This window comes from Callospermophilus lateralis, chromosome 14 (genome assembly GCF_048772815.1).
Source record: "Callospermophilus lateralis isolate mCalLat2 chromosome 14, mCalLat2.hap1, whole genome shotgun sequence".
In the NCBI taxonomy this organism is placed as follows: domain Eukaryota; kingdom Metazoa; phylum Chordata; class Mammalia; order Rodentia; family Sciuridae; genus Callospermophilus; species Callospermophilus lateralis.
The window spans coordinates 89,859,838-89,915,957 of record NC_135318.1 but is presented as its reverse complement, the minus strand read 5'-3'; the positions used below and the strand labels follow the sequence as shown (position 1 = coordinate 89,915,957).

The 56,120-nt window shown below is 43.1% G+C and overlaps 1 protein-coding gene across 2 annotated transcripts; it reads left to right on the top strand.

Annotated features, from left to right (window-relative positions):
• Positions 1 to 1,959: 1,959 nt before the first annotated feature.
• On the top strand, positions 1,960 to 51,452 carry Tmem87b (transmembrane protein 87B). Of its 2 annotated transcripts, none has more exons than XM_076832876.2 (19): positions 1,960 to 2,110; positions 4,100 to 4,160; positions 7,318 to 7,409; positions 10,029 to 10,154; positions 11,041 to 11,091; positions 12,642 to 12,732; positions 15,392 to 15,453; positions 15,797 to 15,980; positions 20,112 to 20,211; positions 23,458 to 23,551; positions 27,850 to 27,923; positions 29,379 to 29,485; positions 29,575 to 29,633; positions 30,704 to 30,807; positions 32,707 to 32,780; positions 40,964 to 41,037; positions 43,827 to 43,879; positions 49,487 to 49,517; positions 50,528 to 51,452. In XM_076832876.2, the coding sequence occupies exons 1-19, from the start codon at positions 1,985 to 1,987 to the stop codon at positions 50,585 to 50,587; spliced, it is 1,623 nt and encodes a 540-aa protein (XP_076688991.1). In that variant the 5' UTR covers positions 1,960 to 1,984; the 3' UTR covers positions 50,588 to 51,452. The 2 variants fall into 2 exon arrangements, with proteins under 2 accessions (XP_076688991.1, XP_076688990.1); XM_076832875.2 differs by lacking the exon at positions 27,850 to 27,923 and adding an exon at positions 25,134 to 25,207.
• The last annotated feature ends 4,668 nt before the right edge of the window (positions 51,453 to 56,120 follow it).

Here is a 56,120-nt window from a genome sequence, read left to right as displayed (position 1 = left end):
TCCATCTGATTATTTGTTTCTCCTGATTCTTCTTTTCTAAATGCTGATAGCACCCACTTAGATTTGAGATTTCGTGGGTATATGTTGTCCTGACTGTGAGTAACATACTGTCTATGGGTTTTTGGTTGCACTATCCTGGTGGAGGTTTAAGGGAGAATTCAGGTAGATTAAAAACTACACAGTCTGTGTGACAATTTCACACATGTATATAATGTGCATTAGTCAAACCAGACTAATGAGCATTTCCATCTTCATAAATATTTTCAGTTCTTTGTGTTGGGAACCTTTAAATTCTTCTCTTCAGTTTTTCATATCCCATTATCCAATCTCCCTTTCTGCCCCCTCTTCCCTATGCTTCCCAGCCTCTGGTAACCACTATTATTCTATTTTTATGAGATCAACTTTTTTAGCTTCCATATATGAGTGACAAGACAAGATATTGATCTTTCTATGCCAGATTTATTTTCCTTAATGTCTACCAGTTCCATCCATGTTGCTGCAAACAAAGGATTTTATCCTTAAATTACTGGAATATTCTTACCCAGCCATCCCATTGCCCATCTTAGCACGGGTTTCATATGACAACCAAAATGATTTTTCTGGTCATCTCATCCCTTTTGTTCAAAAATCATCATTGCCTTCCCAATGTTCTTAGACTAAAGCTCCACCTTTGTGACTTTGTGCAGGGGTCCCTGTATGCTACGGTACTGATGCCCAGTCTTGCCCCTCCCATCTCACACCAACTCCAGCCTCTTGGAAGGTCTTTCCATTCCTCCCGCCCTTGGTACAGGCCGTTCTTTCTTCAGTGTAACACATCCAACCTACCACAGGCTCCCAGTTAACTAATCCTGAACTATCCCCACACTTAACTCTTGCTGCAGCCTTAACTTAAATGTTATCTTCTCTTCTCTTATTCGACTTACCTCCTCAGTCTCTAGCAGATTTCCCACATGATCCCTTGACTCAGTTTCCCCTGCCATCTTAGAATTGATTGCATTGCTTTCTGGAAGGGCACATATGCACAGGCAATCTCTAGGATGTGGCAGGTAATTACTGAAAATGACTCTGAGTCTCATCATTACTGAGTGATTTGGGTGACTAGTGAGGTAGTCAGTGCTTCTTGACAATAAACAAACCCTACTTTATGTAAATGACAATTGGTAGACCAGGATTCTGTCATCCTACTGGATGTTACTTACATCTGATAATGTATGAGCTAGTTCTCATTGACACCAAGCCAAGAATTCGGTTTTCCCAGTAGAAATCCCAGGCAAGGTGCACAATAAGGCAGATCTGAGCCCTGCCGTGCATTTTTTTCTGAAAATTATATACTGTGCTATCCACATCAATGCTCACAACACAATGGCTTGTGTTCAACTGGCCCTGGCCTCAAAGCAATTTGCTGGTTCTTCCTACATAAATTTCCAAAAGGGTTTGCTTGCCTAGAGCTGTGAGAGTCGGAGCAGGGGTAGGGGAATAGGATGCAAGAGACTGAGACACCTGGAGCAGAACTTGAGCCCACACTCCATCCATAGCCCTCCTTGACAGGACAGGAGCATGGGGTCTCTGGCGGGCTCCACGTCCCTGCTCGGCTCCGCCTCCCACACCCCGGCCTCGCCCCCACGACCTCAATCCACGCCCACACCTCAATCCACGCCCCCGCCCCGCCCCGCCAGCACGCAGGTCCCCGCCCCACTCCGGCGCCCCGCCCCCACGGCGCGGCCCCGCCCCTACGCTCCTGTCGCCCCGCCCCGTCCGCTCCCGCCGGCCTGAGCCCGCCTGCCCCCTAGTCCTAGCTGCCGGGTTCCTCGCGCTGGCCCGGCCCCAGCCCCGGTCCCGGGCTCGCGCCGCGCCGCGCCTCCCCACGTCCCGGCCCGAGCCCCGCTTGCCCGCTGCGGGCCCGCCCGCCTGGGGCGGAGCTGCGGCAGGTGCCGGCGCGGGGCGTGGCGGGCGTCCGGGGCGCCAGGTGCGCCCCCGCGCAAAGATGGCCGTCCGCCGCCCGCCCGCTGCGGCCCCGCTGCTGCGCGCCGCCCTCTGCCTGCTGTGCTGCGCCCCGGCGGCCGTACGCGCCGTCCCGGAGCTCGGGCTCTGGACCCAGGCGGTCGACCACGTAAGTGGGCGGTGGGGGCCGCGTCCGGGTCCCGGCCCTCGCGGGGCGCGCTCGCCACGGGCCGGGGCTGCTCCCCTGGCCCCGCCGGGCCCCAGGCGCCCGGGGCCTCTGTCCGCGGGAGCGACGGCCAGGGGCCCCCGACCCGCGCCCAGGAAGAGCAGGCTGGCCCTGCCGGGCGGTTGTCCCTGCCCAGCGCCCCCAGGCCTGGGGCCATGTACTGGTTACTCGAATCGGAGCCCGAGTCTCGGCGACCCGGCGCACCTGGGCCACGGACCCGCCGGCCGGGCGCAGCGTCCGCGGCCTGCTGTTCAGACTGAGCCGAGCGCGCTGGCCCCCGTCTTTCCTTCTCAGATCAGAGAGGGGTCGCGCAGGTCACCCCTCCTCCCCGGCCTTTCCCTGACCGTCAGGTCAGTTCCGGGACCGTGTGGCGCGGGGCGGGGCCGTGGTTCTGGAGCCTTGGAGGGACCGGCTGCAGGAATGGGTGGGTGGACACGTCCCTGTTGCAGAACTGGCGTCCTGTGGTTAGGGGAGATGCTGTGGGAGGAAAGCAGGGGTAGAATTATGGAAAATCTTGCAAAAGAGAGACAGAAAGTCGGGAAGAAGCATTATTTCCTTTTCTGGGATCAGATGACTCATCCAGCTCTGTTTGTGATGAGTATTTTCCACATGCATCGAAATGATGTCCAACTAAAGATGAAATTTACATTTTAATTTCCTCAAACCGCCCCCATCCCCGCCATGAACAAAAGCTACACAGAGGAACAAATGTGGGCATTTTTCTGTGTCAGACCCAATGCAACTATTTCTTCCAGAGTTTTTCTAAGTTTGTGCTCTGTGTTGTGCACCTGTATGTATCTGCTTTTTTGAATTTTTCTGGACAGTAAGAAACAAAATTTAGTAGACCACACTTACGATTTCCTGCTGTTCCTATAGTGGGAGCGATTAAGAAAGTCATCATAAACTGAAGCAAATTTACTGTGCACACTGTTAATCTACCTGAGCATATCTCCAAAGCTATTTGCCTGTGTGTTGGATGGTGACAATCCAAAGGCCACAGGGGAAGAGTGACTTTGATCCATGAAGAGAAGTTTTGTTTCTTGGATGCCCATAATTCAATTAGGCTAACATTATTCTTATGTAACTGGCAAGTAGTGGTGGGTCCATAGGGCCATCTTTGCAAAAAGTGGGCTGATTTTTTTCCCCATTTTAGGTGGTCAAAATTCTCCCCTCAGAAAAGGAAAAAGGAGTGGGGTTTTCTTTGATTTCTTGATGCAAATCCATCAAGAAATGTTCTTTTGATTAAGTTTAGCAAACAGCTAGTGTGCCTTGCACTAGACTGGTTATTGTTGTTATAAAGATGAATTTTACATACTGCCCCATATCTTAAGAAGCTCATGCAATATTAGGGACAACTGATTCATGAGTGGATAATTATGTATGTGGCAGCATGCCCAGGATAGGAGCCTCGAGTTTGGGTATGTTGAAATTACAACAGGAAGCCATAACAGTTGGGGAAGGAGATAGTTTATCAAAAGTACATTCACTTTGATGCAGGCTGGGGTTGTGGCTCAGTGATAGAGTGCTTGCCTCGCATATGTGAGGTACTGGGTTTAATTCTCAGTACCGCATATAAATACATGATTAAAATAAAGGCCCATCAGCAACTTTCACTTTGAAACCAAGCCAGCAGCATGCAGTTGCATAGACCCTGCATGTCACATCCCAGTCGTACTGATTGCGCAGTGCCCCAGCTCTGCCCCCACCCCAGCTGGGGCACTTCTGATTCTCACTGAGGGCAAGTTCAGAATAGGCCTGCTGGACAGGATTTTAAGCAAGTGAGTGATGTGATCAGACTTAAATTTTAAAAGATTCTCTCTGGTCAGACAAAGGAGTTCAAGGTTCAGAGATCTCTACTTTGTAGGGTAAAACTATTCAAACGGTAGAGAAAAAAATTTAACCAGATCTTTTTATTTTTGTTTTTCATTTTAGAAATCAGGACCCTTGATATTTAGGAAAACTATGTTTAACTCTACTGAGATCAGGTTTTCTGGTAAGCATAAATAAATAATATACTAATATAAACATCTATATTATAAGTTAATCCATTAATTTAATGTAAACTAATGTAACAGCATATATAGAAAACTAAGCAAATATTTTGTTTTTAAGTGATCCTGACATTTTAGAGTTTGGTTTCAGTCAGACTTTGGTTATTACTGAATGTTTTTTTTCTCATCCTTCAGAAAATGGAATAGGAATCATTCTTTAAAAATTATAATTAAGGTCTAATAAAGTAGCCTTCAGCAAAAAAATATTTGTTTTATGTGATATTTGACTGAGTCCCAGATTTCAAAAGATAAAAATCCAGGCTAGGGTTTTGCTCAGTTGGTAGAGTGTTTGCCTGGGTTCCAGCACCACCACAAAAAAAAAAAAAAAAAGGTAAAAATCCTTTGAATACGTGAAATGTGATTGTGATAAACCCTTAATAGTCCTGAAATTTTCTTAAGTATGCATGGTTCGGTACAAAAAAAAAAAATAGCTGGACACTACCATTTTAACTATGAGTTCTAGGACTTATGAAAATGGAAATATTTGTTAAGTGCTGTTTTCTCTGTGTAATTGCTGTTGTACCCACGTTTTTTATATACTTTTAATGGATCCTATTTACTGTGGTCGAATTCTAGGAAAGTTCGTTACCAGAGTTAAAGAGTCAGGATAAAGCATATTCTTAGGTTAAAGCAAACTGGCTTCCCCGAGATCCAAAACTAAGCCCCTTTCCTCTATCATGTGTTAGGGGTGAGTCTGCAACTCGTGGGTCTCTCCCCTGGAAGCTAGGCCAGCTAGCAGACAGGGAGCAGAGGTGGTTTAGAGAAGTTCTGGTTTCATAGTCATCCAGGTGACCAGCATGTGAGGAGGAAGTTGAAGTCTTGGGTGGGTGAGAAAAAGTTCTGCCCTCTGTTTGCTTCAGTGAATTTATGTCTCCGACTAGGCAAACAGGCTTTCAACCTCTGACTGGGGCTGACAGAGACTATATGGGGAAGGAAATAATGTGGTCCACTGCAGGTGTCTTAAAACTTCTCTGCATAATGCCTAAGACAGTTTAAGAATAGACTGTAGTCAAAAAGTGATTTTAGCATATCTGAAGAAGGAATAGGGCAGGACCAGGATGCAAGAGCAGAGTGTAACCCCGCTGGGATTTAGTCAGACTCTGAGTGACTCTGTCCAGCAGTGCTGTAGGGAGAGAGAATGCTGGGCCACTGCTAGAGCTATAATATGGCTGGCTCGTGTGGGGGAAGCACCCACCTGAACCTTTGTCCTGGTGCCACGCTCACCAGGCAGCCTCCCTGTCACCAGGGTGCTTCCAGGGAAGGAATTGGCCATCAATGCATGTCCCCTCTGCAGTTCCTGGTTGTTGAGAGTGAGTAAACGGGCAGTCTAGTTTATCCGTTGACAGGATGGGATCCAGTGTCGGTGTTCTCACAGAACAAGTTTTAGTGCCTGCAGAGTTAAGTGTGGTCTCAGCTCTTAGATGTGTTCTTGCTGTTAGAGGACATCAGACGTCTGGCTTTCTGTTAGGTGACTCCTCTTCTGCTACCCAGTTCAGGATGCAGTCATGTGGAGCATGTGTTGGAAAATATCTCAGTGCAATTCACCAGCTGTTGACCTCATTATATCTAGAAAAAGCATTTGAAAAAATTCAACACCCATTCATGATAAAAACTCAGAAAACTAGAGATAGAAGGAAACTTCTTCAGCCTGATAAAGGGCATCTATGAGAAGCCTGTAGCTAGCATAGCACTGTCAGTTCTCTCCAGATTGATCAGTCAAGTCAGTTTAATCCCAATCAAAGCTAAGAAGACTCTTTTACAGAATTAACTACCTGTTTCTAAAATTTATATTAAAATACGGAAGACCTGGAATGGCCAATACAGTTTTGAAAATGAACCAGGTTGAAAGGCTTTTGTTGTCTGATTTCAAAACTGTAGATTCATGGTGTAGTTCTGGAGTAGGAATGGGTGTGTAGACTGTGAAACAGACCAGAGAGCCCAGAGACAAACCTGAGCACAAGGGTTTGATTTTCTTCTAAGGTGCAGGGTTGTTCTAGGAGAAGGGAGCATCTGGTTAACAGTGGCTGCTGCAACGAGTGGACATCCACATGGGAAAAGGCCTCTCCACTCTTCAGACACGGCGCCCATCTCTCTCCAGAGCTTCCATCGCACACTAGATCACTCTTCATTCAGTGCTTCATTTTGACTATTCTTCTGCTTTCCTCCTGGATTCCTTTCTGCATCCCGTTCCTTCTCAGCAGTCCATGCTTTTCCTTGATATCTTCGAGCTAGTGAAACACTCTGTCACATGCTTGTTTGCTGGTCCCTCATCTTTGTCATTTGGACTGATTTATCCATGAAGGCTACAGGACAGCTCTTCCTGTATTGTGTGTCTAGAGTCTTTGTTTCGATGATGGGTGTTGTGAATTGTACATTTGGAGTGCTGCATGAGGTTGTGGCAGGGTGTAAGAGCTCTCCTGAGCTTCCCCAGCCCCTACTCTTCCCTTTCTCCATCTGTGTTCTGATCCTAGCAACCCTTCTTGAGGTGGTCAGGTCATGCTCACTCTCACCCTGGGCATTTGCATGTACCACCTTCCCTCCTCTCTGGGTCTGCTCCAGTTCTCCTCCCCCTCCAGCTCACCTCCACATAACTATACTTCAAGCTTTGTTGAATGGCATCAGGTACCCTGCCCAGTGCTCCTCCACACCCCTTTGTCAGCCTCTGAGACTGTCCCAAGTACCTGCTTGTTGATCCTTCCCTCCCCAGCACCTCCTAGGTCATGGATAGGAATTATTATTATTATTATTATTTTTACCATTACCACCCTAATGTACAAGTGCCCTGTACAACAAGGCACTTAAGTATATTTTGAATGATTGAGTAATAACATTTTAGACTGATGTAGGTTCTGCCTTCACATAGCAGGCTAGTGGGTTGATTCTGACGTTGGAGTTACAGTGACAGTGGTATAGTAACTTTTGGTTAGCTGTAATAATTCAATGAATGTATCTGTGATTTCACAATGACTTTCTGGGGAAGTTAATGTTTTACTCATTGTTACATTAAAGTCTCCTATTTAAAATCGAATTCTCAAAGCCTTAAGTTTATGCTAGACTATACATTATTAATATAATATGAAACTTTCTTTTTCTAAACAGTTAAGTCATTCAATTGTCTGAGGCCTGTGAAGTTTACCATAGAGTGGACCTTGAAGTATCATACCTGTCACAATGAGTACCCTGAGCTGGAAGTAAGTAAAGCGCAGTCTCGGTGTGAGCAAAGCTGTGAGGGGCCGCCTCTCCCTCTGCAGGTGGCCCACATACTCCCTGGAATGTGTCTCTACTTTCCTAAGTAAGCCTTGCATCTCTGAAAAAAAGCTACAAAAGAAAAATTTTAAGTATAAAAATTTATTAGCTTATCAGGAGGAGGCTACAAAAGGAGATTGTAATTTTAGAAGTGCCCCAGGTTAATGTTGGGACTTAAGCAACAAGTCGGAGGTGTATGCATTCTGAGAGGACTATATGCCTTATGGTTGCCTTGTCTCTTACCAAAAATGTCAGTAAATGTTGAAGGTAGGCTTGTAGGGGCCATGGATAGAGGGACTGTGGGTTATACACAAGTGAAAATCAACTGACACTTGAGAAAGAAATTTTAAGTTTTACTTCTTTTAAAATACTAGCTTTAGGGAACCTAGAACTTTGCGAGAACAAGTAGGTTCAGTGAGTTCAAGTCTATCTCAGAGAAGGGCGAGGAGGAGAAGGAAGGCCTCCGTGCCTGGTTCTTCCCGCCTGAGGGCCCAGGACCCTGGTGTCTCCCTGACGGATGGGTCCTAGGTGGCTCTCTTGATGGTCACCTGGATTCATTTCATTTTAGCTTCATTTTCATTTTCACCTTCTCCAATATCCGTTTGGCTTGTATCATGAACAATGCTTGTGTTCCCATATTTTATTTGTATTCTCTTTTCATTCAGAATAAATGTCCCTTTCCTTGAATACTGCCTTTTTTACTTTATCCCCCAGTTTTTTATCCCTTCACACTAAACTCTTCAATGTATTTCTTAGGAACAGGTATTCACGTAGATTACACAGTATAATTATTTAAATTGGGTGCCACCTGATGTATTATTAGACCTTGCTTGCACTTCCCCTGTGTCCCAGTCGTGTCTTTGTGGTTTGGGGAGAAGCAGGAAAGGGCCATGTCCAGCATCACAGCGCATCACCCTTCCTTGTTTTTGTTTTTCGGTTGCTAATAATCTAGAATGACATTTTATTTTTGAAGCGTGTGAACACATTTATTTTTACAAAATACCCCTTAGTTTGTGTATTTCTGATACTACCTTATCAGATTCAGATTATTTACTTGTGGCCAGAATGCCACAGAATCCTGCTTTGTCCATTTTTGGTGATGTTATTTGGTCAGTTGATTAAGGAGGCATCTGCCAGCCTTCTTCAGTATAAAGTTACTACTTTTCTCTTTGTTATTAGCAATAATTTGTAGGGACACTTTTTTCCTTTGGTATTGGGGTGCTTTACCACTGAGCTACATTCCCAGCACTTTTTAAATTTGATTTTGACACAGGGTCTCTCTAAGTTGCTCAGGCTGTCTTCAAACTTTGCAGTCCTCTGGTCTTAGCCTCATGAGTTGCTGGAATTACAGGCATGTACCAGTATGCCTGATTGGGAAAGTGATTTTGACACTGTAAATACCCTATCTTTTTATCAAACATTCGTCATTTACTTTAGCATTCTTTTTACTTGCCTGTCAATAACCCAGTCATCAGAATGTACATAATAATTTTCTTTTGTTATATAGGTTATAATCTATTACTACTTTTTAAAAATTTATTTTCTCAAATTGGCCTATATTTGGTCTGTGAGAACCTTTTTTTTTTGTACTGGTGTTTGAACCCTGGGGCACTTTACCACAGAGCTATATCCCCAGCCCTTTTGTATTTTTTTAGTTTGAGACAGGTTCTTGATAAGTTGCTAAGGGGCTCACTGAATTGGTGAGGCTGGCCTCAACTCTGGATGCATCTGCCTTAAGCTCTGTGATTTTAGGCGTGCACCATGTGCCAGATGAGAACCAGCATTCTCAGTGGCTGAGCATTGCCATCAGGAGCTTGGCTTATGCCTTTGTTCAGGATGCAGGGAACTTCAGTTGGGTTATGCCTTTGCTTTGGGTGGCTGTTTGTTTTACCTTTCTTTGTAATTTAGTGCTATTTTCTTTGTAAAATCTCTTATACATAGGATAAGGTAGAAGTTGGCCCAGGACAAATTATGCTCTAGTTTCCTATGAACGATTTCTTTGTGGTGGCATCCTCATCATTTTCTTACAGCAAGATTATGATTATGCAATGAATTCCATCAGTATGTACAACTACAATGTGCCAATAAAAATGGGAAAAAATTGATTGTAGTTCTGTGCAGTGGCATGCACCTGTAATCCCAGCTATTTAGGAGGTGAACGCAGGGGGATTAAAGGTTCAAGACCAGCTTGGACAATATTGCAAGACTCTATCTGAAAATAAAATAAAAAGGCTGGAGCTCAATAGTAGAGCACTCATTTTCAAGGCCATATGTAATCTATTTATGTAGGTATGTAATGGAATACCCATCACATACATAAATAAATAGGTTACATATTATTGTATCTGAATACATTGGGATGGCTAAAATGTTGTGTGTAACCTCAGTTGTACTTAGAATTATGTTCAAAACTTTATCTCTTTGGATTTTTTTTTTTTTGCTGCATATTTCCAAGTCTTCCAAACTGAATAAACTCTTGGTATTATTTATATATTAAGTGTTAATTATCTTCTAGGAAAAGAAGCATTGAAATAAATTATAACATAGAATTTTACCTTGGGTAGGAGATGTCCCAGAAACACGAACTTGAAGAAGACTTTTGTGCTTATTTGAAGAACATCAACTGCTGGACAACAAAAAATGAAAACTTAGATTGCAACAGTGATTTACAGGTGTTTCCCTCATTGAACGTGAGTAACAGCTGTGTTAAACAGACTTATATTGCAACAATGATTTACAGGTGTTTCCTTCATTGAACTTGAATATCAGCTGTGTTAAAGCAGAGTCTGTTGTATTTGTAGTAAACAGTTTTGTCAGTAGTAAAGTTCTGTCAGTATCTTGATGGAGGAACTTGATTCTAGTTTTAGATGTTCTGTGTGTAGTAGTGTTACGTGAGCCCTCGTCAAGGTCACCAGTGACCTCTGTGCTGTTAAATCAGTGATCCGTCATGGCCTGTCAGCAGCACTTCACACACAGGCGCCCTCCTCTTCACATCCCCTCTCCTGTGGGGCATTAGAGGGCAAATGTTAATAGTAGTCTTCATGGATTAGGAGGTTATGGGGCAATTTTGTTCTGAAAATCCTAAAATGAAGATATGTCTTTAGTAAATCTTTGAAGAAGAGTTCTTTTTAAAATGTGTGCAAGAGTATAAACAGAGAAAAGTTCACATAAGGACACGTGGATAAATTTTCAAAACTGAATACACCTTTATACTCCCAGATCAAGAACAGAATATTTTAGTACCCAGAACCCACTTTTATTTTGTGTAGGTTATATGTAAACACCATGCTATTTTATATGAGGGATATACAGAACTGTGGATTTGGTATCCACTGGGTGGGTGGTGAGGTCCTGAACCAGTACCCTCCATGATAACCACTATCCAGCAGTAACCACACTGTGAAGAAAGTGTAAAAAGCAGAATTTTGTTACTTATTTTCAGAGGATGTTCTCTGATGTTCGGTTTTTCAAATCTTTATTCTAACATATTTTTCTTACTTCCTAAAATTACTTTTACCCATAGACGTGCAACAATATATAATGGGGTTATTTTACTTTTTTCCCCTTTTTTTCCAGAATAAAGAACTAACAGGTATCAGAAATGCTTCAAATGAGGAAGGATTGATGGTAAACCATTTTATTTGTCTTTAAGTCAAATGTGCAAAACTTATAGTAAGATTGAGAAAAAAAAGACGGTAAACAGATAGTTGGAGATCGGTGTTATTAAAATCAGAAAGAAAAGCATCTATATAAATTGGCATATGCTGTTTCTGTCTTTGTTTAAAGATCTCTTTACAGTTGTGATTTAAGATTAACTTCTCTGCAGCCTTTCTTTTCTTGAAGAGTAGAATCCCCCTTGTCAATGTGTAAGACAGCATAGCAGGGGACTGCTGTCCTCATTAAGGACACACAGACAGGAACCACGGACGGACATGAGGGCTGGGCACGTGGCTCAGTGGTGGAGAGCTCACCTGTTGATCCCAGGAGGGAGGGAGAGGAGGAGAGACTGTGGAGGGAGTTAGGCAGTGTGAGTATTTTGTGGTGGCCAGGATATTACACAAACCGCCTTGCGTGGAGAAGAGAAGGAATAGGACCTGCTCAGGAGTGGCATGTGTGCAGTTGTGTGCAGCCATCGGGAGGTTCCTAGTGAGTACAGTGGGCAGTGTTGTTCCTTAGCAGGCTTCTGACCTCCGAATACTTTAGCCTGCATGTGGTTGGTCCTCACGTCAACTGCAGATCAAAAATATTTGTAAAAATGAATTTTGTACTGAATATATACAGAGTTTTTTTTGTCATTTTCCCCTAAACAATACATTAGAACAACTATTTGCATAGCATTTACATTTCATTAGGCATTATAAATCATATAGAGATGATTTTTAAGCATGCAGGAAGATTTGTGTAGGTTATATGCAAACACCATGCCATTTTATATAAGGACTATATGGACCCATGGATTTTTGTGTCCCTTGGTTGTGAGGTCCCCCTTAAGGGGCCACAATACTCAGTCTGACTCCTTTCAATGTTATCTGACTTCCTTTCTTCCTCAATTCAGTGTTTAAAGAACACATGTAATTCAAACAATGCTTGATGATATTAGAGTAAAATATGAGAAGTTATATTAGGAAAAAATATTCATGATAATATTAAATAAACAGATCAAATTTTTTTATTTTATTTTATTTTTTTGGTACTGGGAATTGAACTCGGGGGCCCTCCACTGCTGAGCCACATCCCCAGCCCTATTTTATTTAGAGACAGGGTCTCACTGAGTTGCTTAGTGCCTCACTTTTGCTGAGGCTGGCTTTGAATCCTATCTCAGCCTCCCAAACAGCCGGGATGACAGGTGTGCACCACCACACCTGGCAACAGATCATAATTTAAGGGGAGCCTATAGAAATAAGAGGTAGAGTAGGTTGAAGAGTGAGAAAAGCCTTTTTTTTTTCCTCTGTCCCTTTTGAGTCTGGGAAGATCGTGGTTTTTTTTAAAAAAAAAAAGGAGCAATATTTGTCCTTTGCTGCCTACCCCTCCTTTTTGCTGTTTTATCTGTTTGTGTTTTTAAAAAGTGAACCATTAGTTACTAGGAACTGTTTTAACGTATGGTGAACAACTGTTCAACTCTGTCTTACACAGTAGCTTGTTAAGAATAACCTCAAGGATTTTTCCCCCCATTTCAGGATATTGTAGCCAGAACACAGAGAGATGGGTTTCACATCTTTATTGTTTCTATTAAAACGGAAAAAACAGACGCCAGCTGGAATTTGAATGGTAAATTACACTGCATGCACGTTTCTTTACTATCTGCGTTGTCTGTATTCTTCATCATCACTAATCTAAATCTACATTCTCTGTTAAAAATCTCTCTTTCAGAATTGGATCTGTTAGGCATGAATTTTGAGGATTTAAAATTTCATACTTAATGTACTTTTTTTAATAGATTGAAAATTTTATTGTTAACAAAAGATACTTTAAAAAAAAAAACATTTAGTTGTAGATGGATATAATACCTTTATTTTATTTATTTATGTGGTGCTTAGGATTGAACCCAGTGCTCCACGCATGTGAGGCAAGCACCTTACAATTGAGCCATAACCCCAGCCCAGGAAATAACTTTTTATAAAATGAATTTTTCTTTAATTGACAAATGATTGTATATATTTCAGGGTTTTGTTTTTGTTTTTGGGGGGTTTTTTTTTTTGTTTTTTTTGTTTTTTGGTGCTAGGGTTGAACTCAGGTATGCTCCACCACTGAGCCACATCCCCATATCCTTTTTTTATGTTTTACTTAGAGACAGGGTCTTGCTGAGTTGCTTAGGACCTTGTTAGGTTGCTGAGGCTGGCTTTGAACTCACGATCCCCCTGGGATCCCTCCCAAGCCACTGGAATTACAGGCATGCACCACTACATCCAGCTATTTCAGATAAACTTAAGAAATTTCAAACTTCAAAGAGCAATATAAATTTTTCCATCCTGTCAGATCAAAAATATCTTAACACATGGAAATGGGTATGCAACTTCTAACAGTTGTCATCAGGGGTTTTAAATGATTGTTATTTGAAAAATGTATTTTAAAGGATCCGTTTTCTGGGGGTGGTGGCACACACCTCTAATCCCACTAACATGGGAGGCCAAGGCAGGAGGATTGTGGGTTCAAACACAGCCTGGGTAACTTAGTGAGACCTGTGTCAAAAAATAACAAGGGCTGGGGATGTAGCTCAGTGGTGGAGCATTTCCTAGAGTGCATGAGGCCCTGGGTTTGATCCCCAGTACTGCCCAAAAATAAATGTATCTCAAGAGAGGCTCTGTCTGCAGCCTAAGAGTGGAAGTAGCGTGTCAGCTGTGGCTTCTACAATCTGTGACACCCGCCTTTGCCCCGACCCTGAGTGCCTCTTAAAGCTCTAGTTCCCTGGTGCCCCATGAGAGCAGGCTCACAATAAACTGTTTTCTAGGGAGTGGACACTGGCCAGAATGACCTTGGCTAATGTTCTCCAGAGTGGGTGTCTGCTGGATCACAATGGTAGCTAATAGCCTGTGGCAGCCCTGGGCACATTACTCTGATTCTGCCACTGGGGACCTGGAAGGGCTTATTCCGGTGGGGAGAGAGGAGCAGGTGAAGTCAGTGAAGCAAAGTGTCCACCAGCACTGAGGAGGCACTCACCCAGAGGCTGGAGCAGTGGCTTCCTGATGGGGACCGCATCCTGGGCAGATAGTCCAGACAGAAGGAGCAGGGACCTTGACCCTGCCCTGCCCCCCAGCTACAATAGAATACCCAACGTTGGATGATTCACAAAAAGTAATAGTGGTTCCTTTCCTCATAGTCTCAGAGGCTGGGAAGTCGCAGATCAAGGCCGTAGCAGGTTTGGTGCCTGGTGAGGGTCTACATCTGCGTGTAGGGTGGCATCTTGCTCTGCCCTCATCTGGCAGGAGGGAGCGAATGCCTCCTCCTCTCCTGGAGGGGGCAGAACAGCTAGAGGGGCCTCGTCTGTTCCCTCCAACCCTTTTCCAAGGTGTCAATCCATTGAGTGATGCCTGCCCTCTTCTTTTTTGGTGCTGGAGATGGATTCCAGGACCTTGGGGCTGAACTGCACCTCAGCTCACCACCCCGCTTCTTAGTGTCCCAACAGGAGGGAGTAGGTTTTCAGCACATGGATTTTGGGGGGCATTAACACACCAGCCCTTCGCCCCCTTCCCAGGTGTTGTTCCTTTTCCCTGACACCATGGGCAGCATCGAGTCCCTGAAGGCTGGGAGCTGGAATCCCGCCTGGCCCTGAGTGCTGCACTGTACGCGGCATGCTGCTCATCTCCGGCAGAACCCAGCCCAGGCGCTTGAGCTCAGCTTTTGCCATATTGCATGAAGGGAGGGGTCCTCAGTGAGTTCAGCCACCACGAGGAGGCCAGTGGCGGGTCTGGTGTGTAACTAGTACTACTTTGTTTTCTGTGTAGGATCAGTTTTAGTTCAAGTTAAAGGTATTTTGCTTGATAAGATTACATAATCAAATAGTTACTAATTATCCATACATCCAACGTATGAGAAGGTAAAAACCGAGCATTTGTTGGCACGGTTTGTGTTTTTGAAGCCTTTTTGGAAGTGATCTTTGTTTGTTTGTTTGTTTGTTTGTTTTGGGCACTGGAGATTGAACTTAGGGGAACTCGACCACTGAGCCACATCCCCAGCCCTATTTTGTATTTTACTTAGAGTCAGGGTTTCACTGAGTTGCTAAATGCCTCGCTTTTGCTGAGGCTAGCTTTGAACTCATAATCCTCCTGCCTCAGCCTCTCCAGACACTGGGATTACAGGGGTACGCCACTTCACCCAGCTATTTTTATTTATTTATTTATTTATTATAATTGGTGCATGATTGTATTTTGAGAGTTAAGATTGTTAACTAATTTTTAAATTTCTTCTTCTCTGATCCTATTGTTACCAGTTTCTCTTTCAATGATGGGGCCTCATGGATATATCTCTGCATCAGATTGGCCTCTGATGATTGTAAGTATTTCTCTTTTTTTTTTTTTTCCTTTTGAAAAATGAATTTTGTGTCCTAATTGGGAAGTAAAAATTTTAAGAGTGTAGGGGTACTATCATTGGTAGCTAATGCTTTTGGGTTTTTTTGTTTTTGGTGCTGGGGGTTGAACCCAGGGCCTTGTGCATGTGAGGCAAGCACTCTACCACTGAGCTCTCTCCCCAGCCCTGGTAGCTAATGCCTTGACATATCCTTTATTTCTGGTTCCAAAGTGACTGGAAAGTAAAGGATTGAATACTCAAATGTAGAAACGTCAACTTCCAAGTGGTTAGAAGCTATAACTGACTAAAATTGCTTTTCTTTCTACAGTTTTACATGGTGATGTGTATTGTTTATATATTATATGGTATACTCTGGCTGACATGGTCTGCCTGTTACTGGAAAGATATATTAAGAATTCAGTTCTGGATTGCAGCTGTGATTTTCCTAGGAATGCTTGAAAAAGCAGTTTTTTATTCGGAATACCAAAACATCAACAGCACCGGACTATCAAGTAAGTTTTGAGGGTCTCCATACCTATACTCCTGCCTAGGAGTTGCCCATCATCTGGGAGCAGAGCCTGGGAGGTGCCCCTTCCTACAGGAGTTGGGAGGAGCCATGATGTAGTTGAGGAGGAGGGAAGCCAAGAAGAGGCAGTCGCTGTGGGTCCCTGGTCTGGGCGAACAAGCCTCTTCATTTTCTGTTTTCCTTCTTGATAGCTTTCCCTCCTGGAAAAAAGAAGATTCCCTTATTCCCTTTCTCTAAGGTTCAACTTAGATTAAAACAACACCAAGTTCTGAACAGGAGGATTGAGAAGAGGCTGGTCCTTTTAAAATAGCCCCTTTTCCCATCCATCTTCTTTTCCCTTTTCTAAAAAAGAACAAAGGACACGTGACCACAGGGAATAAAGTCAGTGACATCAAGGTGGACAATGCCTGAACCTTGCTGTGTCCTTTCCCACTTCTTCACTCCTGCGGGAGTGTCACCATCACTGTGTACACAGTGGGACATGTGAGGCAGGGATGGCATGTGCTAGGCTTCCCCAGGTGGCCTCCACGAGACCAGGGAAATAGAGGCTCGGTTCCCCCACTGAAGCTGTGGAAAGGGGGAAGAGCTCAGGATGGTTGGATGTACTCCAAAATGTACTTCTTTTTTTGTTGTTGTTGTTTTGTAATTGTAGACAGAATGCCTTTATTTTATTTATTTATTTATTTATTAAATGAACACTTCCTCTGTCCTTTCCTTGATCCTTTTTTTTTTTTTTTTTAAAGAGAGAGGGAGAGAGAGAATTTTTAATATTTTATTTTTTAGTTCTCGGCGGATACAACATCTTTGTATGTGGTGCTGAGGATCGAACCCGGGCCGCACGCATGCCAGGCGAGCATGCTACCGCTTGAGCCACATCCCCAGTCCCCAGAATGGCTTTATTTTATTTGTTTTATTTTTATGTGGTGCTAAGGATTGAATCCAGTGCCTCACACATGCTAGGCAAGTGCTCTGCCTCTGAACTACAGCCCCAGCCCTGAAATGTATTTCTGTGTCAGTTATAAGTGATCCTGGTACAGAGTTTCATGGACATCATTGTCTGCTGTTTATTTAAAAATACTCCAGGAGAAAAAAACAGATGAAACATTTGTGATAACATTGATAATTACTGAAGCCGAGCTGGGGTTCATGGGAATTCACTCTACTGGTTTTTCCTTTTTGGGAATATGTGAAATTTGCCAAAATACGGCATTTAAAAGGGTTATGGAAGAGAATAAAAAAAGGCCAAGCGTACAGGGTTGCCTGGCGGGGAAATTGCTGCTGAAGAAGCATTTGTGGTGTGGTGTGGTGTGGTGTGCACACGCACATGCTCTAGCTCAGGATGAGGGACCCGTGGGTCTGCTGCTTACGGTGAAGCATTGCAGACTGCCAGAGAGGGCAGGTCAGCAGTGGTCATGCAGAGCTGAGAGTGCAAAGGGTGGCCTGAACCCGGGTGAGGAGCAGCAGAGGATGGAGGTCCGTGAAGAGATGAGAGGTCATTCGCCATCCCCAGGAATGCCAGGTCCTCCTGTGACATTGTACCAGAAGGCTTGGAAGAGAAACCCTGTGCTGCCGTTCAGTGTCCTGTTGCATAGCAGAGGTGCCTGGAAATTAGGCATGGGCTGTTGTCCCTTCTGATGTTCCCAAGAGGGGATTCTGTAAGGTGAGCTGTCTTGCTCAGCATTGTTCTGGAAAAGCCACTAATAGGGTAGGAAGCAGTGGTTGTCAGGGCCCCTGAAAATAGGTTGTGTCAGGTTGATTTCTATCTTGTGAGCAGCTGGACTGGCAGCTGAGAAAATGTAATAAACTTAAGATAGCTAGGTTTTCCCAATGTATTTGTGGGGTCTCTTGTGATTTCTTACAGACTAGATAGGAATATGAACTGAAACTGGTTATCAGAAGAGGTCGTGCAGTCAGTCTTGTCCATTCTATTCAATTCTTTTCAGTTTTGTCACATTCTATTCAGTTTTGTGGATAATGAGAGCCTGGCAGGAGAATAAATACTTAGAGGCCAAGAGAGTCATTTTAAGTAGACCCTTTTCACCTGAAGATACATGATGGGACACAAAGAGACATGACATCCTGAACAGGGAAGTGGAATTTAGTGGGTAAGATCTTAAACTTGGGGTTGGAGTGCAGATTGCAGAAATATGGATGGCAAAGTTTTTAGAAGGATTTGAAGGTTGATGCTGACGCAAAACAAACCCGGCATAGGCAGTTGAGAGGCCGGTTGCCACCCACAAACTCCTGCGGCCTTAGAGTGGCGTGGGAGCAGTCGCCGGGGCGGAACTGAGAACCTGCTGCAGGTCAGGCTGTTCTAGGAAGGTGTGTCTGCCCTGCTTGGGAAGGGGCAGACGGTTCCGATGGAGTAGGGGGGGATTTGAGAGCACACCTGTCTTCCAACCTTTGTGTCTAACCCCTTCCTCACATTCTGGCCTCTCCTGGAGGCCTCCTTTCTGGTTTCTTGTAAAGCTGTGTCTTCTGTCAGGATCTCTGTCCCCAGTATACAGACCTGCATGTCACCTACCAACCCCTGAGGGCCTTACCAGCTTGCTAGCCTCTGTGTGCAGAAATGACATTCATCCTTTCTGCCTGTGAACCTGTCTTGTCTAATCCCAAGCTCACTGCCCATCCAGGCTTTTCTCCTGCTGCTGCTAGAACTCGGCCGCCTCCTTGTCTTCTTCCTTGCCCTCCAGTTCCCTGCCTATCTGAGATGTTGAAAACGCTCTTTTTGGGCTTCATGCAGGACAGAGCTGAAAACACCATGAGAGAAAGTATCTGGGGCCTTGTTACTGGCCTTGAGCCCCGGCTGCTCTCTGAACATTTGCCTACTTCTCTCCATCTTTGCTGCCAGGACTTGCCCTTTCCCGCTGAGGTTTCAGGATTGACCAATTGAGTGTTTTTCTTGCCCTCAGCCTCTGCCCCCCCTACCCCAGCCCCTGACCCCCACCTCCGACCCCGTTGTGGGCCAAGCATCTTGGGAGGTCAAGCTGTCCCTTTTGTTGCAGTAGTCTGCCGATGTTTTCTGAGTGGCCAAATGAGTACATCGTCTTGGCTCTGCAGCCTGTGTCTGTTCTGACTTCTCAGTTCTGTTGTGGAGGGTCAGGCTGCCACAGAAGACACGCAGGCATGGGGCACGGCTTTTCAATAGAACTTTACCAAAACAGAGACAAGACTGGCTTTGCCCCTCTCACTTCCGGGTCCACTCGCCGTTACTGACTTCCCACTGCCCAAGCCCAGACTCCATAACAGGGCCCAGAGCTCGTGAGTGGTCGTGCTTTGTCGCCAGGCTCTTTTCCCAGCATCCACATTCCACGCCTGCTGTCGGCATGCCTGTGTGCTAGCTTCTCCTCCTCCCTCCAGCTCGCCTGGTGCATGCCATTATCTCTGGGTCACCCTTTCTTTTGCCACCTACTTATGCTTAGCCTTCAAGTCCTATTGTAGATGTCACTTCTGTCACTTTTATCTGAGCTGTTCTGGACCCACTTCTGCCTCCCTGAGAGTGGATCAGGTTGGGCTTCCTCCAGCCCCAGTGTTACTGTGTCACGTCCACTATGCAGGAAATAGGGTGAATTCTGTTTACTTGGGCAGAGTACAGGTTTCAGGTGTCTGTTCTGTTACAGCCACCCAGTGGGAGTATAACATGCGTATGTGCATGCACGCGCGTGTATGTGATGCTGGAGTTCGAACCCAGGGCCTCAACTCGCTGGCCAAGTGCTGGTCTCCTAACAGATGCGTTTTACATAAGTAAGTGATGAAGGCATCCTGAGAAAGAATTCCGGTGGGTGTTATGACTTTCAGGTAGTCACAGGACAGGAAAAGGGAGAGTTGTGGGTAACCTCCAGGGGAAAGAACTGAGGATGCTCAGGAGATAGGCATCGGGTGACCGAAGAGCACTGCCCGCAGAGCTGAGCACATATGGAGCGAATTCTTCAGGAGACTATGACTTCTCCATCCTTGAGGTTTTAAACATCAGTTGGCTTGGAGAAGAACTTTTAAAGAAAATCTGGCTAATTGTTCTGAGTTCAGACTGTAGTTGTTCATAGCACACGTCTAACATCTTGGGTGGAAGGCCTTCAAGGTACACACAGTGAAGTACTTTCTTTTTTCCCCCCCGCAGCCCAAGGCTTATTGATATTCGCCGAGTTGATATCTGCAATTAAGAGGACGTTGGCCCGCCTCCTGGTGATCATTGTGAGCTTGGGCTATGGTATTGTGAAGTAAGTAGTGGGGCATGGGAAACATACCCTGTCTCTTACCTAGTACACATTATGATCTTGGTGGAACTGGAACCTTCTCTGTATCATTATGCAAATCCCCAAGGGGAAAATCTGCAAGAAAATGGTTTTAAGAGACTTCCCGGACTGGGGCTGCAGCTTAGTGGTAGAACATTTGCCTAGCATACGCAGGATCCTAGGTCCCATCCTCGGCCTAAAAAAGTAAAAAGATTCCCATGTACTAGTTATTTTATGTTATTTTCCAATAAGTATTCTGAATTTGAATTCTAATAACTTTATAGTTAGGTTAACAAAGTGTTAACTTGAAGGATGATGGAAAATATAAAATGATTCTTGAAGTTCAAGCCATTTTGTTTTCTAGCCAGTACAGGAAAGCTTTTAAAATCACATTTGAGTGTTATAGAGTTGAATAGACACCGTGTCAGCAGGATTTCTAATGAACCTGCCCATTCCCTGAGGACCTCGCTAGCCTGGAGCCCCCAGCAGGCCTTTCCTCTCATGTCTGTGACTCCCTGGGCGTGAGTCGGGAGAACTCGTCCTCTTTATCCTCACTGCTGTTTTCAGACCATTGTTCTCCCTGCCTTCCTAAATTCTCTTACTCCCAGAAGCTCACGCTTCAGATGGTCCCCTGGGTCCCCCCCTGCATCTTCTCAAGGTGCTCTGTGGGCTGCCAAACTCCTGCCCTTCATCTTCCTCCCCAGCGCTTCCCCTGCTGGAGTTCCCTGTGCTTCCTTGTCCTGGGCAGATGGGCTCACACCCACCTCTCCTGCCCTTGGCTTCAGCTCCTCCCACTGCTGGTCCCCGTGGTCTTTTTCTAAACTTCAGTGTCATGGTTAAGCGCACCCTCTTCATAGTTTTAATTTTAATTTTGAACAATACCTTTTCAACTGCCATCTCTTCTTTCCTGTCTCTCATAAATTGGCTTCTGTTCTTTCTGTCCCCAGTGTGCCCTCTGACCTTTGGGCCCTAGCACCTTCAGTGTCCCTTTCCCTGCGTGTCCTCATTGCCTTCTCTGGCTTAGCTTCCTTGGTTCCGCAGGGTTCTTGCCCCTGCTGCTGCTCTTTCTCTTGGTCGGCCTTCTCAACAGCAGCCCAGTCCAGCCAGGTAAGTCCAGTTTTGCGATTGTGTCAGGCTCACCCCTGCACAGGGATATCTGCCTGGGACGGCACTGGACCTCACTGCCCTGTGCACTTGAGCTACTGCTGGGGTCTCTCCTAGACCCCGTTGCAGAGCAGCTTCACCCCTCTTCTCAAGTCTCCACCTTCGCCCACCCCCTCACAGCTGCCCCTGGCTCTCTCCTAGCTGAGAGTCTTCTGCACTGTGGTCCTCAGGTCCTGGCTTGCTGGGATACCCACTACACGCTCTTCTCTTGGCCGTGCACACATCTCTGCCCTGTGCCCCTGCAGCAGTTCCAGTTTCCCTGTCTTGATTTTCCTCCCTGGTGGGTCGCTCTGTTTCTACCATTTTTAAAAGCAAGGTCCCCAAATCCCCCCATGGCCCTCCCTGCTCCTGCCTCACTTCTCATCACCATGTGCGGTGCGACTTCTCCTGTGAGCATCCTGCACTTGTCACCCCAACTTCCCATGTACTCTTGACATCCCCAGGGGAGGTTCTGCCCCCACTGATCCACTGAGACCCCTCTTGTCAGGTCACCATGGCCTCCCCTTGCCTGTCCACGTGGCCCTGCTTAGGCTGGTCAGGGGTCCAGCTTTAGCTTCTGTTCGAGCCCTGGCTTTGCTCAGTTTGCAGAGTGCCTCTGGAGTTCTGTCCTCAGTCACTGGCTGTTCCTTCCTCAGCTCCCTTGCTGAGCCCCAGCCTTGGAGTGCCCACATTGGGCTTCCACCTCCGACTCTGCTCGATTTTGCCTTGGTCGGCCTCTTGACAAAATCCCAGCCTTGACAGGTCCAGCTTTCCCTCTGCACCAGGTTCCAGTGCTTCCTCCCCATCCAGACCTGTGCTCCTCCGCCATCTCCCAGGACTCCAGTAGTACATGCTGGGTGCCCCCGGCCCTTCATCTTTTTTATAAAGCCACCCAGTGTGGCCATTAGTATTTATTGCCTGTCCCCCCACACTCAAGTGTGAGTCCTGGGGGGCAGGAACCTTGCAGGTCTTGGGTCCTTGACCTTGAGCCCAGTGTAGTCCTTAGCAGGTACTCAGTAACCTGCACCGAATGCCTGCTTGTGCGTGTGAGCTTGGGTTTCAGGGAGTTGAAAAGGCTGTAGGCAGGAGGCCTTTTTTTCCACTGGGGTCACTGAGATTCCTTCTCAAATGCTCTGTGTGGCCTATACGGTAAACAGCATAATCCCCGTGGCCAGGGTTCGGCCCTGCAGTGCAGGTCTGGCTGTGAGCTTCAGCACCAGCGGTGTGTTGGAGCTTGGGTGGGGCGGGCCACAGGCCCTTTCTGAACAGCCCTCCACTGCTGGCTTCTCCTGTTGGACTCTCCACTCTGGTTTTCTGGTTATAACTAGAAGATTCACTAAATTTGGTAAATAATTTTAAAGATTAATTATGGACTTTAATCTTTATTTAGATTTTATTTCAAAATGACTGCCTTATTTTTTTCAAAATCAGGTTTTGTTCTGGTAGATTCAGAAAAGGGTTTTTTGTATTCTAAATGTATGCTGCAGTCAATTCTGACTTATAAATGTCATGAAATGTTTTTTATTTTCATATTATTGATTATAAAAAACACTACCTTTGCATTTCTCTAGTTTATTTGTGTTTTACAAGTCAGAAATGTTATTTTTAATTTCTCAGTTTAAAGAATGAAGCTAGATTCTGTTAGTGCTCCTGTTCCAAGTGGCACAGGCAGAGATCAGAGGAAAGCCCTGGAGTCCATCTGTCCTCCAAGTCAGAAGAGCAGTGAGTGGCCTCCAGGCAGACCTTACTCACAACAGTCTGTAGTAGGGGTCCTGCCAGTGGCCATTGGAAGTGGTCACTTAGCTTCTCAGTTTCCACAGCCTTCTGGTCCACTTGACAGAAACAGTGTCCGATTGTGGTCATTGTGTTGCTTGAAGTTGAGCAGAGTCCTCTGGCACTCTGCTGTCCTCAAGCTGTGCTTCCCTGGCGCCTGTGCAGCTTCAGGTCCTACAGGAAGGGACCGATAGGAAGACCACTGCATCCTGGGACAGTGCCTCCCAGGCTGGGGCAGACTGAGCTGCTTAGAGGTGCCCTTCCCATGTGCCATGCTCTCACGGCCTTCCCTTCCTCTGTCTCCCTTGGCTGCAGGCCACGTCTAGGAACTGTCATGCACCGAGTGATTGGACTGGGACTGCTCTACTTCATCTTTGCTGCTCTGGAGGGTGTGATGAGAGTCATTGGGGTAAGAACTGCATGATTCCCACCACCCCTTTTATTCTTTTTAATACTTATTTTGTTTTTTCAGTTGGACACAATAGTTTTTTGTTTTTAATTTTGTTTATTTTTATGTGGTGCTGAGGATCAAACCCAGGGCCTCGAATGTGCTAGGCAAGTGCTCTACTGCTGAGCCACAACCCCAGCCCTCCCACCAACCCTTTTTTATTGTTGCTGTGAAACATATTTTAGCTCCTGAGATGATTTTTTTTTAAGATCCCAGAAATTTTATTAAGAAAGACCCCAGCAGAGCTTTTTATCCTGAGATATTTACCTTTTTGGGTACTTCCTAAAGGAGAAGTCTAAACAGAGTCCTTTTTAAGATGACATGATGTCCTCCCCAGAATCAGCTCCATCTCAGACTGTCCAGTGGTTCTTCATAAAGAACATTGTCTGTGCCGTTTTCAGTCTGCACACATTCATATCTTCCTTCATTCTGGATTTTAAGATGTGTCAAGTGGACAAAGTCAATGACACCCTCCAGGCATATCAGCATGACATCTCATCGCTTCCCTAAGTCTTACTGGTTGTGAGATTTCTCTGTCTCTTGTGACTATTTTGGGGGTTCAGCAGGCCCCATTGTTAGGCCCAGGAGGTACGTTGGGAACAGAGACTTGAGCGATGCGGGCAGCAGTGCTGCTGGTGAGGAAGGGGTGATGTCTTCATCTGTGAGGACCTCTCCATGTCCCGCTTTGGCTTTTCTTAATACTCGACTGGGCTGGGTGATTAAGGAGACTGTACCCTACCTTGTGATGCCACCCAGAGTGACCTTTGGGTTAGATGTGTGAATCAGATCATTGTGCATAGGGGGGCGTGTGTGTGTCACCACAAAAGCTTCTCTCATATACTGAATCTGACCCCAAAGCAGGACATCTGTCCAGTGAAGGTCAAAGCCTCATTTCTCTTCGTCTCATGTGGTACATCCATACTTGTTAAATACACCTGCTCTTTTTTTCTTTTAGTAGATTTATTTTTTCATAATAATAATGAACTCTGAATTTACATTTATATAATTCAATGAAATTTTTCTTTGCTAAAAAGAAAATAGAGAAGATACCTATTCCACATTTAAGTGGAGCACATAAATTGCATTTCCTTAACCTTCTACTTAACGTTTTAGCGACTGTTTTAAATATGACTCGTCAGGGTAAAGTCTCGGTTTGTGTTTGCCTCAGGTGCAGCCCTCCTTGTTTTACTTCCTGTGCCTCTTCACACAGTGGGGAATCTGGTTCATTAGCAGTCCTGGCCGGAGGTTTGCTGAGAGGGAGGAGATTGGCAGCTGCTCAGGCGAGACTTGGGACTCAGTGCTTTTTATTTGCTAGCCCATAATAGTTTTGCATTGCTATTATCAAGTTAGCTGGTGACCTGTTGACATTTGTTACTGCCAAACAGATCATTTTCACATGCTAAACACAGTTCTCTTAAGAGAGAAAATATTTTATGTGACATCTCACAGTGATAAAATAAACTGAATTGTTTTCCTTTATCAGATAATAATTGCTAAACTGTGACGAAACTTACATTCAGGCTTCCCTGTTTTTATCTTCCAGGGTTCTAACCACTTAGCTGTTGTCTTGGGTGACATTATTTTAGCAGTTATTGACTCCATTTTTGTGTGGTTCATATCCTTTACTGTGTCCTTCTAAAACAGTTTGTTGTATTATTAAAATCAGATTACTTTTAGTTCGTAATAATGATAGAATTAAATGTGGTTATGAATTATTGTTATTTTAGTATATGAGTTTAGTTGAAGGTGAAGAAGTAATAACTCCCCAGAGAAGGACTGTCTTTGTATTTTGTTTAATTCCGCCAGAATTTAGATGCTTTGTGTGTACCTTGTACTGATGAGACATAGGGATGTCCCTGCATCCCTGAAGAGGGGACAGATATATAACTAGCAGCAATACTGCAGTAGCAATTGCCTTTTTAGAGTGGTTAATATGAACAGAGGGAGGAGAAATTAATTCTGGCGTAAAACCAAGGAAGCCTTCACAGGAACGATAATACTGACTTTGAAACCGACAGGACGGGGGCACTTATCAGGAGGACTGGGAAAGGCTTTCAGGAAGAAATGAGGGGAACAGATTGTAGGAAGAGGACAGTGGCAGACTGTCCGGGTAGCTTTCCTGCTGGGCACGTGTGTTGTGAATGGAGCAGGTATGACAGAGGAAGGACAGCACAGGGTGCAAGTCCCTCTAGCAGCTGCCATGGAGAGCGGGAGAGTCATGACAAGTGGGTGGCATGACTCGGGAGTGCTGCGAGGTGACCTGGAGGAGGAGACAGGAAGTCTGGTCAGGAGTCACTTGCAGGGCCCTCAAGACCTACTAAGGGTTAGAAAGATGTAAGTCCAGCAGTAGTGTTGCTAGAAATGGGTTCCCAAAGGTCTCAGGTGTGTCCTTGGGGCTGCTGGCGGCAGTGTGGGAGTTCTCGGGGTGGTGAAATTGGAGAATGAGCCAAAATGATGGTGGTTTGGGCAGCCCAGGGTGTTCCTGGGAAGAGAGTTGGCGGTGCCAGCCCGGGCTGGACGCAGCTCTGAGGTGGAGTGCTGGGCCTGGTGTGCAGGAAGCCCTGGGTCCCACCCCGGCACTGCCAGAAGTACAAATAAAAACATCACAGCTTCGATTTGCAGAGGGGTCGAGCTGGAGCCAAGGGTCAGATCAGAAGTCGTGTGGTGGGAGAAGGTGGCAGCTGTGACATCACCCAAGGAGATAGGCAGCCCAGTGAAGTAAGGAGCTGGGCTGGTGCCTCACTGCAGGGGAAGACGAGGCTGAAGGGGGAGCAGAGCTGAGGGAGGTGGCAGGGCAGGGGACCACCCTGGGGAGACAGACCTGTGCTGTTGAGATTGCCGTGCCACTTGCAGAGCTGGGAAGGGCAGACATGGAGCAGGCTCTGGGGAGGGGCTGCGGCATGTGGCAGTGGGGGCACTGTGGAGACAGTGGCAACTGGGTCCTGCAGGGACCTGAGTCATAGGTTAAAGGTGGAGATCCCTGTCTTTTTTTCCTCTGTGGTGAGACTGGGGGAAATGGGAGGAATTCTAGAGAAAACGTGAGCTGGTCAGAGCAGAGTTGAGGTTGTGCGTACCCTGGACGTGGTCTGTCTCTCCCACATTACATCCTGTTGACACTGTCCTGGTCGATAGGTTTCATGTTTTACCATGTTCTTTTTGTTTCCACTCTGTAACACTTTCATCTTTCGCCATTTATTTTTTTTTACTGTTTCCCTTGCATTCTTTTCATTTTCTCATCTGTTTCTCACAGGAAGGCCCAGAGGGCTTGCCTATGTCTCTTCCCTACAGGGAAGACCTCCTTCTCCCAGGTTTGCTGGCGGAGGGAGCCCTGCCCGTGGCTTCTCTGAGCCCCATGTGGGATGTTTTCTAAGCCTGGCCTGTCTATTCTTTAAAGTCCCTATTTGTGACCTCTAAGTGTTTTTGTGAACTTTCAAATTGAAAAAACAGTTATGTATTTGTGAACTTCCAAGTTGAAAAAACAACTCTGGACTTAATTCATTATCCTTTCTCTTCAGAGCAGTGGTTCTTGACCTTCTTTGAGTACTGGATCAGAAATGCCTTTGGAAATACCATGAAAGCCGAAGGAGCTCCCCCATAGAACACGCCCCGCTCCAGGAGCCCTGCCCACAGGGGCTGTTGCAGACTCCTAAATTATACTCACAGGCCCTCTGAGGTGCCTCGTTAAGAAATAGCACCCTCTGGGCTTGGGGCACACTCCTGCTACTCGGGAGGCTGAGACAGGAGCACTGCAAGTTCCAGGCTACCCTGGGCACTTACTCGAGGCCCTATCTCAGTCTCTGTCTCAGGCCCTGCCAAAATGTGCTCATGGGTTCAACCCCCAGTACCAGGAGAAAGAAAACAGAGGTCCAGAAATTAGAATTGCCTTGCTGAGAGGAAGGAAATCTAGTATCCATTTCTGCTGGATCCTGAACTTTTGAGGTTCACCTTCAGATTGCTGTTGGCTAATTTCCACTATTAAAGCAGAAAGTCTGCTGTATGTATAAAACCAAAAACAGAACAGACCCCAGCATATGTCCCCGATGATCACAGATGACAAATGAGAAGTAGGGCACAATAGATACAGTACTGAATGCTTCGACCAAAGACTTTGCTTCCTCTGAATCTGAGGAACTTATGTGGCTACTCGTGTAAGAACTTGACCCTCAAGGAAGACAGGAGAGCCACGACTCTCCGAAGCTCAGCTTTTCTCATGTGTGCTCCCACTTTCTCTGCTGTTGTGTTTTGCTGTTTTGCTGCAGGCAAGTGATTCTGACCTTGTCCTTCTGGCCAGCCTGCCTCTCTCCCTGCTCGACTCGGGCTTGTGCTGGTGGATATCCTTTCCTAGCACAAGCTGGGACCTCACTGGGGACAAGCCTGTTGCTCTTGCTGCTGCTTTCCTATCACGGGAGGAGTGGTTTAAACTGTACTCAAAATAGCAGTGTGTTGGTAAGTGAAGGCTTAGGCAGCTTCCCTTTTACTTTTGATATTTTTATTCCCTGGCTTTTAAAAAACATTTCCAAATGATTAAACAAGGCCAGGTTTTTTCATCTTGCTGTTTAAGGAATAAAAGCATTTTTGTAAGTTCTGACAGTAGCTCTGGTGGACTGGGTTATGTTACTTTAGAAATTGATGTTCTTTGTAATATTCACAATTCAGGAACACTGAAAAGCAGTTTTGTAGCTTTACCAACTACTTTAGTTTTCATATGAAAACCAAGTTTTTGATTTATGAAATATTTAGAATTTAAAATAGGCATGAACGCTCCCTTCTAGTGCCCAGCTCTGCCTGGGCAGTGTTCAGTTCACAAGCAATGCTGGCTGGTCTGCTCCAGAGGGAACCAGGGTCAAGGCAGAGATCTGACTGCAATCCTTGCTTCTGAAAGGCGACATTACCTGAATCCAGGTTCAGATCCCTGTACTGTGTTCTGGGAAAAGTCTGCTACAGAGAAACCCCCTCCACACAGGACATGAATGCCTAGCTGACCTCTTGGTATCCGCTGGCCAGTCTGCACCAGATACTGTCTGGACCACACTTTAAGTCCTCTCCTTCCTGACGGCCCTGAACTTTGACCCATAGCCCTCTGGAAGGTCTTCTCTCACCTGCTGACCTCAAGGAAATCCCCGGTCAAATCCAGTCTCACACCCACTCCTGTTCTTCCCTTCTTGCTGGCCTCACCCTTCTCTGCCTGACCTTTGTGACTCTTAGAGACCTGTAGTCTTCCTCCTCCTATACAGTAGACCTCTGCTCTTTGGTATTGTGTCCAGGAAGGTCTCCACCTACTGAAGTTCTAGTTTATACTGCATATGTTTTTTTAATCTATAGAATGGAGCTGGTAGATGACCTAACTTCCCAATTGTGGTCTTTCAGAAAATAAAAGGAGAATAGACCAGAAAAAAAAACAAAATAGGAGAGAAGCAAACAGGCAAGCTTGAGTCAAACAGCACATCCAGGGGCATCTGTGGTGTGTCTGACCTGGGGTCTCAGCATGCACAGCTTTCTCCTGGGCTGCACACACTTGGCTTGGAATGAGCATGAACCAGGTGTCTTTGCCAGCGGCTGTCTCTTGAAGTCTGTTCATTCTTCTCAGTTGTGGTGAATTTTAAAGCAAATTCTGTATAATATGTCAGGATTATATACTGTTGGTTGCAATCACATTTTGTGTGATAAAATTTCTTCAAATTTTAGGAACTATGTTTAGCACTATTAATTTTGGAATATATAAGATTCTTATTATGGTTTTTAGCTTTTCATTACTATTTAAAATGTTTTCCCTTAACTATTCTCACATTTTTATAAGTTTGGCACAAACGATGAAGACCCTGAGGCTAAGAAAAAACACAGTGAAATTTTCCTTATATAGGCACTTTACAAATACTCTCATATTTGCTGTGTTGGGTAAGTGATTGACTTTTTCTCATTATGATAAAGCATTTCAATATTTCATGTTCTGTCCTCCAAAGGTGACTTTTTAATGTGTGTTTCAGCTTCCATAGTGTTTATGGTGTGGACAACCAAGACATTTAGATTTGCAAAATGCCAATCAGTAAGTAAATCTTCCTAGTTAAATTGCCATTAATTTTAGTTATACTATTTTGTGGAATTTTGAAGAATTTAGTTTGTTTACAAATAGAGGTAATTTTGATGGAAAATTTCCTTTTACTTTGAATGATATTGTATAGAATTACCAAAACTTTACCTCTTTTAAATGAATCTGAAAAAGGAATTTCCCCTAAATCTCCTTTTTCTATCATGCTTTTTTCTAAACTTCTTATATATTTTCAAAAAGAATTTCCTTCCTGTAGTTTAAAATAATAGGAAAGGACTATAGCCGTAACTCAGTGGTAGTGTTTGCCTGGGTTCATCCAAGCACAAAAAGTAATAAATAAATAAAAGACAGGAAAATTTTTTCTCCTTGCTTGCATACCATGAAGTTGGGTGGGCGTTTGCCTTTTTTTTTTTTTTTTTTTTGGTGCTTGGGATTGAATCCAGAGACCTGCGCATGCTAAGCCCACACTCTGCACTGAGTTACACAGCAGCCCAGCTCTGTGTCATGGTGGGCTGGAGTCCTTCAGCTGGGCATGTGTCCATGATGGTGTTTTCAATGTGAACCTTCAGGAGCTGCTCCCAGTGAGTATTTTAGTTGGAAGAAAAATGCCTTTCTCAGGCTTGCAATGTGAAAGACCCTCTTTTAGGGGTCTCTTGAGATTTGGAGCTAGTCTTTAGTTCTGCATAAATAATCACAAAGTGCCCCCTCAAGTCCTGAGCTGCTGCTGGCTTAAGGACAATGTAATGAAATAAGAGGTAACATTTTTCTTTCTTCCCTCATCTTAATATTTTATACTCAAAGTTCTAAGTGTATTTTTAGGATCTTTTCTTTTCTAAATCTTTCTGTTCACCCTAAAATTTCATGGAAAGGCATGTTTGTAAGAGAAAGTAGCCCTTTATAAACACTTCAAACAATATAAGTTGCTTAAAAAATAGGCACTTGTTTATTTGGAAGACTTACTTGTTGGAGAGATGCCATTAGTCCTCGTCATGGTGCACTGTTTGGATGGGAAATCTGTATGTTTATCAGAAAATTAACTTCTCCTGTTTGGCATGCTCTTCTTATAGGACTGGATGGAACTCTGGGTGGATGAGGCCTTTTGGAGCTTCCTGTTCTCACTCATCCTTATTGTAATAATGTTTTTGTGGAGACCATCGGCAAATAATCAGAGGTACCTAGCATACGTAGTTGAAGTTGGCAGGCATTTGTTGACCCCTCCTAGAGTCAAAAACACTTTGAGAAACTGGGGAAGTAGTCTTTGCTTTTAAGCAGTATATAGTCAAGTGGGACGACAAACATAAAAAATGTGAGACAGTGAAATAAGAAGTGTGTAAACCAGTCCAGAGGGGAGAGGGACGAGGACGGTACCAGGAGGAAGCATGCTGCTCCTTTAGGAAAGGAGCAGACGGTGGAGGATTGAGCTGGGGAAGAATGTGCATCTTCTGGGTGGGGGAAGGCGAATCAGGCAGTGTGGTCAGAATTGAGGTTGAGTGTCTTCTCTCTCTTTTTTCTGTTTTCACCTGGTGCTAGGCTTGAACTCAGGCCCTCATGTGTGCTAGGCAAGTGCTCTATCACTGACCTGCAGCCCAGATGGAAGGTTGAGTATTTCTTATCCGACACGCTTGGGACAGGAATGTTTCAGATTTTGGATTTTTTCAATTATTAAGCATTTGCATAGATTTTACCAGTTGAACTTCCCTAACCTGATTATCTGAAATCCAAAATCTGAAACTTTCTGGAGCACTGACATGATGTTCAGAACATTTTTAGATCTTTGGATTTGGGGTGCTCCACCTGTGCTTGTAGGGAAGTAAAGCTGGAAAGGAAGGGTGGAACCAGAGTGGTGCAGGCTTCAGTGCCACATTCAGAAACTCATGCCTTGGGCTGCAGTGACGGGAAGCCCATTTCCTGCCTCACCTCTCAGCCTACGGAAACAACTATTATATTCCTTGTCTGTCCTTTCAAGGAAAAAATATGTGTGTTGCTCTCCCCCTTTTAAAAATGGCAGTCATACACACATGGCTGTTTCACACCTTTTTGTGTAAGACATGTCTTTCCATGTTGTCATTTGTAGGTCCAGTACTTTTTAAAAACTTTGTTACTGGGGATTGAACCCAGAGGTGCTTTACTACTGAGCCACATCCCTAGACCTTTTTACTTTTTGATACAGGGTCTCACTAAGTTGCTTAGGCTCTCACCCAGTTGCTGAGGCTGGCCTTGAATTTGTGATCCTCCTGCCTCAGCCTCCCAAGCCACTGGGACTGCAGGCATGTGCCATCATAGCTTACCACATTATTTTTTAAAGGCTCTATGGCATTCCACAATATGCATACAGCAGTTTATATAAGCAGTTTTCGTTATTAGACATTTTGTCTTTAGACTCTTGCTGTTATCAAGAGCAAGAATGCTGTTGGACATTTGTCTGGGTAAACTCTTGTTAGTGGAATGAATGGCAGGTGGAACTGTGATAGCTAGTACCAGAAGGTCTTGGGGAAAGGAGGCTTTGATTAACCCCCATCAGCAGGATGTTTGCATCCACGAAAGTGTGACTCCACCAGGGATTTTATTTTCACCAGTCAGACTTTCTCTTCATTAGGGGACAAGCTGGAAAGCCGCGGGCAGGAAGGAGAACCTCGCGGGGAGTCAGAAGTACTACAGGGCATAGCCTGCCTGAGCACATAGATTGTATAGATTGTGGAATTGCTTTCCAGAAAGATTTTATCCACTTCTGCTTTCACCAGCATAGCTTCACGGTGATTCTTGCTGACTCGAGAATAAAATAATTAAATTTTACATTTTTTATTAAAGAACCTTTCAAGATGTAGGGTTTTTTTAAATTAATTTACTTTTTTTATACCTTTATTTTATTTATTTATTTGTTTGTTTGTTTATTTTTATGTGATGCTAAGGATCGAACCCAGGGCCTCCCACATACTAGGCAAATGCTCTACCGCTGAGCCACAACCCCAGTCCCAAGATGTAGGTTTTTATATAATGACTACTTTAGATATAAACTAAAAATTGGACAGGTTTAAGCACACTAGTGACACTATCCTCCTTCTTTATACAGATATGCATTCATGCCCTTAATAGATGATTCTGATGATGAAGTTGAAGAATTCATGGTAACGTCTGAAAATTTAAGTGAGTGTTATGTTTTCTCTTTAAGTGATGGTTGTACTTGCTGTAGCAGGTCAGATCCTTCCCTGATGTGATACACAGCCACATGCATCATTTTAAATTCTCCTGTAAATATTTGTAAACATTATCTAAGGGAACCTTTTCTTATGATAGGCGCTCATAAAAAGAAAAGTCAGCGATTAAATTTGGGGATTGCCAAATGTAGTTGGAGCCTTTATTCCTTATTTGCACTTAAAGCATTACAGTGGGTACATGGTTCTCACATCGTGGTCCTGATGTGTGGTGCTTAGTCTGGAGAGGTGCTGGTCTTACGTGGTGGATGGGTTTCTGTGCCTTGTCTCTTCTTGCTCTTTTAAAAGCATGCACACCTATCGTTTCCCAATTATGTCCACAGCATGTCTAATATGGTTCCAGTACCATGTCCATTCTCTCTGTTGGTCTCCGCATTGCATTTTGCAGTCTGGTTTGTCTGCCATGTGCTCTAATGAAGCCCTCAATAAGGCAGAATCGGTGTAATTCAGATACTGAGAGTGACTCTACCTGTTCTGTCTTGCTTTCCTCCTGCTTTGATTTCTCTTATTAGTAACATTCTTTCTCATAATTTATTTTGATTCTTGCCTCATTGTCTAAAATTCTTTGAAAATGCCTGGTCAGCAAACATCATGGCATGACCAGCATGCCTCCAGTGCCCCTTCCTTTACCTCTTCTCATCTTCCTCTCACCAGCAACCCACTCTTTCATGTTTTTTTTTGACCCTCCTGTTAAGAAAGTTCAGAAACCTGAAAAGCTTATTCACCATTAAATTATTATTATTAGAATTAATTAAATTATTAGTATTAGAATTCCATGCACTGAAGTTCCAGCTTCCGGAATGATGGGGTGAACTGTAGCGACACACCTTTGTGTTGATGTCTGACCAGTATCGACTCAGTGGACACTGACAACGCGGAGCACTGGAAAGCACTGGAGAGCAACCATACCCAGAGCAAAACCCGGGCAGTGGCCCTCTTCAGAGTCCCCATTGACAGAACCTGTCCTGACACTTGGCCTCTGGGGACGCTGCCCTGCCCACAAAGGGGGAGTGGAGAGTGGAGAGTGGGGCTGTGCAACGCCTGAAGACTGCGGGGGGAACTCTGTGAAGGGGAGAGCACACGTCTTTTAAGCCTCCACTGATGCTAAACTGGGCCTGTGCTGAGCAGGACTCCAGGATGCCAGAGAGGGAGGCCATTTGCCTGAGGAGCAGAGCAGAGATGTGGGGGTTGCCCACTGCGGCTTTCGAAAAGTGAGTCTCAGCAAATGAACACCTTGGGCTTTCCTCGAAACCCCTGAACAAACCATGCTCTGGGATCTTCGGTATTCACCTAAAACTAAAGCAGAGCTGGAGAAAACCACCCTACTGAAATCTAGGGAGGTCAGTACAGGTCAGCGATCCATGGGAAGTTCAGGAGAGAGGGAACCTGGGAGAAAGGCATAGGCACGAGAGGAGAAGCGAGAACCAGAGCACTACAACTGAAGATCGAATGGGTTGGATTAACAGGAGACGCGCAGGTTGGACGCACAGAAGGGAAGGGTGAATATATGGAGACAGATCAAAAGACATAAACTGAAAATTAGAGAGAAAGGCTAGAAACAAAGTGAATGTGGCCTGAGTGACCCGTGGCCTTATTGAACATTCTGCACGTGCGTAACTGAGCTCCAGAGAAAGAGGGGATGAGGAATAAAAATACTTGCAAAAACACAAAAATGATTAATAACACTAACCTTGGATCGGCAAAGCTCTAATGAGAGGCACAGAGGAAGTGTTCAGAGACTTTAGAGGCAGACTACTGAAAACCAATACAGAGCTTTCAAAAGAAGCCATTGGAAGAAGGTACTTTACACCCAGAGACCAGTGACAGCAGACTGGAAGTCTTGAAGACAGTGGAATGACATTTTTAAAGTAGTTTTAAAAAATTGCCAACCCAGAATTCTGTATCGACAAAAATATTTTTCAAAAATGAGAGTGAAAAAGGGTATTTTCAAGTAAATTAAAGCTCTAAGAATTGGTCATCAGCAGAGCTGGCCTAAGAAAAATGCTAAGGGAAATTCCTTAGATTGAAGAGAAGTAGTTTCAATTTAAAACCTAGCTATAAGAGAAACAGAACAATCTGTATACAGGGTAAAAATGGGAGTTCATATCCACTTGAATCAAAGTGTGAAATATGATATATCAAGAACTATGTAATGTTTTGAACAACCAACAATAAAAATTAAAAAATAAAAAAATTAAAAAAAAAAAAGAGAAACAGAAGGAAAAGTCAATTGATCTTTTGAAGCAAAAATAGTGAAGGTACATTGTGAGGTTTGTAAGATATGTGGAAGTAAAATATATGAATGTCACATGAAGGACAGGCTAGGTGTAAATGAAATCCACAATATGTTACAGTTTCTATGTGCAGAGTAGATTGCGATAAGTATGAAACATTTTAGAATCTTTGGAGCATCCAGTTAAAAAGCATCCAACAGAAGGGATAGAACAGAATATTAAAACAACCCAAAAGAAAATAGGAAGGAAAAGACAGAAGGGACCAACATAAAACAAATTACAGTGTGGTTGATGTAAATCTAACTGTTTTAATAATTGCATTAAATGCAGGTGGACTGAATATTCAAGTTCAGAGATTGTTAAACTGTTCTTTAAAAAAAAAAGTGAAATCAGGTTATGGGATATCTGTAGGAGATGCTTTAAAAATGACACCTGGTTGTGAAAAGTGTATAAAGTGAAAAAAGGTGTACAACGAAAACACTAAGCATAGGAGAGTCAGGGTGGGTTCTGATGAAGTACACCTCAAGGCAGAACCACCAGGATTTTAAAAAGCATCTTTTCAGCCAGGCACAGTAGTGCACCCCTGTAATCCCAGTGACTCAGGAGGCTAAAGCAGGAGGATTGCAATTTTGATGCCATCATCAGCAACTTAGTGAGGCCCTGTCTCAAAATAAAAAAAATACTGGGGATGTAATTTAGCACCCTTGGGTTCAATCCCCAGTACCTAAACAAATAAAAGTTTAAAAGCATAATTTCTTAATGGTAAAATGTTGAATTTACCAAGAAGCCATAATAATCTAATTTTATTTCACATATTTTAAAGTTACATAGACAAATTTGGTCATAATTATCTATTTGAACATTCCTTTTTCAGTCACTAATAATGCAAGTGGACATATCAGTTATGAGTTGAACAAAGCCTTAATTGACCTGTTCAAGTCCACATTGAACAAGATAGACTATAATATATAGCTTTGAAAAGTCTTTTCAATATTCCCAGAAGGGCTGGTGGTTTAACTCAGCAGTAGAGCACTTGCCTATCATATGTAACGGCCTGGGTGCAGTCCCCAGCACAGCAAAAGCCAAAAATTCAAAGATTTCATTCCTGCGGAGAGGGAACTGTAACCATGATGGAATTAAACTAGGCACTATTGATAGTAGATACCTAAAAAGAATCCAACATTTGGAAGTTGGTAGCACGCTCCTGAGTAACTAACGGGTAGAAGAAATCACAAGTGCTAATCTAAAATGTTTTATATTAAATGATAAAAATAGCATATCAAAAATAGCATATCAAACTTTGTGGGACTAGCAAGTCCCCAGAGAATGGATGGCTTCAGTGGCTGGCAGTTTTTACTAAGAAAGGAAGCATGTAAGACTAGTGACTTGTATGTCTAAAAACTAAAAAGTAAAAAGAAGGGCAGATCAACCTAGAGTAGTTAATGAAAAGGAAGAGAATTTGAAGGTTAAGCGCCTATATCATGAAATGGAAAGCAGGGAGAACAGAGGAAATCAACAGAGCCCTCCAAAGGGGCTTAGTAGAAATGGTATTTACTGCCATCTATTGTCAATGAGGGAGAAGGACAATAAATACCAGTGTAGGGAGAGACTTCCAGTGTTGGGAGCAGTATTTGGGGTACACAGGTAATGTCACCACCAGCTCTGTGGTAGTCAGTGGGCACCTTGAATGGAGTAAACAAAGTCCTTGAAAAAGAACACACAACAAAACTACCCTAATCTTAGTTCTAAACTTATGCCACCAATTCTGAGTAGCCCTTTATCAAAGAAATTTGGTTTATAATTTAAAATCTTCCTATAGAGTAGTAGATCCCTGGTGAAATCTTTCAAATATTTCATTGAGGAAGAAATATTTCAATCCTATACAAACTCTAGGATGTAGAGGAGATGAGAAACTTTCCAATTTGTTTTATAAAGCCAGCGCAACTAAGATGCCAAAATCTAACAAAGACATTACAAGAAAAAAGTTACCAATATCATTGAGTAGAGACATTAAAATTCTTTTAAAATATTAACGAATAAAATCTAGCAAAGTATGGAAAGGCAATCATCATCAAGGGATCTTATCCCAGGGTTGTTAGCCTGTTTTAACATTTTGGAAATCACTTAGTGTAATTCATCATATTAAAAGAACGAAGAGGCCAAGTACAGTGTCGCTCACCTGTAATCCCAGCTCCTCTGGAGGCTAGGCAGGAGGATCGCCAAGTTCAAGGCTGGCCTTGGCCACTTAGTGAGGCCCTGTCTCAAAAAAGTGATAAAAGGAGCCAAGGAGTAGCTCAGTGGTAAAATGCCTCTGGGTTCAATCCCCAGCACCAAAAAAGAAAGAAAAGTATCTCACTAGATGCAGATCTTATAAAAACCAACTCAACAAATTAATTTTGAAATGGCATGAAAAGACTATACAGTAGCCATACTCAGTGGTGAAACAGCCAGTGCTTTCCTCCCAGGCCGGCGAGCACAAGGGTGCTGGAGAGCGGGAAAAGCAGGGGTGCGGGGGAGTGTTGAGACTCCTTGTTTGTACACTTAGAAAACCCTGCAGCGTCTGTACAGGTAGAGGAGAATCAGTAAGTGACGACACAAAATCTCACCAGTTGTTTTTCTGTATACAGACTGAAAGCAGGAAAGTTAAATCTTCAAAAATAAAATATTTAGGAACAAGTTTATTGAAAAAATGCAAAGAATCTCTGCACTGAAGACCACAAAATAATGCAGAAAGAAATTTTAGGATAAAGAAATACAGAGATCTAACACATCTATGAATTTGAACTTTTGATATTAAACTGTCAGTACACCAAACTGATAAATAGATTCAGGGCAATCTGAGTCATAATTCTAGCTGACAAAAAAATAGACACAAAGGTTAAGCTGAGGGCTGGGACTGGGGCTTAGTGGCAGAGCGCTTGCCTAGCATGTGTGAGTCACTGGGTTCCATACCAGCACCACGTAAAAATAAACAAAGGCATTTGTCCATTTACAACTACAAAAATTAAAAAGGGTTAAGCTGATTTTAAAATGCGTATGGAAAAGCAAAAGACCTGAAGGAGCTTAAACCTTCTTGAGTCATGATGTGGATACACCTTGAAAACTCATTAAGTGAAAGAGACCAGTGACAGAAGTGAGCCCACCCACGGGTCAGTTGACTGGCCCAGGCATTGGGGCTTTTATAAGGAGAGGCAGTCTTTTCCACAGAAAGTGCTGGAACAACTGTTGGAACATATGGAGAAGTTACCTGGATGGCTCGCACACATCTAACCATAATTAGTTCAAGGTGGATCACAGACCTAAGAGTAAATCATTAAATTATAAATCTTCCAGATAAAAACAGATGCTGTCTTCATGACCTTAGATTTGGTAATTTCTTAGTACACAAAAGACAGTAACCATAAAATTTTTAAAAATCAATAAAATAAGCTTCATTGAAATTAAAATTTTGTGTTTATCAATAGAAACTTAAGAAAATGAAAAGACTACCTATAGTGTGTGGGATAAAATATTCTCAATAGATGTATCTGACAGGACTTACATCTATAAGGTAAGAATTCCTGCAAATCAGTCAAAGAAAACCCACGTTGTAAACGGGGACAGGAGACTTGAATGGACATTTCACAAGAGAAGACAGCAGTAGCGTTAAGGTACAGGTACTCCATGTCCTTGTCACCAGGGAAACACAGCTCATGCTATAATACGATGCCACCACACCTCCCTTAGAGGGCTGAAAATACAAGGCCCGCAGCGGCTGGGTGTCTCCTGTACCACTAAAAGGAAGGGAAGGCGGGAAGAGCGCTCCAGAAGCAGCCCCACAATTTCTTAAAAGCCCAAACTTAGAGCTATCAGGCAGTCCAGCCATTCCACTGCAAGAGGAAATGAACCAGGTGTCCACAGAAGGACAGGACTGTTTACAGCCACTTGATTATTCCTCATCATCCAAAGCTGGGAATAACAGACCTCTATCAACAGGTGAATGGATGAAGATACTGGGCTGGGGATGTGGCTCAAGCAGTAATGTGCTCGCCTGGCATGCGCGGGGCGCTGGGTTCGATCCTCAGCACCACATAAAAATAAAATAAAGATGTTGTGCCCACTGAAAACTAAAAAATAAATATTAAAAAATTCTCTCTCTTTAAAAAAAAAAAGAAAAGAAAGAAATTCAATACTATCCAGTAACAGAAGAAATTCAGTACTATCCAGTAACATTCTATACAGGAGTGAATCTAAGAACTTTACAAATCTAAAAGAGCATAGATGATAGTTCTGTATATGACATTATAGGAGAGACAAAAGGAGCCACGTGATTGTCTCAGAACAGGATTGCTAGGATTGATTGGAAAGGAACATAAAGAACCTTTTGTGATGTATTCAATGTCTTGATTGGGATGGTAGTTACATAAGGGTATGTGTTTGTCAAACCTCTTTAGTCTGTACACTTAAAATTTGTGTATTGTTATATAAGTGTACTTCAATTTTTAGGGATTAGCATATTGTACCTCTTAAAGAAATGCTAGAATTTACAGTGCCCCATGGAAAACATTTTTTAGATTCTAGAACTTCATCTTATTTCATTATATCATCTTACACTGTTTTTTTATTAATATATTTTTTAGTTGTCGATGGAATTTTTTTTTTTATTAATGTGGTACTGAGAATCGAACCTAGTACCTCACACATGCTAGGCAAGTGCTCTACCACTGAGCTACAACGCCCCCATCTTACACTGTAGATCTCACAATAATGTACCAATTGTCCTAGATTATGGAGAAACAATATTTGTAAATTACTGTAATAACAAATGTGAATACTTACTGAGCATAAGTAAGTATTTGTGTGTCAGGTACTTTTTATGTGCTAAGTTGTGTAATGCTCCCAGAACTCTATGAGAGAGAGACATTGTAATCCCCATTTTAGAGTTGGAAACACCAAGTCATCGCTTTACCCAAGGTTACATAAGAAGCGCCAGATTATAAATGAGCCAGTTTAGTTCAAGATCCAAGCTCTTGACCTTTGCCACACTGAAACTGCTGACATAAAGAAGAATCTAGGTCATATATGAACAAAATATTTTTCTTCCTCATCTTATTTCTACCGTAAGCATGTTCCAACAACTTATTTATCAGCAAAGTGAAAATACCCAAATGTGTGTTTTATTCTTGAACATGATGCTGCAGATTCTACAGACGTCCAAGTCCAGAAACTGAAGTGAATTGACAGGAAATAATTCGAGCGTGTGCGAGTTGCACTCTAAAGCTAGGTTTCAGACTAGTAACTTGTACTGGTTGTTCTGATGAACAGTTGTCAAAAACCCAGCCTGGAGGATGCCGTGAAGTGAAATCCTCCCGGGCAGAGGTCACACCAGGATGCCTCACTCATAGGAGAAAGCTAGAAAGGCTGGTCCTGCAGGGGTGGAGAGTGGGCTGAGGGTGCTGGAGGGGAGGGGAGATTGTGGACAGCTGGTTAACAGGTGCAAACTACAGGCAGGTGGAGGGAGTTCCAGAGGGACTGCAGTTGGCCACAGTGGCTAGAGGAGAGGACACCAGTGTGTCCAGCAAAGAAATAGTGACTGTCTGAGAGCATAGATGTACTTGTCACTCTGGCCGATCACAAATTATACACGTGTATTGAAATGTCCCAACCACTCATAAATATACATTATCTTTTATATCAATTTTTTAAAACTATTAACTTTTTCCATACCTCTTTCCTATATCTTCAAATGGCATAGTAAAGCTAGCACTCTGCTCAGAGTTTCCACTGTTAACTTTCCTTTAGGGGAAAAAAATCCTTTTTCTTAATGGGTTATTAAATGTGAAGTAATAAAGGAAAATATTATTTTATAATTTACATATATGTATAATGTTTCTCTTCACAGCTGAAGGAATAAAATTAAGAGCCTCAAAAACTGTTTCCAATGGAGCAGCTAAACCTGCTACTTCTGATAATTTTGTGAGTATAGTATGTATTTAATAGAATCTCAGTCTTTAATGCTTCAGAATCTGTGAGTGTGCTATTCATTGATTCTCAGAACAGTTTCAGCCATGGTTTTTGATGTAACTGTTACCATATGGCAATACTAGTTCAGGCCCATAACTATGATACTTGTCAAAAGTGCTTTCCTGGGGCCAGCAGCAATGAGCATCACCTGGAGCTTTTAGAAATTCAGAGTCTCAGGCCTGCCCCAGACCTGCAATGCTGAATCTGCTTTCTAACAAGATTCCATGACTGATTTTGTACATTAAAGATTGAGAAGTAGGGGCTGGAAATGTGGCTCAGTCAGCAGCGTGCTTGCCTGGCATGCGTGGGGTGGTGGGTTCGATCCTCAGCACCACATAAAAATAAAGATGTTGTGTCCACCGAAAACTAAAAAAAAAGATTGAGAAGCTTTTTATAATTATAGGTTGTGTTGACTTTTCTGTGTATTAAAGTGATTCTTGAATCCATCTTTTTTTTAACATTTATTTTTTAGAAGTAGTTGGACACAATACCTTTATTTTGTTTATTTTTTTATGTGATGCTGAGGATTGAACTCAGGGCCTTGTACATGCTAGACAATTGCTGTACCACTGAGCCACAATCCTAGCCCCTCTTGAATCCATCTTAATAGCATGTGTTATCTGTTGGGAAAAGAATTGTGTGTTATATGCAGTTAACAAAATCAATAGATTTTTAAAAAATGAACTATGGAAATTTGAATAAAATGGTATGATATATAATAGGGATATTTTGTGCATAAAAGTAATGATTTTGAAGATAAGCAGGTTTACACTCTTAGAATTATATCGGCTACAGATAATACTTTGTAAAAAAGTGCATATGCATATAAGTTCTAACAGGACAGATGATGTATGAAAATGTTCTCTGTTGGGTTTGGTAAATTCTCTGATTTTTATATTTGGTAATTTTTTAATCCTTTAAAATATGTTCTTTGAGTAGTTTCATGGCAATTTAACTAAGCATTCAAAATATACTGTAGTTTTCTTTATCTGGTGTTAGAACTACAGAGTGAACATCAGTAAGCCAGACATTCAAAATCCAGAATACTCCAAAGCAACTGTGACACAAATGGAAAAGTCCACACCATCACACTTTTTTTCATGCTCAAAATTGTTAACAAACATTGTATGAAGTTACTTCAGGGCTGTGTGTATAAAGTGCATACAAATCGTAAATGAATTTGGTGTTCGGACTTGGTTCCATCTCTAAGCTGTCTTATCATGCATATGCAAGTATCACAAAATCTGAAAAGTCTGAAGCCTGAAACACTTCTGGTCTCAACCATTTTGGATAGGGATACTCAACCTGTATCACAATTTCAAATTTCTTAGTTTTTCTATTTTAGTTATGTATCTCAGTGTATTTTTAAGTTCATTATTTGAAAACATAGCCAGTCCTGATGGTGCACACCTGTAATCCCAGCAAGTTGGGAGGCTGAGGCAAAAGGATCACTGACTCATTTGAGGCCAGTTTGGGCAACTTAGTGAGATTCTGTCTCAAAAAAACAATTATAAAGAGTGGGGCTAGGGCTGGGATTGTGGCTCAGTGGTAGAGCGCCCACCTAGCGCATTCGAGGCCCTGGGTTCGATCCTCAGCACCACATATAAATGAATAAATAAAAACAAAGGTATTGTGTACAACTAAAATAAATAAATATTTAAAAAAAAAAAAGGATGGGGCTAGTTCAGTGGTAGGATGCCCCTTGGTTCAATCCCCAGTACCACAAAGAAAGAAAGAAAAGTTTTTGCAAATGTGTTAAGAAAATGGTTTTTCATTTCTGTAAGTTAAGTGCGGTCGGGGCTCAATCAGAGATTGTGGGCTTACTCTCACTGGTCTATTTCTGCTCAAGACCCACTCAGAGAACAGGGTTCCTATTCATCCTGGCTATTGCTTTGTCTCTCTGTTGGTAAGCATTTCATATAGCCAGGTAGATAATGAAGAAAATTTTGATTTGTTTTACATTATAAAGTAAAATATTCAGTATTCCTTATATTTTCTCTTCTCTCTGAAATGATTATGAGCAAGTTCCCATTTGGGAAAAATTGTAGCTACCCCAGCTGGCCTGCTTCTTTTCTGGTCTCTCTGGGGATGTGAGCATGTGCACAGTGACACTTAGTCGTTGCTAAGGTAGATTATTTGGCCCATCATCCTTTTCTGTTGAAAAATTATTAGCTCATCAGAATTTTCGGGGGGATGGGGAGTACTGGGGCTCTAACCCAGAGGTGCTTTACCACTTGAGCTACATCCCCAGCCCTTTTAATTACTTGAGACGGGGTCTCACTAAGTTTCTGAGACTGGCCTCAAACTTGATATCTTTCTGTCTTTTAGCCTCCAAGTTACTGGGAGTACCACAGCACCGAGCTAATTCATAAGAACTACAACAAATAAGGAAGCATCAGAGTGTGGAGAAGGAAAAAAAAAAAAAAACAATGCAAATCATGCTCTTGCTGTTTTCTATCATATATATCAACTTTGTTGTATTGTGGTTTCTTAGGACAAAACAATAACATGAATATATCTGATTAAAACCAAGAAGTGAAAAAACCTGCAATCAGCATTTTATTTGCCTATTTAAGAAACCACTGTCTTAACTTCTGTGTGGCATATGTACCAACTTGTTAGGACATAGCAACTAAAAGAATGTCATGGATTTAAACTTAAATATTTACACATTTATCCTTCTAAAATATTCTTTCAAGTGATATTAAGCAAATGCTAAATATAAATATTTATTTCTATAGGATGAAGATTTGAAGTGGGTGGAAGAAAACATCCCCTCTTCATTCACCGATGTGTAAGTATCCTCTGTTACAGTCTTAGTGTAGTAACCATAGTTTAACGGGTCATTCTGCTGTCTCGTGCTTCTCAAACTTCACCGCTCCATGGGTTTTGTGGGCTCCTCACCTGGGCATGGCTGTTTATTTCTTAAGAAAAATCAACAAAAACAAAGTTCTGGCTTAGTTTCTCTTTCCTTTTTTCACTGAACAAGAAGTTTAATACCAGTGACCTGTGACAAATGCCCGCTTTTTCTGATCTAGTTATCAGTATCATTATTTTGACTTAATTTTTGTTATGGAAAAGTTCCAACTCATGTAAAAACTTTTTATGAACATAACTCACAACACCAAGTATCGTGGGGAAGCTTTTGGAGGAATGATGTGACCGTGGAAAAAGTAATCCATAGGAATCCCTTTGGGGAATTTTGAGCTGTTGACATTCCTCTATATCTTTGTCCTATTCAACACGAGAATTCCACATAGCAGTTTCCCAGTCAAGACAGGACAGCCAAGCATGGGGACGTTTCCTCATACTGTTCTGTCCTCCCTACTCCCATCTGTCCCTTTCAAACAGTTCTGTCTGGTCTGATATTCCCTTTACCTGAAGAGTGTCCTATTTCTTGTAATGCAGCTGTGCTGGAAGAGAATTGTCAAATTTTTGTTTGTCTGAATAAGTCTTTGTTTCTTTTTTTTTTAAACAGTATTTTTCTAGGTATAGAATTCTTGGTCAATAATGTTTTTCTTTTATCACTTCAAATGTTGTCACTTGCATGTCTTCTAGGTTTCAGAGTTTCAGAGAAAGTCTACTTTAGTTTTTTTCCTTGTTCCTTCATGTTATATGGGTTTTGTTTGGTGGTTTTAGTTTTTGTTTTTGGTAGCCCTAGACTTCCTCTTTAGTGTGTTTTTAGAATATGATGACTGTGTGTGTGTGTGTGTGTGTGTACACATAGATTTCATTTGTCTTGGCTATATACCTAGAAGTGAAATTGATGGATCATGATAATGTAGTGTTCAGCATTCTGAGAAATGGAAAGCTGCTGTGTTATTTTACATTCCTATTAGGGATACATGAAGGTAACAGTTTGTGTCCTTGCCAGTACTTGTTATTGTTCATATTTTTTATGTTATCTCTTTCAGTGGCTGTGAAATAGCATTTCATTTTTCTTTGAGAGATTGATGTTATTTAAACTTTGGTAATTGAAATTGATGCATATCAGGTCTATGAAAAATAGAAACTACAACCAACTATTATATTTTTTTCTTTTAACAGAAAAGAAAATGTGTATATATTCTTTTATATTTACTTACATATTTAGTATTTCTTCTTCCTAACATGAAGCATGAGCTAAGAGCCTTCTCCTATGGGTCTCAATTATTCCTTACAGTATGGGTTTGATGGCAAAAATTCTGTTTTATTTATATGAAAATATTTGTTTTGCCTTCCTTGTTAAAGGATGGTTTTGCTGGATATAGAAATCTCTGTTGACTTTTGAGCACCTTCATATCCTTCATGACTTTCACATTGTAACTTTAGCCTATTGACTTCCTTCAGGTTCTTAAAGCTCTACCACACATCAAGGCTTGGTTAAGCTTGCTGAACATTTTTATACATGTGTCTTTTCTTTTTATTCATACTGTCTCTCCTAGGCAAAGGATACAGGTCTTTTATTTTTCCTTTTTTTTTTTTTCAGTACCAGAAATTGAACTCAGGGGCACCTGAACACTGAGCCACATCCCCAGTCTTATTTTGTATTATATGTAGAGACAGGGTCTCACTGAGTTGCTTAGTGCCTTGCTTTTGCTGAGGCTGGCTTTGAACTTGCAATCCTCCTGCCTCAGCCTCCCAAGCCGCTGGGATTACAGACGTGTGCCACCACACCCAGCTATTTTTCCATATTTTTTTTATTGGCACATTATAGTCGTACGTAATGGTGGGATTCGCTGTTCTATATTCATACATGCACACAATATAACTATATAATTTGGCCAGTATTATTCTCAGTAAGTCCCCTTTCCTCTCCTTCTTCCCCTGCTCCCTTTTCTTTACTAATCTACCTTGCACCTTTATTTTTTTTTTCCTCTCTTGTTTCCTTGTATGAGAGAAAACACACTACCCTTGACTGATTTGTCTTTTGTTGCTTAATATAATCTTCTCAAGTTCCATTCCATTTTCCTGCAAATGACATAATTTTATTTTTATTTATGGCTTAATAAAGCTCCATTATGTATATATACTACATTTTCTTTATCCGTTCATCTATTGAGCAACACCTAGGCGGGTTCCATAGTTCAGCTGTTGTGCTACTATAATATGGGTAAGCACAGATCACTGTAGTATGAACACTTCAATTCCTCAGAATAAATAACGAGGGGGCTGGGGCTGTAGCTCAGTGTAGAGCGCCGGCCTCATATATGTGAGGCCCTGGGTTTGATCCTCTGCACCACATAAAAATAAATAAAGATACTGTATCCAACTTCAACTAAAATATGTGTGTGTGTGTGTGTGTGTGTGTGTGTGTGATTTTTTTAAAGAATAAAAAACAAGGAATGATATAGTGAGCTATAATGAGCTCCTGTTTCTCCACATTCTTTCCATCATTTATTGTTTGTATTCTTGATGGCTGCCATTCTAACTGGAGGGAGATGAAATGCAGTGTAGTTTTGATTGTATTTCCCTAATTGCTAATGATGTTGAACATTTTTTCATACTTTTGTTGGCCATTTATGTTTCTTTTGAGAAGTGTCTCTTTAGTTCTTTTGCCCATTTATTAATTGGGTTATTTGGGGGGTGTTAAATTTTGAGTTCTTTGTACCATCTGAATATTAATTCTCTATTAGAAGAGCAGCTAGCAAAGATTTTCTCCCATTCAGTAGGTTCTTCTTTGCCATGCAGAAACTTTTTAATTTGATGCCATCCCTTTATTAACTTGGCACTATTTCCTGAGGTTAGGGGTCTTATTGAGAATGTCATTGGCTGTGTCTACACGTCAGTGCTGACCCTACATTTTCTTCTAGGAGTTGCATAGTTTCTGGTCCAGTCCTAGGTCCTTGATCCACTTTGTGTTGTCTTAAGTGCAGGGTGAGTGCCAGTGATCTAATCTCATTCTTCCACATATGGATAACCAGTGTCCAGCACCCTTTGTTCTTTTCTCCAGTGTATGGTTTGTCAGGAATCAGATGATTTTATCTGTGTGGATTTGACTTCTAGTCTGTACCATTGGTCTGTGGCTGTTTGGATGCTAGGACCATGCAGTTTTTGTCACGGTAGCTCTGTTGAATTCAGCTATTTTGATTCCTCTAGCATGGCTTAGAATTGTTTGGCTATTCTGTCTCTTATTCTTTCAGATTAATTTTAGGACTTTTTTTTCAAGTTCTGTGAAGAAAGCTGGTATTTTAATGAGGATTGCATTGAATTGGTTTATTATTTTTGGTTATATGTCCATTTTAACAATGTTAATTTCTGCCTATCCAAGAACATGGGAGGTATTTCTATCTTCTAAGGACTTCTTCAGTTTCTTTCTTCAATGAAAGTTTTCATTGTAGAAGTCCTTCATCTCCATGTTTAGATTTATTCCTAGGTATTTTTTTTCCTGATTTCTTTTTCAGCAGATTCATTATTGGTGTTTAGGAAAGCTGTTGATTTTGTATGTTAATTTATACCTGCTACTTTACTGAATTTGTTTGTTAGGTCTAGAAGTCTGTTGGTGGGGCTTTTGGATCTTCTCCGTAGAGAATCCTATCATCTGCAAACAGTGGTAATTTTACTTCTTCCTATCTAATTCTTATTCCTTTTAGTCTCCTCCCTTGACTGATGCTTCGACTAGAATTTCTAGTGCTGTATTGAATAGGAGTGATGAAAGTGGACATCCTTGTCTTGTTCAGATTTTAAAGGAAATGCTTTGATTTTTCTCCCCATTTACTATGAGGTTGGCTTTAAGGGGGTTTGTATATAGCCTCTGTAATGTTGAGGTCAGTTCCTTCTATCCCTAATATCAGTTTGTCGCTTTCTCTGTCTTTTGAGATGATTGTGATTTTTTTATGTCCTTATTTCTATTTATGTGGTGAATTAATTTGTTGATTTGCATGTATTAAACCATTCTTGCATCCCTGGGGGGAAAAAACTTGAGCAATCTTCTTAATATGTTGTTGAATATGATGTGCTAAGACTTTTAAAGGATTTTTGCATCTAAGTTCATTAGGGAAGTTAATCTGTAGTTTTCCTTCCTTGATGTGTCCTTATCTGGTTTTGGTATGAGGGTGATCCTGGCTTCATGAAATGAATTTTTGTGCTCCATCCCTTTCTAGTTTATGGAATAATGTGAGGAGAATTGGCATTAGTTCTTCCTTAAAGTACTGGTAGAATTCAGCCAAGAATCCATCTGGTTGTTGGCTTTTCTTTGTTGGAAGACTTTTTATTACTCTTCTGTCTTATTTCTAGATGTGGGTCTGTTTGGGTTTTCTCTGTTCTCCTGATTCACTTTTGGCAGGTTTCATGTGTTTAGAAGTGTATTCATTTCTTCTAGGTTTTCTAATTTATCGGAGTTTTCAAAAGAATCTCTAATGATCTGCTGAATTTCTATGATGTCTGCAGTGATTTCTACCTTTTCATCTCTAATTTTATTAATTTCCGTCTTTTGTTTCGATTTTGGTTATTTGGCTAAGGATTTATCAATCTTTTTATCTTTGTTTCACTGATCCTTGTATTTTTCTTAATTTTTAATTTCATCGATTTCAGCTCTGATCTTAATTATTTTCTTTCCTCTACTGGTTTTGGAATGGGTTTATTTTTCTTTTTCTCAAGGACCTTGATTTTCTCACATGGCGCTCATAGCTGTAAACCTGCCTCTTACAACTGCCTTTGGAGTGTCCCAGAGGTTCTGGTGTGTTGAATCTGAATTCTCATTGAATCTAGGATTTTTAAATTTTTAAATTTTTCCCCTGATTTCTTCTATCACTGATTCATCATTCAAAAGTGTTTTGTTCAATCTCTGTGTGTTCATGTAGTTTCTATATGTTTTTTTTTTTTGGTGTTGATTTCTATTTTCTTTCCATTATCATCAGATAAAATGTAAGCCACTGGGATTACACATAGGCATGTGCTACTGTGCCTGGCAACAAAACAGTTTTTAAAGGAACACACATTCCGAAAAGTGCTCATATCCTAAGTAAGTGTATAACCCACTAAATTTTTTAAATGAGTACATTTGAGTAATCAGCATCCAGATCAAAAAGTAGAACATGACTAAGCCCTAGAAGCCCATGTTCCTTTCCACATAGGGGGCCACCTTCCCATAGGTTCTGTTGTCCCGACATCTGGAACTGTAGAGCCTGTTCATTTTAAAAATTTTCTCCCTCAGTAGCTCATCCATCTTCTTGACTGTATGGTATTCCATTGTTTGAACATGCCAGTTTCTCCAGCTGGACTGTTTCCAGCTTAGGGCTGTTGAGCACAGTGCTGCTATGAAAACCCTCCTCCTCGTCTGCTAGGGAACCTGGGTGTCTTCGTGTCTCAGCTGAGCGTCTGCAGTGGGAATTGTGGACCACAGGCTATTTCTATATCATTTTCCTAGATTCATTGGCCTACTTTTAATAACACTGTCACTTTTTTTTTTTTTTTTTTTTAGAGCACTTCCAGTGTTGGTGGATTCGGATGAGGTAAAATATGTTTTTGCTTATTTCCTTAGAGCTGGTATTGTCACAAAATAGAAATGTACTTCAGAAAGAGATTCTGAAAGTCGCTTTTTAAAATGAGTATGGGTTGAAGAGACGGAAGGACATTACGAGTTGACTTGTGATGAGGCGTAAAGGACTTCTGGGTGAGGTCCTCCTTTAGCCAGAAGCAAGATTAATGCTTGTTGGTGGGAAAGAGGGGAGGGGGTCTCACTTTATGAGACGTTCAGTGAGTGATTCACTAAACCCATGTCTAGGTAGGGTTGAGAAGATTTGAAGGGGCAGCTTAACCTCTGACGCTGTGCATATTTTGTTGGGGTAGTAAATAGTGTTTCTGTTTGATCTCCTCATTCTTCACTTACCAAGCAGCAAGTCTGCGTCAGGGGTATGGCCTAGGAAGTTCAGGGGGAGGGTTGGGGTCACAGGATGTTGAAGGTTGCCTCAAGTTTGAAGTGCCAGAATGAAGGCTGGAGGGGGAGGCCAAGTTCAGGTGGCTGTGGGAGATGAGCTGCTGCTCTGTGTTCACTGAGACGCAGGAAATAACTGTGCATCAGTGTCATTCGGGTTGGCGGCAGGGGAAAGTTTGAGAAGGCTGTAACTTCAGGCCTTAGGACTCTGCTGAAAGACGCGCCTAGAATTACTTTAAGAAGATGTTTGAATTATTCACTTGATGGCAACTGATTTGTGATCTCAAAAAGACCTGGATTCCGTGAGGCCAGGCAGATCCAGACAGATCCCGGTGGGCTGTACTGCGATCCGCGGCTCCTACCTTTGCTCCTAGGGCTCTGAGCTCGTGTTTTCTGGGCAGCCAAGGGCTGGTGCTTTGTGGCCGTCAGCAGGTCCCAGGGCATTCTGAGTGTGTGTGGACTGTACTTTCACTGTCTATATCTCATACTTTCCCAACATGGAAAGTGTAAATCGTGATTTTTGAAAGATTAAAAAATTCCATCACAGTCTTGGAAGCAGCATTTTGACAGTTTTTCTTCTCCCTCCAGGAAATTATGACCAGATCTGAAATAGCTGAAAAAATGTTCTCTTCAGAAAAGATTATGTGATCAGAATGAGTATAAATAAAACCAAGGTCACGGCTCAGACTGTGATGGGTGGGAGCTTGTTAGGGGGCAGCCAGCAAGCTCTGGCCCTGCTGCCCTGGAGATCACACGGTAAAGGAAGGACTCGGAGGAGGCTGTGCATCCTAGACAGCTGACTTCTCCATGTCTGCCGGAGTGAGTGGCTGGACTTGGAAGTCATCTGAGAAGAGCACGAGGAGGAAGCCGTGTGCACAGACGCCTGCTGGTGACGTGCCAGCATCGGATTGGGGTTCTCTCTTTTCTCTGGAAAAAAGGATCATTCCAGGTTTCTTTAAATTATATAAAGTCTCCTGCTGTTCTTTCTATTCACTTTGAGATAGATAATGTGATTCTTCTAAAGTATAGCGTGTCCGTGTCCCCATCTTTGGAATTTATAATTACTAGAAGCAGTAATGATTTTTTGTTTTACTTTTATACTGATGACTTAACATTGGAATGTGGGCATGTTGATATGTCTCATTTTGCTTTTTTTTTTTTTTTGGTTTGCACAATGCCATTGTTTGTGAATACCACCATGAGCATCAGATCATGGAGTTAGGTCTTCTCTGAGCTCAGGGGAACACATGTGCACAAAGAGAAAAGTCTTAAGGGTTCCTTCCACAGATTTGCTCTGCCACTGCCCCTCCTCGGGCCACGGGTACGCGAGCTACTGCTGAATCTGCTGGGCAGGTGGTGGACAGCTGGCCACGTGGTGCCCCACAGCACCTCCTGCCTGGCAGGTTAGGAGGCCCACTACTGCTGAGCCTGGTGGAAATTAGATCTGTGTCTTGTACACAATCTTGGCATCTTCGTCTTATAATAAAGGCACATTGAACTGCAGAGTACATCACTGCTGATCTGGTAATTGCTTTGTTAATCTTCAGCCATGTTTTGCTGCTTATTTGTCACATTTCTTGGTGACATATGGGTTGGCAGGGTTGGTTTTTTTTTTTTTAAGTGTCTTTCTTTAAAATAGTGTGGACATACGCAGGTGGACATAGTGTGATGAAACTGTGAATGTGCCACTTCTTGCATGACCAAAGATAGAGGGCTGGCAACCTGTGAGGCGGCGATGAGAGGGCATCTCGCCTGTCCTCTGCAGGAGTCCAGCCTGTGAACTGAGAGTGACTTCAGAGCATTTGAGAAGACAGGAAAATCTTGACCATCGCAAATCTTTTTTCTTCACTGTGAAGCCTCAGAATGGTTTCCTTTCCTCTCAGAAGCCTTTCTGACCTGCCTCCTGTGGTCAGAAAGGAGGTTAGTAAGAAGACTGCCTTCAGGCAGCAGCTTCTCCTGGGAGGCCTCGCCTCACAGCGGTGCTCAGCCGGGAGCCCTGGCAGGACAGCGCTGCTGGCCCCTCTGGAGACAGGCAGGTTTGCCAAGTGGTGTTCGTTCTGGACACCCTTCCTGGGAGGAGAGGGGCTAGTTGAAGGGTTCTGGTTCCATCCTTCGCTCAAGTTTCTGCCAGGGTGATGGCCACCCACCGAGTTTCCCAGCACCTGGGTCTGCTCTGGTTTGGGTGCTCTGCCTTTGCCCAGCTGGTTCAGGACTGGAGGTGTCTGCTGACCTCCTACCCCACGGTTTGCGGTGGGTTGACCCCTGACTCGGCACACAGCTGGGGTTGACCTGAGAGGCCGAGTCCTGGGCCTGCAGCCAGGAGGGACGTGAGCATGGTGGGTGGGAGTGGGGGCTGATGGCAGGTGTCACACTAAGGGGAACCAGCCCCCACAGTCCTTGCTGCTGTTCATAGGGACAGTTCTTTCTCCCGCCATGTAGCTCAGCAGGGGCTGAAGGGCAGCTGCTGCTCTCCGCCCTCAGGAGGCAGGTTCCCTCCTGCCGCTGCTGCTGAAGGGCATGTGCAATGTCTATCCTTCCTGGTGGTGGTGTCATCTGTATTTCTGGGGAGCAGGAGGGGCCGCCCTGGCACTTGGCTTCCAGGCCCAGGGAAGATGGCAGGAATGCCCCCAGGGCATACAACTCCTTCCTCAGGGCCTCCAGGCCTGGGGCCTGCTCTAGGGGTTACTTTAGGAAGCCTTGGCGAGGCCTAAGGGAAGGGCCCACTTTGATATGAAGTGTGAAATTTGCCTAAGAGGAAATTTTCATGATTTGAAGTAGATTAAATATTTCCTTTAAAGTGTAGTTTCTTTATTGCAAAAACTAAGGAAAAATAGCTGATTATTTTATGCCTAGAGGTAATTTTCCCTTACTTTCTTGTAAAGGAAATATTTTTTCTAATCTTTCATATCCCTTCCCCTCTGTATTACAGAACATTAGATTTGCACTACTATAACGTCGACTCAAAGTATAAAAGTGTATAGATAAGTTTGATTCTATATCTTCCTTTTGAAAGCGGTCTGGGGAGCCTCCCTGGCTGTCATGCTAGGGAGGTCTCTGCTCCTAGTCCTTGTCTTTCGTGGCAGCAGCAGGAGACAGCCCTGCCCAGCACCGCCCTGCACGACAGAAGCTTGACACGGGCACGTTTTGAACATATCAGCTGTATGTATGTAAGTGACAGAAGTCGATTTTTAAGGAAGTGTATGTTATGCCACAGGAACTCATGGCTGGGTTAAGAATCTTCTTTAGAACTAGGAAAGTGTTTTATTCATATATTTGGGAGAAAGTTTGGGGGCTTAAAAATTGTATTTTTTATTTAAAAAACTTAAATTATTCTATAACTTGAAATTTCTTTGAATATAGGACATGACTATTTAAAGGATTTTTGTTTGAAATATTAATGTATTTTTGTGCCTTAAAATTGGTTCTTTTAATAAAATGCTTTCTGAAAGTTTAGATGATTGATGATTGATAATATTTGAACGATAGACTACATGACTCTATAGGAAAAATAGACTTCAGTAGACGGCAGGACTGAAATCCTTCGAAGAGGAGGGATATTCCATTAAACAAGAAACTGTTCAACCTCAGTAGTGATACAGAAATGCAAAACAAAAGGTTGGGGAATTTTCTAAAAATCTGGTTAACCTAAATTTACGTTCTTTATAGACATCTGTAAAATCCCTTTGCTATCAAGGTCTGGTGAACTGAGCAGACTCATTAATGATGGTGAGAAATGACTCATTAATGATGGTCTTTGTGAGAAGAAGTTCATGAAGTTTGAATGGTATCAATTTTGGTGATATTTTAAAGGACGGCTCAAAATACAGAATAAAGTTTCCAAACAAGCGTGTATTGTAGTATTCAAGATGAAACTAGAGGCAAGTTTAAATGTGAACGATAGGAAAATTATTGCATTATGGTTGAACTGGCTACTTTGGGGACACTGTGCAGTCATGAAGTTATCACAAAGAATTTATAACAACAGACGAATACATGTTACATAAAAACAAAATCAAGGATTGAATAGCAGTGAACCAAAGTGGCACTGTGGTCATTGCTGTTGGGGTTCCACCCCAAAGTGGTCCCCATGTGATCCCAACCTGCCACAGTCTGGCTGGGCACAAAATCATGAGCCACTCACAGCTTTGTAGATTCAAACAGCAATTCTTTATTCCCGAACTCACACAGCCGTCTACAAACACGTTCTGGGGAAATCCACGTTCTCTGCCCAAATCCACCTCCTCTGCCTCCCAAAATGCTCTCTGAATCCCGGGAGAGACTCAAGGGGAACTCAGGCAGCAGGATACGCCCTATTCCCAGCAGGAATAATCTTAAACCTGGAACCGCCCTAAACCCGGATCCGCCCAGGTCTTTGAGCAAGGTCACCTTCCGGGAGTCCTTCCACTAAGCAACATGGGGTGCGCTGGCAAGGAAGTTGTCATACCTACTTGGCTAATGGCTCCCAGCACCAGCCCTTCAGAAGACTGAGATGAAAAGAGGCTGGCTCTTGTCCCAGCCCAGATGGGCACAGAGCTGGGGAGGCTGGCCTTCCAGGTGGCCCCTCAGGACCCCCAGTTTGTTTCCATCCGAGGCCACCATTTGTACCCAGCCAGCGGAAGGAGGAGGGACCGCCTAGAAGGTTCTGGGACTGGAGCAGGAAGTGGCGAGCATTGCTTCTGAGCGGTCCCTTGGCAAAACCTGGTCCTGTGGTCACACCAGACTGCCAGCAGGCATGGTAGTGCCAGCAGCCCGGCTGCCTCCTTCCTGAGAGGGGGACCCCTGGCCTCCTGCCTTGTGGAGCAGTGGACGGGGCAGGCCTAGGAGCTTCTCCTGCCTTCGCATTCCCTAACTTTCTAAAGCTAAGGTGTGAGCTTTGCCTAGGCTGCATGGGAAAGGCTGTGTGGCTTCAGGTCACAACTGGATCCTGAGAGCCCCACCTTGCTGGGACACGTGGTGCAACATGGGGACATTTCTTCAGGGACCTTCTCCCAGCCTGATGTTGGGGGCCAGGATGGGAGCCTGGAGGAGGGCAGGGGCGTGTGATGACTTGGGGCCATTCACATGGCACCAGGCTTAGCCATTGACCCCACAGGAGAGGCTTAGTAGCCTGTCTTAGGTAACCCACCCAGGAAAGTGACCAGACTGGCCTAGTATTAGCAGGAGTCCTCCTTGAAGGATTGTCCTCAAGTCCTGAGGGGAGTGGAGGCTCCATTTACCACGTCCATGTTTGCTTATCGGAGGGTTGATAACGTGTCTGAGGAACCTGGGGCACTGCCCTCCTCGGCCAGCGGACGTCAAGGTGGAAGGTGCACGGGAAACCCTCTGAAGTTCAGGTACATCACCTTAAGAGTAAGTCGCCCAGAGGTTCCCCATGAGTGATCTGGGCTTACAGCGAACACCTGGGCTGTGTGACGTAGGCTGGCATGATAACTCAGGTGGGAATAACTTGGGTAGCATTTCCTTAAAATTATTTTGAAGAATAAGAAACTGCAGTTTATATACAGGGAAAAATTCAAAAGCCAGCCAGCAGAGGGTGCCAAAGTCATGTCTCCTGGAATTCCTAATCTCGACTCTTTGTCCTTAAATCTTGCCTTTAAAAAAATAAATACAAATATACTTTTTTTTAAAATAAAATGCCATTAAACAGATTTGGGGAGTAAAGAAAATAAACCTTAAAAACATAACTTTTAGGGGCTGGGGTTGTGGCTCAGAGGTAGAGAGCTTGCCTAGCATGAGGCATTGGGTCCAATCCTCAGCACCACATAGAAATAAAATAAAAGATATTGTGTCCACCTATAACTAAAAAATAAACATAAAAAATAGGCTCAGTGAGGTTGTACGTGCAATGACATTTACAAACAATAATATTAAAAAAACATAACTTTTGAGATGTTATAAACTAAACATGTGAATAGGGTCTGGGGGTGTAGCTCGGTGGTGGAGCTCTTGCCTGGCCTCTGCAAGGGCCTGCTTCAAACCCCACCATCCTGAGAAGGAAACTTACAAGCAGCCAGAGGTGGAACTGCACCCGTAGGACTGAGGCGCGCTTTGTGTGCTGGTCACCCTTGCTGCCTCATTTCCTGTGACCTCATTGTCATTCTAGCCTCCAAATTCAGCTCTTAATGCTGGTGCTCTGCTTTGAGTCCATCAGTAGGGACCTCCTTGGGGTAGAGTGGAGCCC

What these genes read in the sequence shown, in the direction of transcription:
- Tmem87b (XM_076832876.2), top strand. Translation starts at nt 1,985, where the DNA reads ATGGCCGTCCGCCGCCCGCCCGCTGCGGCCCCGCTGCTGCGCGCCGCC. An exon ending in CAACAGCACCGGACTATCAA is followed by an intron (nt 15,981 to 20,111) that starts GTAAGTTTTGAG and finishes TCCCCCCCGCAG; the next exon opens with CCCAAGGCTTATTGATATTC. An exon ending in GATTTGCAAAATGCCAATCA is followed by an intron (nt 29,634 to 30,703) that starts GTAAGTAAATCT and finishes CTCTTCTTATAG; the next exon opens with GACTGGATGGAACTCTGGGT.